Genomic DNA, 72,089 nt, shown 5'->3' on the forward strand with positions numbered 1-72,089 from the left:
AATATTCAATCAATTAACCTAAAAGTAAGCATGTCCTTAAAAACCACAGTTTGCTGCACTGCCGTAATCAGATAAGAAAAAAAAAGGCGGCAGGAACATACTTAGAGAGGAGAGTGGAGGACAGGACTCCATGCGGCCACCCTTCTCCCACTCCTGCCCCCTAGGGAAAAAAAAACTTCCCTCAGGTTCCCCACTCAAATTTCCACATGGGGAATCCTTTTCAAGATTTAGCCCATCAGTTTCCTAACATCAGGTTACTTCCCAAATCCACTCGTTTCCAACTTTCTCTTTCTCCCTAGCTACATACTTAAACAATCTCCTTAAAGAACTTTCCTACCCAGATGCTCCTTTAGTATAGTAGCAGAAGACAGTGAGGGTGGGTGGCTCCCTCCCCCACCTCTTTACCTACTCCCAAAAGTCTTTTACCTTCCTAAAACCATGCAAACCTCTAATTGCCCCTACAAATCAGTCCTTCCCGAATCACCTGCATTCCTTCAAAAACCTGTAAGATTCACACTATAGTAAATAGCCCAAACCTCCATAAAAACCCATACATGTCCAGCAGAGCTGGATTTAAAGTATAACTTATGTTAACAAATAACTCAATATATTTCAGAAGGTAACAAACTGAATCAAACTAATACAGCTGTTTTTAAAAGTTTTTCTTCTACCACATTTCTTCTAACAGCTATTAGCATCTTATCTCCAGAGCTTTTTATTGCCCTTTACTCTAGTAGGCTTTTCCTTAAAAAAAAAATTTAAAATCACAAGCAAATTTTCCTTAATCATTGTTCTTAAAACTTAACAAAGCTCTTAAATCAGCAAACAGACTAGAGGCTGTTTCCAAGACCTCCACCCCCAGAGAGAAGTTTGTTTAATTCCCTTTTCCCATTTCGGAATCCAAAGGGGTTTCTGTGAACTTCCAAACCCATTTAGTGCTTTTCTCTGCCTTCACAGAGAATGCCTAGATATTCCATTCAAACTTTTTTCCTTTAAAATGTTAGCACACTGCACACTGCTCTTCTCTCTCTCTCTCTCTCTCTCTCTCTCTCTCTCTCTCTCTCTCTCTCTCTCTCTCTCTCTCTCTTCTCTCTCTCTCTCTCTCTCTATCTCTCTCTCTCTATATATATATATATATATATGTATATATATATATAGAGAGAGAGAGAGAGAGAGAGAGAGAGAAATTTTGCAAACTTGTGGATATTTTCTAAGTCTGCAACACAGAGGCTGAATTCTTATCTCTTACAAGCTTGCTAACTTCTAACACAGATACACGTGGAGCTCCAATTCACTAAGCACAGTTGCAACATTGTTCTTAAAATTTTTCCAACCAACAACATAACAGACAAACAAATCACACAGAACATAGAACACACATCACACAGACTACACAGTTAACCAGAACCAGAACCAGATGGTACCCCAAAAGGTACTCAGACAGACTTACTCTTCTAAATGCTGAAACTAACAAAGCTTTTCATACAGAACACACAGAACACCAGACAAATCACACAGAACATACAGAATATACAGACTAGTCTTCCAGAACCAGGTCAGGACTCTCACGATGGCGTCCCATGAAGAGTCAGCAGGGGTGCTGTAAACACTGCGTCCAGCTGAGCCCCACCCACACAGAATCAGGAGTACTCAACAGACAGGCAACTGCAGATGCAGCTGCAGGGGCCCCTCAGAATAACCAGAACTGGCTTTTAGAATGCTTCATGCCAATTTTTGGACCAAATTCAAAATTTGGGTCTCACTCTCCTGGTTCACAGAAGAGAGATTACTGGACACCAGGGGCCAAGGAAAATCTCTCGGTGGCCACCCCCAGGATCCGTAATCCCCTTCGCCCTCCAGGGAGAGGGACTGGCCGTCAGACTAAGCCAAAGGCTTATCTCGGTGGGAACCTCCAAATGAAATAGCCCAAGCAATAAAATTCAAGACAGCCGCAATGAGGAAGATTTAGAATTTATTTGGTACCGAGCTTGGGATGGAATGATGGAATTCCATGCTTTACAGAACTAAAGACAGCCTTATAAACATTTTTTTGTTTGGCTTTGTTACATTGGAATCTGTGATTAGCATTTTACAACAGGAGGGTGGGAGCAGATATTCTAACATAGATAGATCAGTATCGAGCACCACCCACCTGGAACAGATGCTCTTAAGGGCATTGTTGAGCCGGCCTTTTGAAATACAAAAGAAATCCCCAATCTAACTAAGCAAACTTTCTTCTGCTGGCCCGAGGCGGAAAGGAGGGATTTGTCCATTTCAACAGCACCTTTTCATATGCCTAGAAATGGTTTCAATTTCTTCATCTGAAAATTGTTCATATCCTATGATCATTTTGATACAAATTTTTCCCCACACTAATCAACATTTTCAACTTGAAAAAATATATATTGTTTTCATTTGTGCAGAAGATTCATATAATTAAAATTGTCATTTTTGTCTCTAGTGATCTATTTTATGATTTTGAATTTTTCTTCTAGCTATAGGTATAAATGGTATTTTCTTTCCCTAATTTTTCTTATATGATCTTGTATTATATATACAAATATATCTATTTGTAACTTACTAAAGAATAAAGTATAAGATTTTCTAAATCTAATTGCTCTCAAATTGTTTTTCAATATGCTCAGCAGTTATTATTGATTAAGGAGTCTTTTTTCCAGTAGTTCATGGTCTGTGTACAGCTTATCCACTGTTCCATTAATATGCTTTTCTGCTTGTTTTTTTTTTAAACTATTATCAAATATTTCAATAAAGTTTTGATAATGCTACTACCTTTTTGGATCTTCCATTTTCCTATGATTTCACTTGAAAATTTTTTTTTGTTTTTCAAATGATTTTTTTTCTTATCCTATAAATTAATCCTTTGGTAGTTTGAATAATTGAATTCATGTGATACTTAAAGGTTTGCAAAGCACTTTACAAATACTATCTCATTTTATCTTCACACCAACTATGGAAAATAGATGCTTTTATTATTTCCATTTTACACTTAAGGAAACTGAAATAAATGCAGGTTAAGTTACTTGTCCAACATTATAAAGCTAGTAATCATGTAAAGCCATATTTGAATTCAGATCTTCCTGACACCAGATCCAGCATTCCATTCATTGTATCATCTAACTGTTTAGAAATGAATTAATTTAGATAGTGTGATTTTAAATTTAAGATAAGCATCATGGATCAATGGATAGAGAGCTGACAGTGAAGTCAGGAAAACATCAAATCTCATATCTGGCATTTACTGGATATATGTTTCTGAGTAACTTGGTTACCTTTTTAGAGCCATGGACAATTCACTAAGCCCATATATTTTAAGCATGCTGCAATCTGCTTTGATGGAAGTTCCTTACCAAGAAATCTTCATACCAATGCAATCACAGATCTATAGTAGTAATAGTAGTAATAGTAGTAGTAGTAGTAGTAGTAGTAGTAGTAGTAAAAAGAGAAGAAAGAAGAAAAAGAACATAATACGACCTAACCATGAACAGTAAATATTCCTCCAATTATTTTATCTTCCTTTATGTTAATTCAATTTTAGGATTATATTTGTATAGGTTCTGTTTATGTCTTGAAAGCTTAACTCCCCTTAGATAATTTCTTCCTTCTGGTTGTTGACATTTTTAAAAGGTTGGTAATTTTATTTTTTAACATTGTTACTTTACTGAAATTATTATTTCAATAGAAGAAAAGCACTAAAAATATAGGGAGGAAAACACTCTTGTGCCTTAATAATAATAATAATATTCCCCTAAAGAAGAGTCCATGAACTAGAGCCATCTCAATCCAGAGAGAAGACTGTGAACTGAGTGTGGATCACAGCAGTATTTTCATTTCTTTTGTTGTTATTTGCTTGAATTTTATTTTCTTTCTCATTTTCTTCCTTTTTGATCAGTTTTTTCTTGTGCAGCAAGCTAATTGTATAAATATGTATATCTGTATTTGATTTACATATTATTAGAAGCATCTAGAGGAGGAGAGGAAAAATTGGAACACAAAGTTTTGCAAGGGTCAATATTGAAAAATTATCCTTGCATATGTTTTGAAAATAGAAAGCTTCAATAAAAATGAGAGAGAAAAAAGAGTCCATGAGAATATGAACTAACTTATGTTTTATATAGGTGGATTTTATTAAAATAATCACCAAATAGATTAAAGGAATGTTCAATAACAGGAATAAAGGGAATAGGCTTATTTTCAAAAGGTCTATACCAAAGTGGGTCATATTGCTTCTAATAATATGATGACTAAAATATATAAAGTATATAGGATCTACTGTGTTTCTTGTTTGATGATTATTAAACACACACACATACACACACACACACACACACACACACACACACACACACACACACACTTCCAGAGAGGGGGAAAAATCTGTCTTAAAGACTTTGTTCAACTCTGGACCAAAATACACATCAAAATCATACAAACTTATATGAAATATATGACAACAAAAATAATTGGATATGATGATTCTCATCATTAATATTAAGCTATGTATAGGTCAGAGAATATATATATATATATATATATATATATGTATAATTCACTGATGGTGAAGGATTTTAAACTATTTCTACTCTCAGAGAGAGAAAGAGAAGAGATAAAGACAACCAGAGAAACAGAAACAATAAGACAGACACACAAACCCTTACAATGGCACACAGAAAGAATTATTCCCTAATAGTTATAAGTTGCCAAAAGATATGAACAAATAGTCCTCAAAAGAATTGCAAACTATTAAAAACTATATGGATGAATGCTCCCTTAAAAGAAATGCTATGGAGGATTATGATAATTTAAAAAAAATTAACTTATCAAGTGAGAGCCAAAAGCAGTTTTTACTCATGGCACATGGCTTAGATTCTTCCTTTGCTATAGTGCTAATAAACCCAGAAATATAAATTTTCTTCTATGAAATTCACAAATCATATGGCCATAGAAAGTCAAATTTGCAAAGAACCTTAAAATCCCTGTTATTCAACACTTCTTCCATATTAAGTGTTCTTTATATTACAGAACATTGTCTCCTAAGCAAGACAAAGTGCTGAAAGAAAATAGAATGAAATGGGAGAGGAGAGCAGTACAAGTGGGGGTCATGTTAGTGACACAATGTAGCTCTATGGAAGCAGTGTTGGGTTTACAGTCAGATGAAATCCAAGTTCTGTCTCTAATTTCCTGTGACCTTGAAAAATCATCTACCCTATCTGATTCTTACTTGATTGTTCTATAAAGTAGAGAGGAGGTAGAATTAGAGAAATTTAAATCTGTAATCTATGATCTTGTAAGTATGAGTGTAATAAGAAAAATATATATATTACAGACAGACAAAGGAGCACATTGAATGACCTGAAGCGCTGGAGAGAAATTGAAGACTTAATATAAACCTTTATGAATTATCTACATCGAGGTAAAAGTTGAAGCCACAAAAAAATGGATAGTATCATTAAGAGAGAATACATAAATAAGGTTCTTATGCTTTTTAAAAGAACCCTGGAGAAGCCCATTGAAGTCCTATGGACTCTCAAAATGTTTTTTTTTTTGTTTGTTTGTTTTAAATTTGGCTATAATACTCAAGGAATTCTATAGGGAAAAAATGGGAGATAGACTAAGCTTCAAGGCTGTTAGTGTATTAATATGTAAAGTGTAATGCCAGAGAAACTGAGGCAAGACAGGGATCAGAAGTTTTTAATATTTTAATAAAATATTGTTGGACTGGTAATGGCCATACTAGCCAGACAGCTTGGCTCAAAATATCCAGCAATGAGCAAGTAATTCCAGAGACTTTTATAGAGCTCAGCAATCAGGGAAATAAAGGCAAGGGAGGTAGACAGAGCACTGGGCGAATGAAAATTCCAGGAAGGACCATAATGTTTTAATTTTGACAGAGTGGGCATAAAGAAGCAGGAGATAGGAATTCTGAGGAAGAAGATAACCAAGTATTTGAGATAAGCCATGTGGAGTTTTATGACTTTTTGAAATGGCAGAATAGCCAGAGCTCTGCAGCCCTAATTATTTCAGTCCTAATGGCCAGGAAAGGGTGGGGGTGGAGGGGAATTGCCAACAGAGAAACTGAGGCAAAAAAATTCAGGGAAACTGAGGCATAACAAAAAGAAGGAAGGGAAGGATCACAGAAAGAGGGATCAGCTTAAGCAGAACTGTGCAAGTATGAAAGAGCATGTCGCATATAGGGAATAGTAAAGAAAATACACTCAAATCATTGTAACTGCAGTTGATCCCATGTATGCTACTGCAGAATCTCTTCTGCATTGTCTCACCTATTTCTTGGAGAGAGCCCACTGGGGAGAAAGAAAGGTCCCCCATCTCTTCTATTGTCTTCCTGTCCTAAAAGACTGGTGATTATTTTTTAATAATTTTTTTTCAAAATATATGCAAAGATAGTTTTCAGCATTCACCCTTACAAAACCCTGAGTTCCAAATTTTTCTCCCTTACTCCTCCCCCCTTCCTCTTCTAGATAACAAGCAATCCAATATATATATCAAACATATGCAATTCTTCTATTCATATTTCCACATTTATCATGTTGAACAAGAAAATTCAGATCAAAAGGAGAAAAAAAATGAAAAAGAAAGAAAAAGCAAGTGAACAACAATGAAAAAAGTGAAAATACTATGTTGTGACCCACATTCAGTCCCCATGGTACTCTCTCTGGATGCAGATGGCTCTCTCCATCACAATTCTATTGAAATTAGCCTGAATCACTTCATTGTTGAAAAGAGCCACATGATCATCATATAATCTTATTGTTGTTATATATAATATTTTCTTGGTTCTACTCAATTCACTTATCATCAGTTCATGTAAGTCTTTCCAGGCCCTTCTGAAATCATTCTACTGATTTTTTCTTATAGAACAATAAGATTCTATAAAATTCACATACCATAATTTATTCAGCTATTCCCCAACTAATAGGGATCCACTCAGTTTCCAGTGCAACACCATTTTAAAAAAGACTGTTATAAACATTTTTGCACATGTAGATTCTTTTCCCTTTTTTATGAACTCTTTGAGATACAAAACCAGTAGAAACACTGCTGAATCGAAGGATATGCACAGTTGATAGCCTTTGGACATGGTTCCAAATTATTCTCCAGAATGATTGTATCAGATCACAACTCCACCAACAATGTCTTAGTATACCAAGGATTGTTGATTATTTTAAGAAAGACCAAGGAAGGTCTACTGTTTCCTTCATCCAGAGGCTTTTGATTTCTGCTCTAAAATTGGGCAGGAGCAGGAAGATCCTCAAATCTTTACAGACCTTTTTCTGACCTTGGTTTCCCCGCTCACTTCTGTTTCTGAGGAAAAGGATTTTAGAAAAAGCTAGATTTTTTAAAATAGCTCTGGTAGCTCACTTCCTGAAGTCATCTTAGGCAGAGCTCTTTTCGCTCATGGTCTTATCATGTCAGTACCAACTTGGAATTATGCATAACTCAAAACCACAGCTTCCCTCTCTCACTTCCTTGCAAAGTCCCCAGATCCATGCTGTGTGCTCAGCAGGTTTAGGAGTCTCTTCACAGTTGACCAACCCAATGATGACCTCACCTTGTCCCTCCGGAGTCCTCTTCTTTCCCTTTAAAAGGACGAAAAAAAGAGTCAAATGATCAGTAAAGCAGTCAGAGCCTCAGAAGCTATTGAATATCATCCAAAAGCCTGCTTCCTTCCTAACGGAACCATGAAGCTTTTTGGAGTGCCCATGATCCTCCTCACTGCTTGCATCATCTATCAGGTCTATACTATACCAGGTAATTGTTCTTTGTTTTCCTTTCTTGCCTCCATCCCACAGTTCCCATAAGATATATGTTCTCATCTTCTTTTCAGTCAATGCTAGAAGAGACCTTAGATCTCATGGAATCTTTTTATTTAATAGAGAGCTAGAACATGACTCGTTTAATGAAATACATAATTGGTAATGGGCTTGAATTAGATCACAAAATTCCTAACTCCCAATTTAAAGTGCTTTCTGTCACTCCATCTTAAAATAAGCATGGTTTATATCCTGGTATCGCCTACAATGATGGGTCATCTTCTCCAAGAGAAAGGCTCTACTCTAGGAGGGATTTCTAGAACTAAGCTCTAGGAGCTTTTTACAGAATATAGTATGGAAGCCCAGAATCTGAGCCTGACATTGAATTAGCTTGACTTTTTAATCAGTATACTACAAGAGCTTTTGGTTTAAATTTCAACTCTGCATACCTATTTATCTACAGGGAAGGGGGAGGGAACATGCACTCATTAAGTGTCTGTTATATGTATCAGGCATTATTATATTTCAAACTATGATTCCGTTTTAATCTCATAACAACCCAGAGAAGTAAGGAGAAATATTGTCCCAATTTTGCAATTAAGGAGACAGAGACAGAAAAAGATCAAATGACTTGACTGAGATCACAAGTAGTAAGTTTTTTGAAGTTGTATTTGAATTTGGATCTTCCTGACTTCAGGGCCAGGGTTCTACCTTCTGTGCAACCTAGCCTCTTCAGACAGTAATGAACATATAACTGAAGGTCTAGAGTTTGGAATCTCCAAATCTCAACTCACCTTACACCTCTTAATTGCATTGCAAAAACTTTTGAGGTAGAAATAATATTGCTATGAAGCCTCCCCTTTTTTAGGTGGAGCAACAAAGACAATAATTAAACCCACCTACACCCTTAATGCTATATCATAACTTTGCCCTGGGATTCACTTTTGTCCTGAACCTGAAGCAGGGGGAAAAAAAGAGTCAGGGCTCAGAATTATGAATGAAAGGTTTTGATCTTCATATCTTTCCTTCTCTTGGATTCCCTTTATTGAATAACTTATCTTTGGTGGAAGGGGGAAGAATAAAGCATCCTAAACTTTCTTATTTGGGCTTTGTTCAAAGGGGAGGGAGAGAGGGTACAAATATGCTTTTAGCACCTCCTATGTAGCAGATGCTATCTATCTATCTATCATCTATCTATCTATCTATCTATCTATCTATCTTTCTATCTATCTATTTATTTATCATCTATCTATCTATATTGTCTCAATTGATTCAGATGGAGTCTCTGCTCCAGAAAATTGCTGCTTTGAATTTACCAACAAGAAGATACCCTTGAAATTGCTGGTCAGCTATAAGAACACCAACAGCATGTGCTCCAAGGAAGCAGTGATGTAAGTTATTGCAACACAACAACACCCCAATCACAATTACTGCATTGGCTACACACCAGGGGAGAAAGGAATGGGGGCAGTAGAAGTTGAATCAGTCTTTGACATTTGAAGAAGCAAGAATAGAGCTTTTAGGACTTTGTGTATTGGAAATAAGAACTAGTTAAGGGATTTTTTTTTCATATAATTGATTCTGTTGATAAAAATTTAAAGGGATAAAAGGAAATGAAATAATAAAAGGAAAAATTAAAAGGAACAATATAAAAAATGCTGACATTAACAAATCCAAGACAAGAGCAGAATGTTGGAACCATAGAATACAAAAACTGGAATGACACACAGAGGATATCTCTCTAATCCAACTTCTTCATTTCACTTATTAATCATTATTATTAGTAGCAGTAGTAGTAAGGCTTAAACGACTTAGCCTGGACTATACAGCTGGTAAGTGTTAAGTGTCTGAGGCTGGATGTGAACTAAGGTGCTCCTGACTTCAGGATGTTTTTCTATCCATTTCATCATCCACCCCCCACACACCTCCTCATTTTATAGATGAGGAAAATGAGATCCATGACATTCAAGTGATTTATCCAAAGTCTCACAGCCATTGGGTAGCAGAACCCAGTCTCTTAATTCTTCATTTGGTGTTCTTTCAGAAAGATCTACCATATTTGAAGGATAGAATAGGTAGAATAGAAAGAATAATGGTTCAAATTCTAGCTCTGATGCTTTATATCTGTGTGAAAAGCAGCAAATCATTTAATCTCCCTAAATCTTGGTTTCCTCAAGTTTGGCCTCTAGGGATCCTTTTGCTTCTAGGTCTATGACCTGTTCCCCCAAAGAAATAAATCTCCCAATTTGTCTTTGAGTCTTTGAACAAAGCATTTCTACTTTCAGAGGTTTGTTTTGCTCCTCTAAAAAATGAGATGATAATCATTGAGATTTCTTTCCACTCTAACATTCTCTAATTCTATAGTTCCATATAAGGAGCTCCAAAAGACAACTCTGGGATTTACAGATTTCAAATTCAGAAAAGCAAGAAAGAACAAAAAGATTCTGGGATCTGCAGGTGGAATAAGATGACATGCAACTGGGCAGAGGGAAAAGAGGATACACACAAAAGACTGAAATGTCACTGGTCTCTAAACTTTGCTTGGTTTTTTCCTTTGATCCCCAAATCATCCACTTCTGCTCAGTTACTCCTCATCATTCTATGTTAACCACCTATTTCCTACTTTAGATATACTTTTATAAACTGTCCCAAAAGCCAGGACATCTCTACTAGTAATGAGCATCAGATTCTCTTAAAGTCAGCTTCTGAGGCATTTCCTCCTCCCATTTCAATTTTGGAGAGGGTCAAGATTGGTGTGGAAAGCAGGTTTAGGGGAGAATGGTTCAATCACATTGGCTAAAATAACAAAAATATGCGATAAAAGCTCTTATAAAGTCTCTTTTCTCCACAGCTTTGAGACCCGCCGTGGCCTTAACATTTGTGCTAACCCAAAGGATCAGTGGGTCCAGAATCTTATGAAGAACCTAGATGATATGAAAACCAAGACCATGAAGCCTATGAAGACCTTAACCACTTCCTCTTATCCCAATCTGACCTTGAACCAAACCACGAGTGAAGAATAATGTATTTTTTCCTATCTCCCATAGTTGTTCTCTGAGACATTTGTTATAATTTAAATGTTTACTTTTATTTAGATTATTATTATTTAATTTAATGTGCCATAAATATTTGTGCCTTTATTTTTATTTATTTTTCTTTGTAACCAACTCTTAAGCAAGTCATTGAATATCTATGGGACTTAGTTATCTCATTTAAAAATGGGGGAAATTCTTCTCTCACAGGAGAAAGTTGCAAGAATTTGTTTGAATGATGTTTGAGTTGTCTGGGAAAATGTTATTATGGAAAATAGGCTTTTGTTTGTAAATTGCCAACTGCATTTTCTTCTTTGTATGTATGTGCATGTGGGGAGAGAAGAAATCACCTAGTATGGGAGGGTGCTGAGATGAAGGAGTAGAGTGGAGAGCAGGTTCTAGAAGAATAAAGAACTATATTTGTGACATCTTGGATTGTTTGGCTCTCTTTTTCAGTGTGTGTGTGTGTGTGTGTGGAGGGGTGAATTAAAGGCCATAAAATAGAATGATGATAGACAAGAGCTTTGTTCCAATTGATTGTAAAATTTTGTTATGCCCTCTGTATCCTGTATTCTATTTACCAAAACAAGAGGCAGTTTTTCATCAAGTTATTTGACCTATTTAATTATTCTGGGAAATTCTTATTCCTGAACTATCTAAAGGTCAACCTTAAATTAAGCCAGTTCATTATGTTAAAGTAAACGAGAGGATGTGAATGGAAGTCAAGAAGAGGCTGGCCTGTCCTCTAAATTTATCCCTTACATCCATCTTTTGGTGCTCATTGAGTATTTCTCTTCATTCTATCATACATGCACATCCATATGTTCACATAGAGAGGATACACACACACACACACACACACACACACACACACACACACATACACACACACACACTTGATTCCCCAATAAAATAGAGCTACATGAATACATGAGGTCTTGAGTGCTAGATATGTAGGGGTCCTAACCACCTCCTCTTCCTTGGCCCCCCTTTGCAATCCCTTGAGTCTCTGACACCTGTGCAATGCTACTCCTAGAAGGGCCAGCACAATTGCTTGAGCTCTGCTGCTCCCTCTACAAGCAGATGCTGAGTTAAGTGCATAAATGACTGCAGACCTAACTCACATTGGATTGTCCATCTCAAACTAGACTCCCTGGCTGAGATGGTGCTCCAGAATTCCAGAGGGCCTGACATGCTTGCAACAGGGAGGCCTCTGTGCTGTCCTAAAGGAGGAAGGCTGTTAACAAGAAGAGACTTGCTCTCACCATAGGTCTTTGTACCTTTTCTAATTTTATTTTGACTTATCCATTTCAGGTAGGGTTGGTCAAAATCATGGTGCTGAGACCCTCCAAGATAATTCAATGATTTGAATATTCAGGAGAAAGAGTGTAGAAAGAGAGAAGAGTAGTTTCCATGAATTGTTCTGCCTCAGTTTCCCTGGTGGCAATCCCTCTTCCTGGCCATTAGGACTGAATTAGGGCCTTTGAAGCTCTGGCCACTCTCATATTCCAAAGAGTCATAAAACTCCAGATGGCTTATCTCAAATATTTAGGTATCTCCTTGGCCCAGACTTCCTGTCTCCTGCTAGACCATCTTCTTTACCCCAACCTGTCAGAATTAAAAAGTTATGGTCCTTCCTGGAATTTCCACTTACCCAGTACTCTGCCCCACTCTTGACTTTGTTTCCCTGATTTCTGGAGCCCTTTAAAGTCTCTGGAATTACTTGCTCATTGCTGGATGCTTTGAGACAAGAGTCCAATCCAGCTAGCTGACTATGGTTAGTATGGCTTCGCTAGCCCAAATTCTCCATTATTAAAATATTAAAAACCCTAATCTCTGTCTTGCCTCAGTTTCTCCAGCAGTACACTTCCTCCTCCTTTTCTTCTTCAACTCCAAATAACCTGATCCTGAGCAGATCCAGATTTCTGCAAGGACAACTTTGTGGGTTGTTAGTATTTAAAAAAGGAAAGGGGTGGAGAAGAAGCCTTTGTTCCAGACAATTTGATAATAGCAGTTTAATTATAAGAGGTAGATCAAGATTAGAGTCAGTGTACTTTGGCATTAAGGAGAATGAACCGTTAACAAGCCTGTTTGTATCCACAAAGCACATACTTAGAAGTATAATAAAGGAAATTGGAATTATAATAGGGAGATCAAAAAGATTAAGGTTAGATACATACAAATAAACTCAGCCAAAACTGCAAGAGCTCTAGGAAAGAAAGTCTGAGTCAGAGATTACACTGATGATAACGATTTGTTTTAAACAGGTAAAATTTTCCTAGAGCAGAGCAAGATGGGTCAGGAACCATGATTTTTATTCTGGGGAGGTAGGGGGGTGGGGTGGAGAAGAGAGACAGAGATTCAGAAGCAGAGATAGACAGAAACAGACAGTTGACAGAGACAGATAGAGAGATAAAGAGACCATAATTTTATGAGAGAGGGAAGAGAAAGAGAGAGAGGAAAAGGGAAGGAGGAGAGACAAACAGAAAAAAGAGAGACAGACAGACAGAGACATAGACAGAGACAGAGACAGAGAGACAGAGACAGAGAGAGAAGAGTATTTGACATTGGAAATCTCTAGACAACAGAGTAATTTAACAACTAGGGAAAAATAAATATAAATGCTATCACAGTGCATAGCACAATTGGTCTTTCATAAGAAAGACCTTAAATCTAGTTCTGAAAAGGAAGTCAGAGTTATCTACCCATTTTTCAGATGAGGAAAACAAGGCACAAATTTAAATAAATGATTTACCCAATGTTCCACAAATATTAAGTAACAGAAGTTGTGTGGGACAGTAGTGACTACTGAAACAATCAGAAGTCCAAGTATGAGTGTAGGAAAAAAGTTCATTTCTTTCTCATGAGAAAGGATGCATAGTCTCTAACACACAAAGCATGATTTTAGAGACATGCACACACCCAGGCAAAGAGCATTAACTTTTTTATTCTCCCAATTCCTCAACATTCTGGCTCCTTTCCCCACTGGCTGGGATTTCTAAAGCAGTTTCTAAAAATGAGCTTTAAAAAAAAAGCCTTGAGACTATCAAATGCTTAAGAGATTAAGGTGTTTCCCACTCTTTTCAAATCTCTGGCTACCAGCCCAGATGACAAAACCTAATCCTGTCCCAAAGGAGTTTACACTCTTACTTTCTTTGGGTCCAGATGACCACCCAGTGGATTTTAATTTTCTAATTTAAATTTAATTTCTCCAATTTAATTTGTATACTGTGGAAGTCAAATAAATCCAAAGTGACATATGAATATAGATCCCCTGACTTTAGGACTTCTTTCCAAAGTACTGATGCAATAGGACTCTCTGTGTCTCCCTGATCTTGGGGGTGGGGGTGGGCCTGGGTTGGAAAAACCCTGAATCTCAACCCCTCCCAGACTTGGGGAGCATCCCCACCATCCTCCCTGGTTCCCACAGGAACCTCCCACCTCCAATTGGTCAGGGAAACAATCACCATCCTTATTAATTTGAAAATTAGCCCCTCAATTGCTCCCTAGCTCCAAACCGTAGAAGACTAAATAAAATCAAGACTCTGTATCCCAATCTTTGCTAACTTCTAACCAGGAACTAGCCCACTGAGACTTCTCAGTGAAAATAAATCCATTTTGGCCAAAACTTACTTGGAGACTGAGACTTCAAATTCTTTCACAAAACCTGTGACACCAGCCTGGGGACCCCCATCGCTGTTAGGGTATCTTACCCCATCAACATTACCATATCACCTCTTATATTTCTCTGCTGCTTGTTGACTGAACTGTGAATTTGTCCTTGTAGGGAATTCTTTTTTACTATTTTTTTCTAGCTCCATAAGATTTTTTTTGGTAGTTTGATTGGTATTTACGAGGTTCTCTGTATCTGGTTGAGGTTTGGCAGAAAGAAACTGGAGCACTGATGGAATTATTCCCTGGGGAAAGCAGGTAAAAGGCTCTGAGTTAAATCAGTTTAGCTTCATGGTCCCACCCTCTGCCGAAGTTCTCCAGTTAGAAATGCAAGTTATGTCAAACTCTGAAGTCCATCCTCTGTGGGGTTATGGGTAGCCCAACTATAACCTGTCAGAAATCCCAGTCATATCCATGAAGTTAAATTTCCTCTATAAAATCTATCTATGGCCCAAGCCATCTTTGCTTAACTTTCTTTGGCTCAGTCCACCATGACACTCTACTTTGGGGTGTTTTTTTCCTTTACCCCTCCCCTATGCCCCATGGTGCCTTTTCTCTGATCCCCCACTATGCTTCCATGATATCTCTCCTCTCATCATCTTACTATTCTCTCTTCTCAATCCCCACTATTCCTTATGATATCTTTCTTCTTCTTATAGCTAACTTATACTTTTAGAGTGCTAAATTCCTTTTTTAAGATTTGTTCTGCCAGCTAAGAGCATGCCCCAACCTCTTAGGGATATTTCCTTTCTCCTAACTACTTATAAATTCCATTAGGTAACTTGCCCATTCCATCATTAATTATTAAAACTGTTTTCCATGTTATGTGCTTTCCCACTCTATTTCATATTTACTATTCCTGTTGTCTATTGCATCTCTTCATTTTGTCTATAACTTATTCTAAATAAACTCACCTTTTGCCGAAGAGAATGGTCATTGTGAATACTTCACACGATCAAACCCTAACATTTGATGCTGTAATAAATAAATAAATAAACAAACAAACAAACAAATAAATAAATTTAGTACCTGAGGCTACAACAACCACATCATTTGCAATATCAGCCAGACCAGGTATGGTATTAAAGAAGTAGATTAATTTAGGTGGAATTGTCATTTTTATTATATTGGCTTGGCCTCTTCATGAGAAATTAATATTTCTCCAATTGTTTTGATCTATTTAGATTTATATTAGATCCATTATTTGTGGGAAAATTGTTTTGTAATTGTGTTCATATAATTCCTGGATTTATCTTAGTAGACAGACTCCCAATATTTTATATTGTCTATAATTATTTTAAATAGAATTTCTCTTTCTCTCTCTTCCTGTTTGACTTCATAATTTATAGAATACTGATTTTTTGTGTGAATTTATTTAGCAAACTTTGATAAAGTTGTTAATTGTTTCAAGTAGTTTTTTAGTTAATTCATTAGGATTCTCTAAGTATAGCATAATGTCATCTGCAAAGATTGATAGTTTTATTTTCTCTTTGTCTCTTCTAATTTCTTCAATTTTTTTCTACTCTTATTATAACATTGTGTTTCTGCATTATATGTATGTTATTTATATATTATACATTATATTTCTAATATAATATTGAATAGTAGCAGGATTAATGGACAACCTTGTTTCTTATTGAGAAGGCATCTCCGCATTACAGACAATGCTTACTGATGGTTTTAGATAGATAGGACTTATTTTGGGTAGTTAGATGATGCAGTAGATTCTAGTAGATAGGATCCTGGACTGGAGTCAGGACATATTAGGGATGTGACCCTGGGTAAGTCACTTAACCCCTGTTTGCACCAGTTCTTCATCTAAAAGAAAAGATCAAGCTACTCCAATATCTTTGTCAAGAAAATCCAAGATTGAATAACAAGCTAACTTTTTTTTTTTTTAAGAAAAGCTCTATTTATTCTTATGTTTTTCCAATGATATGTTGAATTTTTTAAAATCCTTTTTGAACTCTTCTAGGAATTTTTGTTTGGCTCCTGTTCAATTAACTTTTTTTTCCCTTTGAGATTTTGTTTACCTTTGTTTTGACATCAGTCTCTTCAAAGTTTGGGTCTTGAACTTCCCTGTCATCACAGTAGCTTTTAATGATATGGTTCTTTTTTTTTATTCTTTGTTCATTTTTCTAACCTATTTCTTGACTTTTAATTTTATGCTAAAATTAGCCTTTGCTTCTGGGGTTAAAGGGAGGGGCACTATTCCAAGCTTAGGGTTGTGTGTATGTGTGTGTGTGTGTGTGTGCGCGCGCGCTTCTCTTTTCAGTGCTATTTTTGAGGATCTGTAAGCTTCTTGTGCTTTCAAGTTGGTATAATCCAAGAAGTGTCATCATTGCTCTCCTGGCCTATGCTCTAGTCTTTATCCAGGAAGGGACCTTACTCATATGCTGGCAAGCACTAGTGCTCTCTTTGTTCCTGGCATTATGACCAGGCCCCTGATTCCTTGTATCTGACCATCAGCCTCCTCTTCAGTCTGGAATTTTTACCCAGAACTGCACAGGGGCAATAGGACGGATTATACCCAATGCTAGCAACAGGTACTTTGTGGTCCTTTTTTTCTGACCAGTTGTTCGACTTCCTTGATGTCTCTGGTCTGAGAGCTCCCAAAGCTTCTGCTGCTGCTGCTGCTATTGTGGGCATAGTTGCTTCTACTACATAGTCATATTCTAGGTAGCCTCCACTCTGGTGTTTTACACTCCTCCTGGAAACCTCCTAAGTTTTCTCAAGCTGGAGAAATGTTTTACCTTGATCTTTGTTGGCACTCCAAAATGTTTTTTGAGGAATTATTTAAAGTTGTTTAGAGGGAAATGTTGAGAGAGTTAATCTGGGTTGCTGCCTCTAATTCATCATAATGGTTCCATTCCCCACTATTTTATTTTATTTTTTCACTAAGAACTTTCTTGTTTTTATTGTTAGGATCTGGTACTGTCCAGTCATCTTGGGCTTAATTTCTATGTGACTGAAAGTCTGACCATTATATACCATATATATATATATGTCTACCTTCCTTCCCAAGATTTCTGGCAGGATTATCATGTCAGTAAAATATGTCTTTATACTTCAGGCTTTTCCATAGTAGGAGAGGTGTCTCCTTCTTAGCCCTCCTCAGACACTTCAGAAGGGAATGCTATTTGATTTGAAGACCAGATTCTGGTCCCCTGGAACTGCCTCATCCCTGAGGAAACTTGGATCCTTAATTCAGAAATAAGCTGTAGCCAAATTCCAATTGTCTAACTCCTTTGTCCTATTATTATCAGTTCTTAAGAATTCAATTACTATCCCCAAACAGATGACTTCCAGATCTCTGTCTGGCCTTAATCTCTCTCCTCAGTTCAGTTCAACATTAGCAGCTGCCCTTTGTACATTTCAAATGAGTGTCTTGGAGACATCTCAAACTCAAAATTCTTAAAATAAAACTTCTTGTCTTTCCCTAAAAACTTGGTTCTCTTCCAAATTCCCTTATTATTACCTTATTACCATGCCTTTCCAGTCATCCAGATTCAAAATAACATCATTCTCAACTCCACACTTTCACTCTACATGACTAATAAATAAATTGTTAAGAAGTGATCTATTGTAATTCTCTCACAGGTGAGGAAACATATCCAGAGGGGGTAATCTTCAAAACTGCTCAGAAATGCCCCTTTCTCTCCACTTACACAGCCACCACATTAGCTTAATCCTTAATCATTTCTTTCTTGGGCCTCTCCAGTGTCTACAAATTAAATCTCCCCACCTGAAACCTTTCTCTAAAACACTGCAATCTCTACGGAACTGCCAAAGTGATTTTCTACAAGCATGTCCTATTAAGCTCCCCTCTCCTACTTAATAAACTGCAATGACTCCCCATTCACTCTAGGATCAAATATAAAACCATTTCACAACTGAGCACCAGCCTACCTTTTGAGCCTTCTTGTATATCATTACTTCTCTCTTAGACAGAACTCTTTGATCCTACATACTTGCTGTTCCTCACACACCATTCTCAATCTCCCATCCACATGACTGGTGTATATTCCCTCCTAATTTCTACCTCTTAAAATGCTTATTTTTTATAGAGAGAATTCAGAATAGATTTATTATTCCATAACAGTGTATGAGCAAATTTCTAAGGCTGCAATAAAAGCTTGGAATTCTCTCCCTGGACAGAAAGATGGAAATAAAGGATCAAGTCATTTTCTTATTGAAGCTTTTCCTAGTGCTTGCCTATACCACCACCCAATTGCTAGAGCATTCCCTCACTAAAAAGCCATATATTCTCTCTGTAATCATATGAGAGAACACATTAAAAGTTGTAATATAATACAGCTAATATATATGACATAATATGATATGACATGACACAATATAATATAACAATATAATACAATATAATAAAAATGTTTTCTTCCCTACATAAGAATGTAATGTCCTCTCTTCTCTTCCAAGAAATAACAAAGAAATTCATGGAGGATATCTGCAACAGTGGAAAGAACATAATTTGGATTCAAATGACCTAACTTTGAATCCTAGTTTTGCCACTTAGCACCTGAGAGACATAAAGGAAATCAATTACCCTCTATGGATACGTTTTCCTCACTTTTGGGATGGTTGGAATAGATGGTTTCTGAGTCCCTTCCATTCTCAGATGAGTCTATAATTCTGTGCTTCAATGATATAAAAGTCTATAGAAGGAATGTTTCACGTTTGTCTTTGTATCCCCAATGCTAAGCTTGGTACTTGACACATCATGAGAATTTAATAAATGCTTTTTCATTGATTGACTAAATCACTGACACTGTCTCAATTACCCTAGTCTCACCCACTTATGTCTTTCCCTTCAAGTCCTTTGTTTCATACAATCTATATCATAAGGTTAAAATTTCTAGGATTCACAACAAATGAAGAGTGAATAAATGCATCAAGAAATGTAATGACTGGAAAAAGAAAATGGATTGTTAACATGGCAATAGCAAGGGATCAACTCACCTACCAACAAATATTTATTAAATGGTATAGATTATGCTAAATATTCAAGCAAAGATTCAAGCAAAAAAAGTTCCTGTCCTCAAGGGGCCTAACTCTAATGGCTCAACAAATGAGCAGATTGTGTGTTCTGCTGGTTCCTTTTGGTGTCAGGAGAGAATGATGAATCCCAGCATATCTGGTGGATAACCTGTGATGAACTTAGAAAAAGGCAGAGACAAGAACTGTGCAGAATGAGAAGGCACACCTATATTATTATCTTCATTGCTGAAGGGAACACCCTTATCCAGGAGATTATCTATTTGCTTGAATAATTACAAGAGAAAAGAAGTTGTACACTTTCAGAAATACTATGCTGTGAATGTTTTATTTGAATCGCATTAGCACCATAGCTTTGTAACCTAATCTTGACTAGTTTCAAAGGCCTGTCTCTACCTATCCATTTCCATCTAGACTGTCCCTCTACCTGTTTTCTGAGTCCAACTAACAAGGGCATCTTCTGTCCTGGAAAATGATCTGGCTACTCTGGGGATTTGCTGATACAGGGCTCTCCAAATCAGTTCATTCATCTAATCCTGGGCTCATTTTCAGACAATCAGGAAACCTTTTGAGTAAATGAAAAATTTTCAAACATTCTATTTCTGTATCATTGAGGCACAGAATTATAGACTCATAGATCTGAAGCTGGAAGGGACTCAGAAACCATCTATTCCAACCTTCTCACAGGTGAGGAAAAATGTCCAGAGAGGGTAATTGTTTTCCTCTCTAAGTGCTAATCCAGAGCTAGGATTCAAAGCTAGATCATTTGAATCCAAATTATGCTTTTTGCACTGTTTTACATTTCCTCCATACATTTCTTGGTTACTTCTTGAAAGACATGAAAGAAAATATTCTTGTGAGAAATTATATATATATATATAAAAACCTCAATTTTTTTTTTATAAGAAGACAATCATATATATAATAAATGAAGAGATGTAGCCCAGTTGCAAAAGCCAAAGTCTCTAAATGCTTTATTTAGGGCTCACTGGCATGTCATTCAAAGAAAATCCTAGCAACAAGAGGAGCCCCAGCACTCAGACCCCTAAAAATCTCCTATGAATTTTGTGGAAGGGCACTTAGGAGGAAAGATTCCATGAAAAGCATTTTCCTTTCACAGCCAAGAATTTGACAGGAATTAAAAAGTATTTTCCAATCCCAACTGACCATAGTTAGTAGGAGTTGGGTCCTAAGATCCAAGCACGAGGAAAAAAAGCATTTGAAAGACAAGGTCTTATCTTAAGCTGAATATTCAGATGATGTATATGAGCTGTTTGGCTGGGAATTAGTTGTAGCTATCTCTGCCACAGAGAGGTTTTTTTCCTAGATACTGCAATCCAGTAGATGGTAGCAAAGAGCAAAAGATTGATCTGAAGAGACCAAATAATCAAAGTCCATCAGATGGTTGCAGAGAGGATGGTCAAAGAACTCAAGACCAAGGAGACAATGCAAGAGAAACTAGGGAGTCAATACTCAGAGGAGGGCAGAGATTCCATGCCCCACAGAAAAAAAGGGCAAATTAGTGATATCACCAGAAAACATCAGTAGGATTTTAGTATTGACTTAAACCAACCCTTTGGAACCCCTTCTACATATGTCCCAAGTGAATGTTTTCTCTGTGTTTCTGAGCAACACATATTTTAGGTTTGTTCCCAAGTCACACATAGCCTTGGCATGTGTACTATCCAAACACTAGTAGTATGGCTACCTGTAGAAGAGTGATTTTCCCCCACCATAGGAAAGTAAGAGAATCTATTCTTGCTTCTTTATGTACTATGCTATTTAATTAAATGTCCCTTACTTTGAATTAGTATGTCTTCTGACTTATGGGGAAAGAAAGACAGAAAGACAGAAAGACAGAAAGACAGAAAGAAAGAAAGAAAGAAAAAAGGAAGGAAGGAAGGAAGGAAGAAAAGAAGGAAGGAAGGAAAAAAAGGAAGGAAGGAAGGAAGGAAGGAAGTACAAAAGAAGAAAAAGAAGAAAGGACAAAAGAAGAAAAAGGAAGGAAGGAAATTGGCAGGGATTTATAAATTATTATTTTAAGTATATCCTAACCCACAAAATGTTTTGGACCTGTCAATTAAATATGTGAGGTATAGCCCAGGTACTGCATTAAAATAACTCAACTTGACATGAATCAAATGAAAAGCTGATAAAAGATATCCCACCCTCTTTTCTTTATATTCTTGCAAAAGACACTGAACAGTATCTTGAGGATGTGTTCTTGATACATCAGTTATTCCTAGGGGGAAAGGAAGGTATAAAGAAGAACCCTGGAATTATCCTAACCTTACAAAGGCTGAAAGGGACCTGGGTGGGGGCCAGGGAGAATCTAGCCTAACCCCCTCCTTTGACAAGTGAGGAAACTAAGATTACCAGGAAAGGGAAATGATTTGTCTCAAACTTACTAAAGTTCTAATTCTCTGGTCTCATGCTGTCTGTGTTTGCCATAGAAGTTGGCAAGACCGAATTGGTAGGGATAGACTCTCCAGTCAGTCTAGAAGAGTGAGTAATGATGTTGTCTCCAGTTTTTGATCCTTGAGGGGTAACGAGGATTGTACTTTTACTCGGTATCCTAGACAATCCCCATTCGGTCCATCTGAATTGGGTACCTATCTGAAAATGTGGGGTTTTCTATCCATGGCTTAAAGCAGAAGAATTTAATAATTACCCTTCCTAGGAACCAAAGGGATTCACAAAAGACAGAGGAGCTGGAGTTAGACTTTTTATTTGTTATAATATAGATGTTATGTTCATTTCAAGTCAAACAGACCTATGTTGACTTATGACACTCAGTTTGAGTCCAACAAGGCTACACCTCCATTTCCAAGCAGAATTCAAGAAATAAACAATACAAAAATCGAAGGTTTTAGACCTATCAATAAATAAGACATAATAATAGCTTATTGAGACCTAGTTCAAGCTTCAGAGCCTGGCAAAATTGTCAGTCATGGACTAGTGGATAAACAGGGCCCAAAGCTCCCCAGACAGCCTTCATTCTTTGTTGGAAATCCACTTTCAATCCAATTCAACAAACATTTGTCAATTCCCTGATGTGTCAGACAGTATGATTGGTACTGGAGATATAAGACAAAAAGGATGGGGGGAGTGGGAAACCTTCGTTGTCTAACTGGGGACACAACATAGACACAGGCAATTAAATATACAATATATCCAAAGGAAGGATGGGTACGATGACAACTCCTGGAATCAGGATGGTCTTCTGGAATTGGTGGCCCTCAATTTTGACTTTAAATTGAGCTGTTATTGTTCATTTTATTTACATAATCCTGAACCCAATTGTCTTCAAAACGGGCACAGAGTATTTTGCCCTTCTTCAGAGTAAACCTGTGAGAGAAAATTCAAAGACCATTGTTAGAAGAAAAGCGAGATCAAATCCCTGGGTAGATAGGATAGATATGAGGCAGAATTAAATCTCCGACAACAAAACAGGAACCTCAGTTGTTTTTTTTTTTTAATCACCTCTCTAAATCTGCCTCCTAGATTTCTCCCCAACTCAGTACCCATAAATGGATTCAGTTTCTTATAGCTTCTTTATAGACTGATATCCAATATGGTAACCTGTCCCTGCCCAACCATGGAATATGTTCTGGAGGACTCTGAGCTCTGAGTGAAAGGGCTGTCCTCCCCATTAGAATAACAGAAGATGGATAAACAATTATCAGTCCCATTCATGTCTTCCATACTTGGGGAAAAATTCTTTATTTCTTCCCAGAACCTAATGCCCCATAAATTTTCCCTTCCATCATTTCATCACAATCACCACCATCCCTCTCAGACATTTGGATTCTTCTTTTCATCATACTATAGGTTTCTTTCTTCATGTCACCTATATGATTTAGGCCTTTACTGATCTAAGACTAGTCCATCTAGCCCACTACTGCACCCTTATTTTACAGAGGAGAAAATGAAGCCCAGGGAGTAACTTGCCATTTTATCAGATCACAGGGAAGGCATCAGAAGTAAAAGTTAATTTCAGATCCTCTGACTCCAGAACTAATGTTCCCACTGAACCATACTTCCTGTTTCACATCATCTGATTTCTGGGTACTGTGAAGAGACTATTCAGAAAACTAAAGCATCCTCCTCTCTCACAAAACTCCTTAGGAACTCTCCTGGCTCCTCTGCACTTCAAAGAGTCTTGTATGTAAATGTTTCAGAGCAGGGAACTGGAAGTCCAGTTCCCTCCCTGCAGTGCCTAATCTAAAGCTCTGATTCAACTAAGCCCCAGATCAGAGGGATTGATTCTAAAACAAGAGCACCCATTAGTTCCTAAGCAGCTAAAATGCTGTTTCTACTCTCTGAGATTCTCCTCATTATTCATTATTCAATGAATAGTTTCATTTCTCATGGAATGATTTATAGAGCCCCCATCAGTGTAGAACCATGTCTGGGACAAGAAACTTACATCACACCCTTGTAGGAGCAGGAGGGGCTGGTGAAACTGTAGCTTTTGATGCGTTGGGATAGAAGTTTCTTCTTCAGGAAGGCAAAGCAGCAGGTGGGATTTGAATCTATCACTGTAAGAAAACTCCAGAATTCAGTCTGTACCTTGCCTCTTGCCAAGGAGCCTGCTCACCTCACCAGTTACATTGCCATGATTCAGATAGCTCCCAGATTATGCCCTGTTTGAGAATTGCTGGAAGTAGGGCTACAGGGGCAACTATATAAGCTATCAGCCTCCTTAATCAGAAGCAAGTTGAAAAGAAGAAAAGAAAGTATCTAGAGGAAAATCACCTATGTGTTCCATATATGAGAGAAGAGGTTCAGAACCCCAGGGCTCTTCAGGGACTTGCCTGCCCTGCTAAAATGAATCATTATTACCCACCTATACTAACAATACAGTGATACAGTGTTCTGCAAGGAGCCATGGAAAGGTAATGAGGAGATATGAGTTTTAACCCTGTAAGGGACCTACTATCACTTCAAAACCCTGCAAAACTGTAGCAATTCACCACATCTCTCTGGGATCTCTGAGATAAAATGAAGGAGTTGGACTCATAATCCTGAAGACCCTTCTTTCTAGCTTTAAGTCTAAATCCATCAGTTTAGAGGGAGAAAGGGCCAAAAAGTTCCCTACTTTCTAGGAGGTGATTTCTTCTACTTTATGTTTGCCATAGAATCTCACCCTCAATATACTCCAAACCAAGTTGAGAAGTATCCTCTTCTCCTCTCTAATTTGCCTTTCTTCAGAGGAAATCTTGCCTGGGGATTATGGGGAAGTCTCCAACACATGGGATCTGCTCTGATTCTCTAACTAATGGCATAGGGGCAAGAAAAACTTAAGTAATCAGCTTCATACTTACAACTACTGCTGAAGCAATCTTGAGGCCCCAGTGTTATAAGCAGAAGGCATAGTATGACCACAGGGGTGTGCTGCATCTTGGAGTGAACTGAGGCTTCTGAGGATGATGTGCCTTCAAGTTATTCTGTATCCCCATCTCCCCAGGTCTAGGGTATTTATACCCAGCATTGGGGTTTTCCCTGCCCATCCCTGCAGAGGTGGGGGGACTCACAAGAAGAAAGAAAGTTATGACGCAATGACCACATGGAAAACTCCTTTTCCCTGCGAGGAGACTACGGCTATGGGGAAAACTTACCCTCAGCAGAGGACAGATAAAGATCTTATATAGATGTGTGGTGTATAGATTCTGTGTACAGATAAATGGGTGTGGTGGGAACAACATGTGGGGACAGGGGGCAATGGGAAGCAGTGACTATCTGAGAAAAGTATTTTCTCCTCTTCTCCATCTTTCTCCCTTTCCTCTCTTCATTCTCTCTTTTCTTCTTCCTACTAAAAATAGAGCTCAGGTTTTCAATCGATTAATTAACATTGAACATTTACTCTGAGTCACACACTTTGGTAGAAGTTGAATGCACACAAAGATTAAACAATGCCTTTATAGAGCTTTCATCCTACTGGAAGAGGCAGAATAGTTCCATTAAATATAAACAAAACATATACAAAATGGATATAAGACAACTTGGGGTGATAAGAAGGCACTAGCAACTAGCAACTGGGTTTCTTGAATGTTCTAGGTCTCTTCTACACTCTGTACTTGGTTGCCAATTCATTCTAAAAATATGACACCTCAGTATATGGAACACTGAACAAAACAAATTTACAAGTATTTATCACCTACTATGTGCCAGTCACTGTTCTGGTTGCTGAAAATATAATAATAAAAATGAGACAGACTGACCAAGGAGCTTTAGACTGTACCTAAAAATATATACAATACAATAAAGTAATGAGGAAAGGCAGTAACAACTAGAAGGATCAGAAAAAGTATCAAGCAGGAAATGATCCTTGACTTGATCTCTAAAAGGGGAATAAGAAAAAAGAGAAGACAAATGGAAAGAGAAGACAAATATATTTTAGACTGGGACACAGATTTGGGAAGATGACCAGTATGAACAGTGGTATGTGTGCATGTGTGTATATTTCTTACCATGTGTGTCACCATCCACACATATGGGGTGGAGTGGGGAAGGCAATATAAGGCTCCCTCCTATCATTGACCCTTTGCCCTAAAGATTTATAGCTTTGTCTCCTTTTTTGTCCATAATCTTGGGAAATCTGCTCATCTATTCCTTCTAGTATCTTTCTTCCCAATAAAGATATCAAGTACAGGCACAGGTGCTGTGCCTCACTGTGGATGACTCACTGTGTGCAGATCTCTGGACTGGACACTAGAGGGAATAAAACCATGCCCCAGTTCCCTAGTCGGAAATAGTTTACATGCAGGGATCTCTGGAAGGCAGAGTATCTAAGGCAGTAATAGATGCTGAGTTCTTTTGGGGAAGACCAGGGATTATCTGACATGGGCATTTGATGACTCTCAACACTGCCAACTTACTCTTTAAGTAACATTGGATAGGTGACATTACTTTTCTGGACCACAGTTTCTTTAGCTTTTAGTCTTTAATTTGAAGGTGAGAACTAGTCTCAGAGTCAAGAAAATTTAGGTTCATGTCCCAACTCTTACACATACCAATTCATCAAGCTACTTAACCTTTTAGTGCCCTGGGCAACTCTCTAAGACTAAATTGCAGTCTATATCTGTGAGGGAGTTTCCTCATGGGGAGTTTCCTATAATATTGAAATCATAAGTTTGAGCCAAAAAAAAAAAAGTTCAAGGGTTGGATTCAATAATCTCTTAAAGACACGTGTATTGCTAAATTTATGACACTGTGACCCCAAGTCAGGTGTCATCAAGAAAGAAAGTTGGCAACAGTTTGTGGGAAAGGACAAAAAATCTAAATGATACTAAAAGAAGTCCAAGAAGGGAAGAATTTCTTTGGAATAAAGTTCCATTCAATGGTGGGCTAAAATGAATGATTTGGCCTTGAATGGACCATACTGACACAGAAACTACTTCCTTTTAGGCAAAGAAAAGCAGTTGCTAAAATGGAAGTATGGATTACAAACCAGAATCCAACAATATGTTGCTTACAAGAAACATGCTTGAAATAGAAAGACATATACAGAATTAAAATAAGGGAAGGAGAGGAATAGAATCTATTATATTTCAGCTGAAATAAAAGGTTAGGGAAAGATAGGGATATCAATTATTATTTCAAAGCACAAGCAAAAATAGATGTAAATAAAAGAAATTAGCAAGGAAACTATATTTTACTAAAAGGCATCATAGAAAATGAAACAATATCAATGCTAAATACATATACACTGAATGACATAGCATTTAAATTCTTTTTTTCCCTGAGGCAACTGGGGTTAAGTGACTTGCCCAGGGTCACACAGCTAGGAAGTATTAAGTGTCTGAGGCCACATTTGAACTCAGGTCCTCCTGACTTCAGGGCTGATGCTCTATGCACTGTTCCACCTCGCTGCCCCTTCATTTAATTTTTAAAGGAAAAATTTAATGAATTATAGGTGAAAAGGTATACTATACTAGTGGCCAACTTCAACTTTTCCTCTAAAAGCTTAATAAATCTAATCATAAAAAAAGATATTAAAGCAATAAATAAAATTTTATAAAAGTTAGAGATGATAGACTACTGGAGAAGATTGAATAGGAATAGAAAGGAATATAATCTTTTCTCACCTGTACCTTCTACTTTCACAAAAATCGACCACTATTAGAGTATTAAAAACCCCACAAGCAAATACAGAAAATCAGAAATATTAAATGCACCTTTTCCAGACCATAATGAAATAAAAATTACATTCAATATAGGGCTGTGAAAAATAAATTAAAAATTAGTTAGAAACTAAATAGTCTAATATTAAAGAATGATTGGATAAAGAAAAGAATCAAAGAAACAATCAATAGTTTTGTTAAAGAGCATGACAACAATTAGACAACATACCAAAATTTAGGGAATGAAGACAGCAGTACATGGGGAAAATGTATATCTCTAGATTTTTATATCAATAAAAGAGGGAAAAAGCAGATAAATGAATTGGGCATGTAGATGTTTTAAAAATATACACACCTTAGAAAAAGAGTGAATGCAGAATCTCCAATTAAGCATCAAAACAGCAATCCTAAACATCCAAGGAGAGGTTAAGAAAATTAAAAGTAAAACAAATTAATAAAACTAGAATCTAGTTTTATGATTTAGTAATATAGTTAAACCATTGGTTAATTTGATTAAATAAGAAAAAGGAGGGAACCAAAGTGCCAGTCTCAAAAATGAAAAGGGTGAATGTACCACCAAGGGAAATTAAAGGAATTATTAGGAATTATTTTGCCTAATTGTATGGTGGTAAAACAGATAATCTAAGTGAAATTGCTAAATGTTTACAAATACATAAATTGCCCAGACTAATAGAAGAGAAAATAAAATAAATGATCCTGTATAGCTTAAATAACCCTATTTTAGGAAACAAAAATTAAAAAAAAACACACAGTTGATCTCCCCAAGGAAAACTTCTCAAGACCAGACAGATTAATATCAGTAAATGCAGAGATAACTTTTGACAAAATACAACACTCACTTCTATTAAAATATTAGAAATCATGTGAATAAATGACATCTTTCTTCAAATAATAATCAGTATTTACCTAAGATAAAAAGTAAGCATAATCTGCAATGGCAGTAAACTTGAAATCTTTTGAATAAGATCAGGAGTGAGGCAAGGATGTCCATTATCACCACTATTCTTCAGCATTATATTAGAAATGCTACCAATAACAATAAGAAAAAGAAATTGAAGGAATAAAAACAAAGAGGAAACAAAACTATCCTTTTTGCCAATAATATGATGTTATGCTTAGAGAATTCTAAAGAATCAAATTAAAAGTTGGTTGAAACAACAACCTTACCATAGTTGTAGAATATAAAATAAACCCACATGATTCATCAACATATATATATGTATGTGTGTGTGTGTGTGTGTGTGTATAAAAAACTCAGCAGAAAGAGTAAAAAAGAGAAATTCTATTTAACATAACTGCAGATACTATAAAATACTTGGGAATCTATCAACCAACACAAACCCAGGGACTACATGGACAAAATTATAAAGTATTTTTCAAGCAAATAAAGGCAGATTTGAACAACTGGATAAATATTAATTTTCAAGGGGCAGGCTGAGCCAATATAATAAAAATGACAATTATACCCAAGCTAATTTCCTTATTCAATTCAATACCAATCATTCTACAAATAGTCACTTTATTGAGTTAGAAAAAACCATAACAAAATTCATCTGCAAGAACAAAAGATAAAGAATATCAAGGGAATTATTGGGGAAAATGTTATTAAAAGAGGCTTAACATTATGAGATTTCTAACTATACTACACAGTGGTAATCATGAAAATAATCGGGCACTGGCTAAGAAATAAAATAATGAATCAGTGGAAAGATTAGATACACAATAAATAGTAGTAAATGATCCTAGCGACCTAGTGTTTCATCAAGTCAAAGATCCAAGCTTTGGGAATAAGAATTCATCTTTCAATAAAAATTGCGGAGAAAACTGGAATGCAATTAAACAGATAGTAGACATGGATCAATATCTTATAGTGTTTACCAAAATAAGGTCAAAATGGACAAAAGACTTAGACAAAAAGCATGATATTAATAAATTAGGGTAACATGGAAAAATGTTATCTGTCAGATCTATGGATAAAGAAAGAATTTATTACCAAGCAATGAAATAGAGAGGATCATAGGAAATAAAACTGGATAAACTGATTACATAATTTTTTTAAGGTTTTGCAAAACAACAACAATAACAAAAACAAAACAAAAAAACTTATGTAGCTAAAGTAGAAGGAACGGAAAACCCCGGGGGAAATTTTGCATTAAATTTCTGTGATAAAGATATCATTCTCAAATTTTGTACTCTCTTTGTGTATGTGACTGTACTCTCTATGTAATATGTGTAACTGAATCAAATTTATAAAAAATAAAAGCCATTTTTTGGTTGATAAATTGTTGAAAGATATGGGTCTGCACTTTTCAGGAGAAGAAATCAAAACTATCAATAATCACATTTCTTAAAAATGCTCTAGAGAGAATCAAATTTTTGTGATAAAGATATCATTTCTCCATTTTCTATGCAACTGAATCAAATTTATAAAAATAAAAGCCATTCCTTAGTTGATAAATAGTCAAAGGTTATGGGCCTGCACTTTTCAGGAGAAGGAATCAAAGCTATCAATAATCTCATTTCTTAAAAATGTTCTAGATAGAGAATTCTTGGGAAAAGATGGAGTAGGTTAAAAAAAAAATTCCAAGCTCATCAGATGTCTCCAATAAATAAAACCAAATAGTGGCTCAGTTTGAATATAGAGTACTGAAAATAAACAAGAGTTGGGGCAGGACAGTGATCTTCCTGAGACAACTAGAGATCAAAAGAGAAATACCAAGATGGAGATTTGGCTCTTGTGAAATTTAAAGAGTTCCAGGCTAGCTCTGCTGAAACAGTAAATGTCAAGCCCTGGAGTTAGCTAGGTTGGTTGGAAGATAGCCTCACTATAAGAATTTTCACTTCCTGGAGAGTGTTGAGAGTCTGGGGTTTATGTTGGGAAAGATTGAATGAAACTCAATAAAGGACCTATCTGAGTTGCCAAGCCTAACCTTTAGTGAGAAGGAACCGGCACATACCCAGTGAGTATAGAAGCAGAAGGGCAGGGATGCTGCTGGCTGTGGACATTTAATGGAGGATGAAGTTCTTGGTTTTGGTTCCAGGCCAGAGGGGATAACTGAAGGAGGACCTGAGGTCAGAGATACCATTCACTATGCCCTAGTGCTAGAGATAATTGTAATAACAAGCTGCTATAAATATTTATTATAGCTATCTATGTATATGCATATGTATGTGTACATGTGTACATACATACATACAAAATATATACATATAAATATGTATATATTGTGTATTCATGTGAGTATATATATGTGTGTGTGTGTATACAGATAGATGATAGAAAGATAGAGAGATTGGCACTTAATTGTAAGCTTTCTTGGGGGAAGGGAGGGAAGAAGGAGGAAAAAAGAATAAGGCAAAAACTTCACAGTAAAGAACAAAAGGAAGCAAAGAAAAGATGGATACCTCTTAACACAATGTGTAGCATTTATTACATAAGCTTTCTTGAAATAAAAATTTATTGCTTTGCATTTTGAATCCTTTCATGTTGTGCTGTACAGGTTTTTTTTCTTTCTCTTTTTTGTATTTAAGTTTAAATAAAAATGATCTAAATCACAGTGATTAGAGAAATGCAAATTAAAACAATCCTCAATCTATCTGACTTATCAGATTAGCTAATGTGACAGAAAAAGAAAATGACAAATGCTGGAGGGGATGTGGAAAAATTGTGACATTGAGGCATTGTTGACAGAGTAGTGAACTAGTCTCAAAATTCTAGAAAACAATTCATAGCTATGCTCAAAGGGCTTTATGACTATGCATACACTTTAACTCAATAATACCAGATGACTCCCAGAGAGATCTGTCACTCTTGTTGTTTTGGAGATTTTTTAAAAAAAGAAACAACCTACATATAAAGATACTTGTAGCAGTTCTTTTTGTGGCAGCAAAGTTATGGAAGTTGAGGGCATGTTTAACAACTAGGGAATGGGCAGAAAATTGTGGCATATGATCATGATGAAGTACTATTGTTCTATAAGAAAGATGAGTCAGATGGTTTCAGAAAAACCTGAAAAGTTTTTTATGAACTGATGTATGGTGAGATGAGCAGAACCTGGAGATTCTTGTACATCGTAACAGCAATATTGTAGCAACAATCATTTGTGAAAGGAATCTCTAATCAAGACAGTGATCTAAGATAATTCCAAAGGACCCATAGTAAATTTTTTTTTAAAAAAAGCTGCTGTCTAGTTGCAGAAAGAGAACTGGTGAACTCTGAATAAAGATTGAAGCAGGCTTTTTTCACTTTCTTTATTTTTCTGTGTTTGTGTGTATGTGTATGTATGTGTGTGTTTTCTATTGCAACATGTAATGTGAAAATGTGCTTTGTATGGCTTAACATGTAGAATAAATATTATACTGTTTGTCTTCTCAAAGGATGGAAAAATATTGTTACATAGCTAATCTACATGTTTTTATATGTAGAGAAAGATATAGATAAGAGAGAGAGAATTTGGAATCCAATTTTTTTTTACAATGCATGATTTAAAATTAATGTATTGTAAATGAAAAATAAATAAGAGGTTGAGAAAAGGGGTCTTTCAAATAGAAAAAAGCATCCTGAGTAAAGGTAAAGAGGTAGAAGAGAATAGGAGGGGTTTGGAGAGCAATGATTTGCCAAAGGGAGGAGTTTGAGATAAGGTTTTAAAAATAAAAAGAAATTTTAGATGTTGAAGGACTTTGAATGCCAGGCTTTTCGTGTTGGCTTTTATTCAAAAGCAATGGGGAGCTCCAAAAAAAATTCTGAGCAGGGAAGTAGCATGATCAAAATTGCTTTCAAAGATCTGTAATTGCAATGTAGCCCTGACATCATAGCATGTCAAATCCCTGCAGTTTCTCAAGAGATGACCTCAGGAGATGATCCGTTGGTATAGTTCTTCACGTGGTCATCAACATTTTGATGATGAGATCTTCCTAATTTAGCTGTGTTGACCCTCCCATAGAACTTCAAACCTAGCTCATCAAAGTTTACAATTTGAAGAGTAGGAATGAGAAAAAACAGATGGATGTTATAATAGATGGTATAACAGATGGTATAATAATAATCAGGTGCAACTTACTCCTTATACAGATAAGAAAACTAAATGAATAAATGAATAAGTGAGTAGGTGGATGGATGGTTAAAATAGAATATATTAAAAACTCATGATATGCAAAGTACTATAATTATAAATAGAAAAGTAAGCTATCCCCCTACTTTCAAGGAGCTTATATCTAATGGCATAGACCACAGATTTCAAACCATACTCCTGAGTGTAACCCAAATAGATTAAAATATTCCTATCCTATAGATTCTATAGATTTTGATCCTATAGTTTTTAATGTATTGATGTATACACACATATGTATATATGCACATATATACATACACATATATAGATAGATACAAATATATCTATTGTTACATAACTAATCTATATCTATGTTTTTATATGTAGAGAAAGATATAGATAGATAAATAGACAGATAGATAGATAGATGGAAACTAACATGCGTGGTTTTCTTAGTCAATATGGTCCAAGGAGATTCTTATGTACAGTTAGTGGTGTGATATCATTGCTGTAAACAATAAACATAGAAAATTTCATTTTCAAGTCAGATAGAAAGGTATCACAGTTCATAGGTTGCAGCAGCAATGCAGATGATTTAACATCTTAACATTTTAACATCTTTAATGTCAAATGTGGTCCAGAGAAATTAATTTACCCAACATCATAGAAGTCATAAATGTCAAAGTGATGTAAACTGGGTCTCCTTTAATCTTTGGGGAGAGAAGGATTGGAAATGAATCTTTGGGGAAAGGGTGTTCCTGACTTTCAAAACCCTTCTGACACCCTTCCCAAACATCTTCCAGATCAATAATCTCCTTTAATTGGAAATCTCAGCCTGAGAGTGTAGTCAACATCCTCTGATGTTGCTCAACTGCTCCCCAAGATAACCCAATACAATCAAGGGGTTGTTAACCCATCTTTGCAGAAGTCCTAACAGGATTTTGCATGCTAAGAAAGCTGTCTTCTTAGCATACTGATTTCTTAGTTTAAATAAACCCACTCTTTGCCACAAACCTCATACCTATATTTACTGGGGTTTGTGAATTCTTTCACAAAACCTGTGCAATTGACCAAGAGGATCCCATTGCTGTTTGGAGATTCCTTACCCTCAATTCTCACACTTCATCAAAACAGGATTAAATCAGCTTTCCTACTTCCAATCTACCACTCTCTCATCTCTAGTGCCGCAAGGATCGGTTCTTCACTTTCATAGACTTCCAGAATCTAAAGTTGTAATAGCAGAGAAACGGAGGAAAGTAGAGACTGTAATTTTTAAAATAGAGAATTTAATAAGCTAGCTGAATGGCACTATCTTTTAAAGAACTCGGTGCAGAGGAACTGAGGCACAGAGTTTATATAAGATTGTAACTAGCAAAGCAAGCAGGTGATAACAGAAGCAAAAAGAATGCAGTTAGGGAATTTCCTTATTAATCATAAGGCAACTGTTACACAAGAAAAAATATGTTTTTTACAGCCTAAGCAGGGGTCCTCAAACTATGGCCCTCAGGCCAGAGGCAGCAGCTAAGGACGTTTATCCCCCTCACCCAGGGCTATGAAGTTTCTTTATTTAAAGGCCCACAAAACAGTTTTTGTTTTTACTATAGTCTGACCCTCCAACAGTCTGAGGGACAGTGAATTGGCCCCCTATTTTAAAAGTTTGAGGACCCCTGGAAGCAATAACAGGATGCATGCAATGGTGGAAATGGGCTTAAGGGGATCTTATCTGTAGAAGCACCTTACAGATGGGATGCCCAAGTAAGCAGAAGAATATAAATAGGCAAGGTCAACATGTGGTCATGCTTGTCACTTTGATCTAGTGTGTGAGGCTAAGTTCAGGTTCTCATGAAAAACTTATGTGTTCAACAAAGTTACCTCTGCTTCTCAAGAAAGCAATGGAGCAAAAAAATAAAAAAATCTAATTCAGCACCAATAACTGGAGGTAGAAGAACTATTAGAATATTAGAAGGCTTTTGCAGTTTTCAAAGCCAAAGATGAAGAAGGTTCGTGGAAAAGTCATAGAGTCTATAAATATTGGCAGTGGAGATGGAAAAGAGGCTGTGAATAGGAGAGATAATATGGAAATAGAATTCATATAAATTGGCAACTGATAAATGTAAGGACTGAAGGAAAAGGAAGGGTAAATTGTGACTCTAAGGTCCTATATAATTTGGAGAATGATAACTTCATTTACAAAAATAAAGAAACTAGGAAATAATATTTTTGCACGAGAGTAGACTGCAGAATGCTAGGAAAGATAGACTGTAAGATATCTATCTATTCTAATACCTATAGAGCTGATATCCATCCCTAGAAAAATCAGCTGAAGTGAAGAATTAACTTCCCAGCTCTGGAATTGACTGCAAATTGAGAAATTAATGATTTTGGATTACTTTTCCCAAAGAGAATGACTTTTCCCTTAAATCACTAGATGAAGAAGATGAGAAGAAGACAGAGTAGCTCTCACAGGCACTTTGTTTTCCTAGAAAGGATTAAAAGCAGTAAGATCAGATGGAATCATTAGGGCTCCTGTACTTTGGACACAATTAGCTCCCTGATTTTCTTATCTCTAACTTATCCATGTTCCCCCTCATAACTGTCTGTCCATTAAAGTTGTAGTCTTGCCATTAGAGTGTGAATTCCTGGACAGCAGGTAACTGTCCTTTGAGTTTCTTTACATTCCCAGTCCTTAGTACAGTGACTAGCATACAGTAGGCACTTAAATGCTTTTGGACTAACTGGCTTTGAAAGTGGTACTTAAATGCTTTTAACTAAGCAATAAGAACTCACAAATAATCATAGAACTTAAGCATGAGAATCTTTTTCATCACCTCAAAACAAACCCATCTCTTCCACCATCCTTGAAACATCTTCCCAAGACTTTAATATCCCCTCAAGGTATTATCCTGCACCTCTCTTCTTATCTGACACATTTCTTGAGAAAAGTTGTCTATACTTGTCTCTTTCACTTCCTTTTGTTTTCATTTGCTTCTAAACTGTCTCCAATCTGGCTTCCAATATCATCATTAAACTGAAACTTTCTCATGCTCTCTGCTATATTTGTCATTGCTAGCCGATCTCTCCTCCTATATCCTCTCTGTTCTCTGGATTTTCATGACTCTGTTCTTTCTTGGTTTTCCTCTTATTTGTCTGACTGTTCCTTTTCAGTCTCCTCAATCTATTGTACACCACCTAAGTGTGGGTGTCCCCAGAAGCGCTATATGGGCCTTTTAGTCATTCTGGGTGATCTCTTTAGTTATCATTGCTTGAAATATCTTTCTGTGGATGATTCCAGCTGTATTCTGTTCTCCTGAACTCCAGAGCCATGTCCCCAATTTGTCACTTTTTGGACATTTTGAAGTGAATGTTCCATAGATATCTCAAACTAAATATATCCAAAGCAGAGCTTATCTTTCTTCAAAAACCCATATCTCTTCTGAATTTCCATATTTCTGCCCCAAATCCTGCTATTTATTGGATTTCCCAGATTCATAGTATTGACATTATTTTCAATCCCTCACTTCCCCTCCCAGTCAGTTACCAAATCTTATTTGTACATTCCCAAGATCTCTTCCACCCACAGCCTTTTCTCTGCTCACATAGCCAGTATCCCGGTTTCCACCCTACCTCCTCTTTTCTATTTATAAATGCCTTTTCATTGGTCTTCCTCCTTTAAGTCTTTCAATCCATTACTCCAATCCATTTTAGTTAGAGTGGTTAAAGTGCTTCCCCCCTACCCTCAAAGCACAAATCTGATCATGGCACTCCATAAACTCCATACTGCCTCTAAGATCAAGTAAAAAATTCTCTGTTTGAGTTTAAAGTAATTTACATCCTAGCCACAACCCACACCCTTCCAGTTCAGCCATATATCATTTCCCTTCCCATATGCAGTATTCTATCCAGGCTAGAATTCTTATTCTTCCTCAACCATGACTCTGCCTTTTTACTGACTGTCCTCCATTCTTGGAATACTCTATTACCTCACTCCCTCCTCTTAGAATCCTTTATATCTTTCCTAGCTCAATTCAAAATGTCACATTCTGCATGAGGTTCTTCTGGATCTTTCCCTCTTCATCTACATCCTCATTAATCTCAGCTTCTAAAGCCCTTTCCAATAAAAATATTTTCTATATACTACATATATGTTCATAAGAAAATGTCTTACCTACATAGTATAATGGTAGGGAACATGTCATTTTTATTTCTATATCCCAATGCCTAGTGCTATGGCTGGCTTAAATTAGGTACATAATAAATTCTTGTTGATTGATTGATTACACCTTCTGAAGGACTCCATTCCATGATACCTCTGAAAGGTGGTTATTGAGTTTAGGGTCATAAATTCAGAGCAGGGAGAAACCTTACCTACTATCCAATTCAACCCTCTCATTTTCCACAAAAGAAAATTGAACCCCCCCCCAAAGAGATGAATTGAGTTATCTAAGATCCTACAGAGGCTTAAGTAAAAGGACTGGAATTCCAACAATTTTTGGTGCTTTGTTTCCAATCCAGTGACCCTTTCACTATCCCACACAGCCTCCTCTTCTTGGACACTTCCAGTGATGAGAAGATCACTGCTTTCAAAGTTAACCCATGTCTATGCTGTACAGTTTAAATGTTTTTTGTAACTCTTAACTCTCATATGAGTTCTACCTCAAGATCTTTGAAATAACAAGTAAATTTGGCATCCCTGTTACTTATGGTTCTCCTAATTCTGCCTCCAGATGTCCCACAGAGTATATAACCTCATGATAACCTTCCAGTTATCTGAAAACAACAATCTTTTCCTCTTGTCTTTACAAACTATAGGCAGCTAGATGGCATCCATAATGGATAGAGCACTGAGCCTAAAATCTGGAAGATATTTCTTCCTAAATTCAAATCTGGCCTCATACCTTTACAAGCTATGTGACCCTGGGCAAATCACTTGCTTATTTATCTCAGTTTTCTCATCTGTAAAATAATTTGGAGAAAGAAATGGTAAACTGTTTCAGTATTTCTGCCAAGAAAACCCCAAATGATGCCCAGAGTCAGCCATAACTAAAAGATGACTGAACAACAAAAGATATAAAACATTCTCAGTTCTTCATATTATTCTTCCATAAACCATCTAGTGAATCCTTTCATTTTTATGGTCCCCTTTCCTGGGACCATTCCAGATTTTCAATGTTCTTTCTAAATGGACATGCCCAGAAAGGAGTACAATAGTCCTAATAACTTAACCAGAGCACAACACATTTGATATAGTCATCTCTCTTTCTTATATTTTATTTCTATTAATATAGACCAAGAGATATTATGTCCTAAAGAAGAAATATGGTATGATATAAAGAGCACTTGGGACAAAGTCGTAGGACTTTGATTCAGCTCCAACCTTTCACACAATAGGTTTGAGTGAATTTGAGCAAAAGTCACTTGCTGTCCCTGAGCCTCAATTTCCTCAACTGTAAGATGAAGATGGCTTTCAAGGTCCCATCCAGTTCTAGATCTATGATCTGAAAAACCTAGAGACAGTGATGTCCAGAGTACTAAAGGTGAAATCAGAAAAACCTAGTGCCAGATTCTACCTCCTGCAATTATTAATTGCATGATTAAAAGTTAACCATTGGGTGGAAGGAGGGAGGGGAAAAATCGGAACAGAAGTGAGTGCAAGGGATAATGCTGTAAAAAATTACCCTGGCATGGGTTCTATCAATAAAAAGTTATTTTAAAAAGTTAACCATTAGTTGGCCAACTGTGACTAAGAGACCATTAGTTGGGCAGCCCCTCTGAACCTCAAGAAACTCCATGGGACTTATACTCTAAGTTACATAGAAGTTGGAGTCTTACATAATGATTTAACATTAGCAAAGCACTTTATATATGCTCTATCATTTGGTTTTCATAGCAACCCTGAGAGGTAAGGTGCTATTATTTCCCTCTTTTGATAAATGAGAAAGCTGCAAGTCGTTATTTGTTTATAGTCACAAAGCCAATGTCTGATTTGGGATCTGAACTCATATTTTACTGACTATAAGTCCAAACTTCAACCCACTCCATGCCTCATTGAGAAAGGAGGGTTCTAAGCTTGAAGTCCCCTACACTGATAATCATAGATTCTTTGTGCCTTTGCATAAGATGAAATATCTGGTCACATTGAGCTAGAGAACAATTGAAGCCCTCAGAATCTTTTTCATTTAAACTGTGGACAAACTGCATTGTCTCCCTTCAGTACTCAAATAGGTGATCTTGTGAACCTACAGCCATGATTTTCCATTTATCTTTATTAAATATAATCTAGTTAGATTTGGCTCATTGTTTTAGACAGGGAGAAGGCTTTTTAGGATGCTGATTCTGTCATCCATCACATTTGCCATCCTTCCCAGATTTGTGTCATCAACAAATTTAATAAGCATCTCTTTTTTATCTTCATCTATGTCATTGATAAAAATGTTTACCAGACCAAGGCTGAAGACAGAATCCCTTGAATACATTCAGTCCACCATATATGAACCTACCCAAATATATTGTATTATCCCATTCACAAGAGACTGAATGTAGATTGAAGCATGTGGTTTTCACTTTTTTGTTGTTTTTTTTTTCTCATTATTTTTTCCCTTTTGTTCTGATTTTGCTCACCCAACATGACTCATATGGAAATATATGAAAAGTGAATGTACATGAATATCCTAAAAATAAATAAATAAATGTGAAAAATATTAAATTAAAAAAAGAATACATTTTTGCCCATTCTAAGTGCTAAGTTCTAAAAAGGCAAAGAAGGGTAAAGGTATAGAGCAATACCCACATGCCTTCTAGATGCCAGGCATTGTGATAAGTGTTGTTTATAAACATCTTCTTTAATCTTCATGACTGTAGAATGCTGTTAATATCCCCCATTTTATATTTAAGGAAACTTCGGCAAATGGCATTTTAGCAACTTGCCTAGGGTCATATAGCTAGTAAATGTCTGAGGCTGGATTTAAACCCTGACTCCCAGCCCAGCACTTAGTCCACTAGCCCCTAATTGGCAAGAAAAACAAAAAACAGTCTCTTCTCAAGAAACTAATAATTTTCAACTCATTGTTATTAGATCCTGTAACAATAAAAATATTCTAGGTATTGGGGAAAGCCCAAATTGCTGCCTTTATCTGAAATGACCAGTCTGTGGTGAATTCATGGTGGAATCCAAAACACATTCATCCAAAGCTGGAAGGGATCTCATAGGCCCACTAGTCCAACCCATTTCTATACAGAAAAGGAAGCAGAGGTCTAGTGAGACCAAATGATTTGACTAAAATCTCAAGGAAGTAAATGTCAAATGAGTTTTGAACTCAGGTCTTTAAGTTTCTTGAGAGGAGTTGTTTCATCCTTTGCCTTTGTCTCCCTATTGCTTAATACATGGTAGATGCTGACTAAATGCTTCTTAATTCATTGATTGACTTCTGTTAAGCACTACTTCCCTTTCTAAGCACTAATATATAATTGAATTAGTCATCCACTCTAGAATTTTGCAGACCACAATTTGAAGTGCATCAGTCACAGAATTTTCATTCCCTTTAAGGAAATTGAGACATTGGCTGTCTCCAGGCAGCTGGTGGTATAGTAGATAAAGTAGATAAAGATAAAGGGTCTGGAATCAGGAAGACTCTAGCCTCAGACATTTACTGGGACAAGACATGACTCTGGACAACTCACCAAACCTCAGTTTCCTTAATTGTAAAATAGTGATAACAATAGCACCTATTTTACAGGGTTTTGGTTTTTTAAGGATCAAATAAGGTAATTTTTTTAAAATCGTGCTTAGCTTATTGGCTGGCATGCAGTAGGCACTATATAAATGTTTATTCCCTTCCAGGTTTCCAGCAAGCCTTTTTTCTATTATCCATGATTCCTCAGATATCACTGAGACTCACAGATGAGAGAAAATATGGTAAATTTGATGATTAAATCTACAAGTTATTAGTGTTCTGGAATATAATTCATTCAGGAAATTTAAATTCATCTAGGGCATCTAGATGGTATCATAAACTCAGAGCTTTGGTATCCAGAAGGTAAGAGGTAGCATGATGTAATAGACAGAAAGTTAGCCAGGGAGCGGGCAAGTTCAAGTCTCACCTTTGGCACAAACAGCTGTGTGTGAGCCTGGGCAAGGCTCTGGCAGCTAGTTTAGCTGACAAGTTGCACAGAAGCTGCCAACCACCTCATCTGGGAATTCCCAATGCCAGGGACTTCTCAGGGCTAGTCTGATCCTCCTAGGAAGCAGAGGTGCTGAACCTGGTATGCCATTGATAAAGGGAACTCCCAGAGGAGGAAACTCCCACCACAATACAGGTAGAACCCTGGAATGGATGGTCTATAATAATAATAATAGTTAGAATTTGTATAGTGCTTTCAAATGAGTGAAGTGCTTAATATATGGTATCTCTTTTGATCCTCACAACAATCCTTTGAGGTAGGTGCTTTTAGGATCCCCATTTTCCAGATGAAGAAAAAAGCTAAGACTGAGCTAAGTCTTATCCAAGGTCACAGCCAGTTAGTAGTGTCAGTTGTAGCCCTTAAACTTAGGTATTCCTAATCATGAAGCAGGCTCTCTGACTGCTGTGCCACAGGACTCTGAAGGTGCAGTGTGTGTGTAGATATGCATGTGTATACATCTGTATGGATGTGGAAAGTGACTGGGAGAGAAAAAGAGAGATAGAGACAAAAACAGAGAGGGAGACGGGAAGACAGAGGAAGTGAGAGAGACAGAGAGAGGAAGAGACAGACAGACAGAGACAGAGACAGATTCAAAGAGGAAGACAGAAAGACAAAGTCATTTAGGAAGAGAAGAGAAATGAGAAGAAACAGAGACAGAAAGGAGAGACAGAGCGAGAGAGAGTGATAGGGGGGAGAGAGACAGAAAGTAAGGCAAAAAGAGACAGAAAGAGACAGAGACAGAGAAAAAAATGAGGTACAGAGAGGAGAAGGAAGAGGAGGAGGAAGAGGAAGAGGAGGAGAAGGAGAGAGAGAGAGAGAGAAAGAGAGAGAGAGAGAGAGAGAGAGAGAGAAGAGAGAGAGAGAGAGAGAGAGAGAGAGACAAGGACAGAGAGAAAGTGAGGCAAAGAGAGACAGAGAGAAAGAAATTGAGAGGGGAGAGACAGAAACAGAGCAAGAGAAGAACTGAGAAAGGAGAGACAGAGAGAAATATATGGAGAGAAACAGAGATAAGGACAGAAAGAAACAGAGAGAGAGAGAAAGAGAGAAAATGAGAAAGAGAGAGGAAGAGAGACAGAGACAGAAACAGAAAGACACACAGAGACAGAGACACAGAAAGAGACAAAGGCAGAGAGAGAGACACACACAGAGAGGAGAGACAGAGAGAGACAGAGACAGAGATACACACAGATGTAACTCCTTCTTTCATGTTTCTGACATTCGATTTTTGTATCATAATGGAATACAGCTTTAAAAGCCCTTTTTGTTGTGCTGAATGATCTCTGAGATGTGATGCATTGACCTTTGTGCAATTAGTGGAATAAGAAATTGCATCTCCCAACTCCAGACATTTTCTCTGGTTGTCTTCATGCCTACAAAGCTCTTTCTCCTTATCTGGCTTCCTTCAAGTCCCAGATAAAATTCAGCCTTCAATGGGAAACATTTCCTGAGCACTTTTACTTCTAGCACCTTCCATCTGGTGATTATTTCAAACATATATTTTTCTAGCCTAGAGGTATCTGGGAAGCACTGGGCCTGCAGTCAAGAAGATTGATTTCAAAATCTGATCTCAGAGATGTTACTGTGTGACCCTAGACAAGTCATTTAAACTCTCAGCCTCAGTTCCCAGGGTTCCTATGAAGATCAGTGAGATGTATTTGTAAAGTGCTTAGTGCTGTGATCTCTGATGGGGACCATCACCAAATGATGGCAGGCACCAAAAGTTAGGGTTTGGTCATATGAAGAATTCACGATGGCCATTCTCTTTGGAAAGGTAGATTTATTTAGAAGAGATTACAGACAAAATGAAGGAATAGAATAGACACTGGGAATGGTAAATATGAAATAAAATGGGAGAGCATATGAAAGACCAGCTCCTCGGTGGAACTCACAATTATCCAATAGAAAGGGAGCATCCCAAGAGGTTGGGGCATATCCTTAGCTGGCAAGCAAAATCCTAAAAGGGACTTAGCACCCTAAAAGAGTGAATTAGTTATAAGGAGAAGTGCATTCGGGAAGTGTAGTGGAGTTAGGGGAGATACTGATGCTGGTTGAGTGGTCTAGATTAAAGGCTATAAGAGAGTTGTTAAGAATCCCCTTTAAATCGACTGCAGGTTTTAGGAGTGAAAGAATTCATTCATTCCCAAATTATTAGTTGTAAAATGAAAGTTTATTGTTGGATAGAAATCAGTTTGCCCAGAGACTGACTTCTATAGTGGCAGATCTATGGAAAATGGAGTTTTGCACTGAGAATGAAGTTCTCAGTGGACAGAAGGTCCTGGCAGCAAAGGGAGCTACTGAGGTCCATCTGCAAAAGACTTTCGTTGAAGGAAGACATTATATTGGGTGTCTTGGTAGGGGCTGGAACAGCCCAAGCAGGTCAGACCCAGTGGGGACTAGTGGGTAGAGTCCCAAGTTGGCTCATCTATAAGATGGGTTTTAGCTTGAGCTAGAATTTGAATAGAATAGAAGATCTTTAATTGAATAGGGTTGGAATTCTTTTGCCCAGGACCGATCCAACCCCACCTAGATAACAGAATGAAACTGTCTTGTTTCTCTGGGGCAGGGTCCCTTACTGAGGCAGAGTTGAAGGAGATTTTCTTCTTCAAGCAGTTTTAGAGTTTTGGGGTCCCTTTTTCAATATCATGTGGCATGTTGTGTGGGGATGGGGTAATGAGAAAGACAATAAGAGGCAGTGCCATGGCAGGCTGACCCAAAGAAATACAACAGCCATGGGATGGCTTATAAGTAAGTTTTGCTTCCTTCCTTCCTTCCTTCCTTCCTTCCTCCCTCTCTCCCTCCTCCCCCCTCCCTTTCCCCCTCCTTTCTCCTTTCCTTCCTCCCTCCCTCCCTTCTTGCCTCCCTCCCTTCTTTCTTTTCTTCTTTCTTTTCTTCCTTTCTCCCTCCAACTCTCCTTCCTTCCCTTCCTCCATTCCTCTTTTCCTTCCTTCCTTTCTTCCTTCCTCCCTCTCTTCCTCCCTTTCTTCCTTTCTTCCTTCCTTCCTCCCTCCCTCCCTCCTTTCTTTCTCCCTTTCCCCCTCCCTTCCTTCCTCCGTTTCCCCCTCCCTCCCTCCTCCCTCTCTCCTGATCTATTGTTTAGTACTCCACAATAAACAGTTTCCTTCCATGTGAACCTCAAAGTCCCAATGGTAGGAGGAATGAAAATTCTAGTTTCACTGTTATTTTTCAGTGATATGTTACTGTTGAGCAATAAATAAAATTGTGGTCTTGTAGTCAAGAAGGCTAAGGTTTAATTATTTCCTGGCTTCAGAGACTTTATTGACTGAGTGACTGGACAAGGCAGTAAGTCTCTGAGATTCAGTTTCTCCACCTATAAATGAGATGATGAATACAAGCTCCCTACAAATTAAAACTTCTTATAAATGTCATTTTTGGTTTTGATTTGTGAAAATATTGTAGTCAGGAGAAAGTTGACTTCCTTTTTGACAAACAGATCGTTTATCAAGACTACAGTTGACTTCTATAAGTGGACATAAAAATCACCATACTGACATATTAATAGAGTAGGATAAGGACTGGATTTGAAACTAGAGGGCCTGGATTGGATTGGATTGGTTGGATGAGTGAATAGATGGATGGATGAATAAATGGTTGGATGGATGAGTGGATAAATGGATGGTTGGATGGAAGAGATGTAAGCTCTTTACTGAAAAGGATTGCTCCATTTTTATCTTTGTGTCTTCAACTACTAATATACTGCTCAGCATTTAAGGGCTATTTAATAAATATTGATTGATTGAAGGATGCAATATTAGAGCTGGAAGGACCTAATCCAATATCCTTTACAGAAGAGGAATCTGAGGTTCAGTTAAGGAAAGCAATTTTTCCCATAATCCCAAAGAAAATCCATAACAGAGTCCAAACTAGAATATGGATCTTCTTTATCTCAGTGATTCACCATTGACTTTTTCCTGAGAATTATAGATCTGGAATACAGTTAAAGAATAAAGAAGTGGCCCCAGTCAGCCAGTTTATATGGGGCTTCCTCTTCCTGTGCACTTTTCAAGAATCAACTGAGCGACACCTGGATACCCAGGAGCCTTTCTGCCAGAGTCCAAAATCCCCCAATATTGTCAGGCTGCTCCTGAAGTAGTAGATGCAGGAAGTGGTCAGCCAATTTCTAAAATGTCACAGCTCAACTTATTAGTGATATTTCTTGAAATGATTCACAGACAGCCACAGGCATTATTGGGCAGGTGGTCAATTCTTCCTGGGATCCTATGTTAGCTACCTTCACCCCCAGTGTGATGTTATAGAAAGCATACTGGGTTGAGATTCCTGAGATCTTAGTATATCTCCCATTATCAAGCTATATGATCTTGGACCAAGTTTATTCCCTTCTCTGGACCCCATTTTCCTTCATCTTTAAAGTGAAAATACTAAAGTGAAAAAAGTAAAAATACTTTTCCTGACTACTTCACATGATCATTGTTGAAATTAAATAAGAAAATGATTGCCAAAAGGTTATTAGAGTAAAACATTATTCAAAATCATTTATAAATAATGGAGGGAGGAAGGACAAAGATTTCTCTTCATAATGATAAATTATGGAGGGAAGAAGGACAAAGACTTCTCTTCATAATGTCACCTTATTTCAGGCTGGAGTCAGCCCACTAAGCCGAATCCAGGGTGTGACCCATAAAAACACAATCTCTCAAAAGAACTAAGAAAGAGAGATGGCTTGGAACTGGGCAAAAGAGATCACATTACTTACTCATCTTATCTCAGTGGTTCTCAATTTTTTCAAATATACAGTTCTTTTAAAGCCAAAGAAATTTCTTTATCCACATATACCATTTTGTCCTTTTAGTATTCTTTGACTGGCATAAATATGTGATAACAAAATATCTACTAAGAATCCAGTTACCCTTTTAAATAGGTTTGTATTAATCCCAATAGAATCTATATACATTTGAAAAAATAATTTATATGAAAGGCATGTTTGCTTATATATTATACTGAGTGATCTATGGGCTACAGCTTGTGAAATGAGAAAGGGCTTGACTTTTGAATCAGGAAGGCTTGACTTCAAATCCCCCCTTTAACATGAGCTGTGTGATTATCAATAAAGTACTTAACCATTCTAAACCTTTGTTCCTCACTCTTAAAAGTGAAAAAAGTTGAAATACAAGTCTGATGTCACATCCAGCTATAAATGTATGACCCCCTATATAACTGTCATATTTTATCATTTAGTAAAGGGAACTTTCAACTACAAGCCCAGGTATCCATGGATCATAGACTGACATAGGAGAGTAAAAACTGTCAGATAATTTAGTGTTAAAAGACTAGGGAAATGTTCTGAATGGGAACACTAAAGAATATACATATTTCTCAAAACTACTAGAAAAATAGGCTACATAGTAGAGAGTTTCTCACTGATTGTACTATTTTGGAACTTGTCTAACTGACTTCTCCTCTAAGTCCCTAGAAACTCATTATTGGAACAACCTCATAATTCTGTAGGATTTCATCAGCTTTAGTGTTCCACTTTATCATTATCCACCTCTTCTATGATGGGCGTATTGGTCCATGAACTCTAAATTTCCATTTAAGGAAAGCGTTCAGTTCAGACATCTCATTTCTCACTTGATTGCACTATTTTGAGATTCTCTGGCTGAGCTCTCTCTACCATGCTCTTGCATTGAGTGCCTTCCATTCCCTTACTCTTTCCAGTTTCCTTTTGTGTTTTGCCTTCCCTATCTTTTAGGGCAGCTCCTTGAGGGCAGGGATTGTCCTCTTTTCATATTGATATTCTCAGAGCTCAGCACAATTCCTGGCACATAGTAGGTACTTAATAAATGACTATTGGATATATAATATAATGATAGATATTATTAGATAAATTAAAAATAAATATAAAAGGGCAGGAACCCTAAACATGTCATTTTAAAAATCTGTTGATTATCTTCAGTTTGTTCTGTATATATCTTGCTCATACATAACTGTATGATTAATGTTCCCCCAATAAACTGTGAGCGCCTTAAGGTCAGAGATCATCATTGCTTTTTTTTTTTTATTTTTGTATTCTCAGTGCTTAGCACAGTTCATGATACATAGTAAGCATTTAATAAGTGCTTATTAGCTTTATTTGTAAGGCACACCCTAATAAAAACCAGTATAATAAGTGAATCATAAAAATAGCAATTAATACAGGAAACACAAACAAAAGAACCAGACCTAAATGGAGGCGTAATAATGAGATGATAAATGCTAAACATATCAAAGAAGAAAACACAGAAGCAAGTAATACTTAAGTGAGAGAGTGATACTGATAAGACTACATGCCAAAATTTCTGGGATAAGGCCAATTATTTCTTAGAGAAAAATCATATATCATGATGCTACATTTAAAACAAGAGAGTTAATGCCCTGAATATGTAATTAATTATTTTAAACTCAAAATAAACATAAAAATATTGTAAATTAAAGAAATACATAAATTGGAAACAAAAAAATGCTTCAGAATTGGTAAACAAAACTGAAAGGTAATTCTTTGAGGAGACTAATAAGGTGCTAAATCCTTAACCAACTTATTGAAAAATAAAAGGAAGAAAAATTAAATTGCCACACCCAAACTAGAACAAGGTGTAATCATGACAGAAAAAGAATAAAAGCAATTATCAGAACTGATTATATACAATTGCATGTCACCAAACATGAATTTAAAAATAGTTGCTAAAATATAAAATATCAAATTACCAAAACTTGAAATAGATATCTTAATGTTCAAAATGACCATATTTAAAAAAGGAAACTGAACTAAAGACAAAAAAAAAACCCTCTCCTACCCACCCCCTGTTTTTTTTTTAAATATAGATATGAAAGATGAATGCAAGGACAAGCATAGTCTTGTAAAAATAGTCATCATCAGTATTCAACTCCAAAGTAAGTGAAGCTCATGATACAACCTAAGGGCAACAACAACAACAAAAATAAGGAGTTTTCATTGGGGTCCTTTTTAAGTCTTTAGTCTTTTTTAACTGTAGTACGGTAGGAGGAAAAAAAGGATGGATGAAGGAATGGGATCAATTCTTAGGAAAGATGGAGCTATATAAACTGACACCAGAGAGAAAGTAGAGTTGCTAAATTCTTGTTTTCCTTGCATTTTTCTGACAAAGAAAATGGCCTTTGCCTTAGAGATGACCAAAGAAAAATGACTGAACAAGAAAAGAGATCATAATTACCTATATGAAGCAAATGAATTCAAGTCATGTGAATTAGGTGGACTACATCCTATGATATGGAAAGAATGGCTAATGTGACCACTCAGTTGCCACTAGTGATATTTGAAAGATCATATAAACAAGAGAAGCACTTGAAAATTAGGAAAAAACAAAATGTCTTGATGTCTAAAGAGAGAGACAGAGAGAGAGAGAGAGAGAGAGAGAGAGAGAGAGAGAGAGAGAGAGGAGAAGAACAAGAACAAGAAGAAGGAAGAAGAAGGAGGAGGAGGAGCAGGAGGAGGAGAAGAAGGAGGAGAAGGAGGAGGAAGAGGAGGAAGAGGAGAAAGAAGAAGAGGAGAAAGAGGAGGAGAAGGAGGAAGAGAAAGAGGAGAAGGAGGAGGAGGAGGAGGAGAGGAGGAGGAGGAGAAGGAGGAGGAGGAGGAAGAGGAGGAGGAAGAGGAGGAGGAGGAGGAGGAGGAGGAGGAGGAGGAGGAGGAAAGAGAACAGAGTTCATAAATAATAGTACAGTGAGCTTAATGATGAATTTGGAAAAATTCTAGCTAAAGCCTTAAAGACATAGTACACAATGAGAAAAAGGAAGCAGTGATTACAAAAAACCTCTCAAGATTTTTTCTTCCAGATCTGCTAAATGTCATAGGTATGTTGTTGCTCAGCCATTTTCAGTTATGTTCCAATTTCTATGATGCTATTTGGGTTTTTCTTGGCAGAATTTCTGGAATGGCTTTTTATTTCGTTCTTCAGCTCATTTTATAGGTGGGGAAACTGAGACAAACAAGACTAAGTGACTTGTCTGGGATCACACAATTAGTAAGTGTTTGAGCATTTGAACTCAGAAAGAGGAATCTTCCTGACTCCAGGTCTGACACTCTATCCACTGAGCCACCTTGCTGCCCAACAACAGGTATACTTTACCTAAATTTCAGCAAAGCATTTGAGGAAACAATTTATAATATTCTTGTGGCAAAGTTCTGAAGTCAAGGATGAGATGATAATACAATTAGAAGGATACAGAATGGTAAGAATGATGGACTCAGAGTTAATAGTCCATTATAAATGTGAGATCTGTCATGCAATACGTCAAGGATCAGTGCTTGGCCTTCTGTTTAACAGTTTTATGAATAATCCAGATAAAGGCATAGCCTGGCATGCACATCAAAAAATTTACAGATGACACAAAATTAGGAGGGGATAGCTAGCTAATACAGTGAAGGACAGAGCCAGGATCTAAAAAGATCTTGACAAGGTAAAGCATTAGATGCTAAGAAGCTGCAATTAAGTATAAATAAATGTAAAAACTTTCCCTTGGGCTCAAAAAATCACCTTCATAAGAATAGAATAGGGAAGGAATAGTTAGACAATAGTTTGCCTGAAAAAGATCTGGGGCTTTTAGTAAACTGCAAGTTCAAGATGAGTCAGCAGTGTAATGTGACATTAGCCAGAAAAAGGCTAATATAATCTTGGGTTGGATAAGGGGTATTGCTTCCAAAAATCAGCAGGCGATTGTTCTCTGTACCCTTCTCTTTTCAGAGCACATATGGAAAGCTGTATAGTGTTTTCTTTTGAGCATCACAATTTAAGAAAAACTTTATCAGTTGGATAATGGTTAGAGACATGGTAAAGATGCTGGAGTTTTTGCCATAAGAGGATCTGTTGAAGGAACTAGTAATATTTAGTCTAAAGAAGAGATGGCTAATGGGGAACTCATTAGCTACTTCAGCAATCAGTGGAAATTGTACAGAAAAATTTAGGCTTGGTATATAGAGGGGACGGAATTTTGTCACTTATTTATTTTAGTCATATCCACTTTCTCTGTGAACCCATTTGGATTTCATTGGCAAAAATACTTGAGTGGTTTACCACTTCCTTCTCCAGTCCATTTACAACTGAGGATACTAAAGGAAAGAGGGTCATATGGCTAATAAGTATCTGAGGTCACATTTGAACTCAGGTCCTCCTGACTTTCAGGGCCAGCACTCTATCCATTGCATCACCTAGCTGCCAAAATGAATTTTGTTGCCTCATAAAGTGAAAGGTTCTTTCTACTCCCAACCACATTTGGAAGCCTTCAAAGTAGAATCTAAATAACTATTTGCTCAATTATTTTGGATATGGATAGGGTAAACTGGATATAGTGTCTCTTTGATATCTAAATTTCTCTGATGGATAGAATTTTAGAACAAGAGAGGTCTCAGAGAAAACCTATTCCCAATTATCTCATTTTACAGAAGGGAGAAAAGGAGCTCTGGAAAGATGAGGGGACTTCCCTAAGAAGTGGAGGATCTGGGATTAAAATGTAGATCTTCACATTTCCAATGCTCTACTGCTTCCCTGGGGTTCCATTAACTAGTATTCTAACAATCCATGGTTTAATCATACCTACAAGATCCTCATTAGAGCAATTGGACATGACTTCCAGAAAGAGACCATCATTGAGATTGTACACCAAATATCCCATCATAGTAGGTACTATGAGTATTGGGAAGTTATTATACCTAGGACCATCACACCAAGTAACAGGCATTATGGAGGTCCATGGATGGATGGATAGATAGATATAGATAGATAGACAGATAGATAGATGGATGATGGATGGATCCATGCATATGTGGCAATGCTATGTTGGTATACCTTTGTAAAATGCTTGAAAATAGCTTCATCTCCAGCTTGTGATAAACATTTATTTCAATTAATTCAACTGATTATTCCTATTCACCAGGCTGGGCAAAAGTTGTCTTTAACTCAGCCTTGAAACAATCTCCCAGAAACTGCAAACCAGTGATATTTGGATTAGCTCATCTAAGGAAGGCTATGGTGGCAAAGAGCAAGCTTGGACAGGTCCCATCAAGTTGGAAACGCTTCAAATACTGACTAATAAATGGCTATGATCCCAGTATCATTTCAGTTAAAGTCAGGAAAATTTATTTATTCCCAGTTGGGGGAGGCAAATGTACTTTTCAGCCATAAAAACTCTCCAACATCCCTTCTCAAGCCATAGACATGTTTTCTGCACTGGTAGAAGGATTCTATACAACGATAAAATCATAGATTCCTGAAATATTGAAGTTTAGAAACTACTGTGGGAAACAATTTCAACATATTTACCACCACAATCCCAAGTTAAGAGAAGTACTATAAATATCACATTATTTCAGATTTTAAAAAAATAAATATTTATTTTCCCTTAAGTTCTCCCCCATCAAAAAGAAGAAAAAAAAATACTTCTGGTATTCTGGAGTTCTGGGAGATAAAGCCCTGAGGGCTCTTTGAAAACTCTGTTTTCTTTTCTCAGTGTCTATTACCTATCTCTTTAATGATCTATCTAGAATTTCTCCAGAAATCATCATTAAGCATTATTATTTGTGAACTCTGTTCCCTTCCTTTTTGTTGTTATTGTTGAACATTGGACATTTGTGTTTTTTTTCCTAATATGCAAGTGTTTCTTTTACTTTCTATGACCCTTCAAATATCACTGACCACAACTGAGTTTTCACGTTGTCCAAGATGGAGAGATAAGCAAACAAATCTCCATATTAGTCATATTTATCATTATAATATTTGTACACTATAATTGTACATTACACTATTAAAAGCCACACTTCTCTGTAGTGAGAAAGAACTGAAGACAAAGTAGGTACCCTTTGCTGTAGGAAAAGTTAAACAAATTGTGCTAAATGAATGTAACAGGATACTAATGAGGTTCAGGAATGATGACTATACAGAACAGAGAGAATCCAGGAAAGACATGTACTGAGGCAAGAAATTAGCAGAACCAGGAAAACAAGCTGTACAGTGACAACAATAATGTCTGTGAAAAAAACAACCACCACCAAAAAAATACCATAATTTAGCAATCTGTATTTTTAATTAGCAAATGACTCCAGAGAGGAAATAAGAAATGTACTTCTTGTCCTTCTTTGCAGAGTCGGGGGACATTGCATATACTGTTAAACGAATAAAGTACAGTTTTGTTATTCAGTCACATCCAACTTTTCATGATCCCATGATCCCGTGTCCCTGGGCCACAGCAAGAGGCAAAGATGCTGGAGTAGTTTGCCATTTCCTTCTCCAGTGTTTCTCTATTTTAATAAAGGAGGAACTAAGGTAGATAGGGATTAAGTGATTTAGCTAGCATTATAAGCTAGTAAGTGTCTGAGGTTAGAGTTGAACTCAGATTTTCCTGATTTCCAAGTTTAATATTTTAATCCACTGCATCACCTAGTTGTCCCAATGTGGGGTTAACTTTTTCTGGACACATTCTTTTTTCTCTTTCTTTTTTAAAAGTTCTTTGTTACAAGGTTATGACTCATAGGGTTGGAGGATGGGGGTTATATTTCTAAATGACAGTGATGTTAAACTGAGATATCAATAAAAATGCAAAATGTTCAAAGAAAATGAAATTGTGTCTGAGCTGTCCCCAGAATCCACTCTATGGTGTGTGTGTTTGTGTGTGTGTGTGTGTGTGTGTGTGTGTGTGTGTGAATGTATGTTCAGATTAAGGCAACAAGGACTTTCTCTGCTACTTTCCTTACCTCGTTCAAAAGATTTTCTTTCATTTGCTTTTCAGTGAATTTCAAACTTTTATTTTCAACACACTGTGTTTTGGAGGCTGGTGACAGACACCCTGATGGGAAGCCCTGGCCTGTTTCCCCCACAACTGTCACTTGACTCACTGTTCCTGATGACAGCAGCAAATACAAGTGATATGGCTGACTCATCTCAGTCTCACAGATAAGAACCTAGCAATGGAATCTGCCATCTTGAGATCTGTTCCATTCACACAGAGAAACAGAAGCCACCATGAACACAAAACAAGATTGCTTATACAGAGAAATCGTTATGGAGACTTGGCTTAAGATTTGCTTTGTAACCGATTAGTTGTGCAAATTTGGCCAAACCACGGATGCTCTGGGATGTATGCTGCCCCCTTCAACCTTCAACTCTATTTTGTGGAATGGGGGGAAGGTATGAGGGGGAGGGGAAGGAGAAGAGGAACAGTTGTAAGACAGAATTTAGCAGAAGATTAACAAACACTTGAGACTGAGAGTGGAGATCAATTTTCTTGGAACAGTTTCTCCCTCCAGAGATAAAGAGAAAGAAGGTAGGTAAGGGGTAGAAGGAGAGACACAGCAGAGAAATATCAATAAAAATAAAAGGGAGGAGAGAGAATGAAGGGAAAAGAATACATACAGAGACATACAGAGATAGAGACAGAGTAAGAGACAAAGACAAAGTGACACAGAGAGACACAGAGAGAGACAAAGAAGGGTGAGGGATAGAAGGAGGGAAGAAGGGAGGGAGAGAAACAGAGACAGAGACAGAGATAGAGAGAGAATAAGTAAAGGAGCAAGGGAGCTTGACAGGAAAATGTGGCTTAAATCCTGGAGTCTAAGGGCAGATCATTTGATCTGCTCAAAAATAACTCAAGGTGCTAGGCTACAGGGCTCCCAAAAGGAGGAACCTATAAGATGTTCAACAAGTCTCCTTTATGAGCAGATGGTGTACAAGTTTGAGGCCATTCAGGCAGAAGGAATGCTTGACGCGTGGAGATCACTGAGTTCTATCTATATCCTAGCTGTAGCTGTGAACTAACCATTTAACCTTTCAGAATCTCCCTCTCTGGTTCCTCATCTTTAATCTGTAAATGGAGTATCTACCTCCCAAGTTTATTTGGAGAATATATGTATATACACATACATATATATATTTTCCCAAAAAATCTTAATGCCCTTTTAAGCCACATATACACACACATGTATATAATGTTCATATATGAATATGTATTATACATGTTATATATAACATGTATATGTTATCGCTACATGTGCATGTATATCCATTGCATGCTTAATCATATAAATTGCATGTATGTTGTATATATAGTCATTTAGCCCTTTTTGCTCAGTTTCTCATCTGTAAAATTAGCAGGAAATGGCAAATCACTTCAATATCTCTGGCAAGAAAATCTCAAATGAGATCACAAAGAGTTGGACACAATTGAAATGACTGAACAGCAAAAATATATGGCAGATAAATATTATATACCTATATAAATGTAGTATGTACGTAATATGTCTGTATGTAGTGGTTTTATAATACACACAAGTACATATATGAAAATTATCTATTCATGTGTGTAACCTTTGTGTATATGTATATATCTATAAATATGTAAATATGTAAGTATACGTATATGTGCTAATAACTGGCAATATATAGAATGCTTTCTGATGTGCAAAACACTTTACAAATATTATCTCACTTTCATTTTACCACAATTCTGAGAGGTAAGTGCTATTTCTAATCTTTTTTTTACAAATTAGGAAACTGAGGCAGACAGAAATTACTTGATTTGCCTATGGTTACATAGCCAGTAAACTATCTCAAGTTGGTTTTCAATTAAGATCTTCTTGCCTCCTTGACCAATGCTCCACCACCCCACATAGCTACTTCACCTCTCTCTGTCTCTATCTCCCTCTATGTGTGTGTATGTATGTGTGTGTGTGTTTATGATGTGTGTAGATTTTTATATGTTTGATATGTGTGTGTTTCTGGGTCTGGGTCTATCTTTTAGTGTCAGTTTATTTATCACAACAGATAATAACAGACAAAGACCCAGTCTCAGCATCCAACACACCTAGACTATCATCCTATAGCTAATACAGACTATGTGATCCTGGGCATATTATTTAACATCTCAGGGCCAAAGAGAACTCACAGATGCAGAACAGTTGCTGATTTGCATTGGAAGAATGGATTTTCTCACTGGGATTGAATGTGTGTATGTATGTATGTGTGTATATATGTGCCCAACTTTACTGCTTCTTTACATTATCTCCTACATGAGACATGGGAGTTCACTTATTCCTATTCCTTTTTAAGTGTTCCTTTCTCTTTCCCAATTCCTTCTTTTGCCTTCTTTATGTAGCTTCTCAGTCCTTCTCCTTTCTGAGGAGTCCTTCTCCTTTCTTTCGTCTTGTTTAGGGAATGGAGAGTGGAAAGTGAGGGAAGTTCCACCTTTGCCAGGATACACACTCTTGGAGTGTGGAGGAATGTTATAGCTCTGAGGGACCCCACCCATTTCCTAGGGCCGAGGCACTCCTAAAACCTTCCATTCTTCTGCCATATCCTATGTGCCATCCCCACCTACTTTCTATCTCTTTTAAGGTATTCCCCATCAGGTATCCTGTGGCCAACTGGGGCAAAGCATTCTTTGCACCCTCTTCATTTCCTCTCTCCCAAGAATTGCCATGGGGTGCTGAAAAATGCAGGGGACTTTCCTCTTTACCCTGAGTCCTTCACTCTCCCAACATTCCCAGGATTTGTTCAATGCCATCTTCTCTTTTAACAGTCTTCATCGTCTGCACCTGCAAACTCAGCCCTGGGCTCAATGTCTCATCTAGGAAGTGCTATCAGATCTGGCAACTCAAAGGATGACGTAACAGTGACGGCAAAGTCAAGCAAGCCTTGAGCCCAAAATATCCTTATACCTGTATACGTGACACCCGATAGCCATATGAGTCTCTGATGTCACTGGCCACAAAAATTGTATCTCCTCTCTGTCAAGTTACTATACTCTTTACTATCTATCTATCATCTATTTGTCTGTCTGTCTATCTATCCATTCATCCAACTATCTATCTACACATATATAGTGTGTATATGTACATTATATTTTATATATTATATTATATATAATACTATATAGTATTAACTATAGTACATGTACTGCATCATATTATATTTTATATAAGCTAGTTAGTAAGTTTGTGGATCTTCAACTCAAAGAAAGATAAATAAATAAAGATAGATAGATGATAAATAGATGATGATAGATAGAGAAATGTACATCTCCAGTAATAAGTGACCATTGCTATTACTAGGACTCTCTACCATAACTAGTAGTCTGTCTACTCTAATATTAAAGTCATCCAGGATTATAAACTTATTCTCTTTGGGCACATTGATGATAAAGCTCTCCAGATCTTCATAAAATTTTTCTTTGATCTCATCAGTTTATTATGGTGGGACCATAGACCCTGTTATTGATTTTCTGGCAAGTGGTAATTGCACTATCATAAGCCTGTCATTCATTCCTTTTGCTAGGCATATAAGCTTGCCAACTAGATTCATTTTGTTCTCAAAAGCTACACCAGCTTTACTGCACTCCCCTTCACTGTGGCCACTCCAGAAATATGTGTATCCAGCTCCAACTTCAGTAAGCTGGCCTTCATTTGCCAGCTTTGTTCCACTCAGGGATGCTATTTGGGTATAATACCCAGATACTCAGATGGATACTCAGACACTGAATTCTCTGGTCACAAGAGCCATTTGTCCTTCAAGTCTACTGGATTTTGTATTATCTATAAGCATTCACACATCCCATGCACCGATGAAGAGTGGAATCATCTTTGCAGAAGTTTTTGTATGATTTTTTGTATGTTTTGAATGCAAGGTAGGATCCCTGCCTGCTGCGGTAATTAGGCCAGAGTTGGGTAAGCACCTTTTCCAACCCCTTCCACATCCACCAGGAGATGAGCAGGATGGTCCTTAAAAGGCTCCACAAACAAGAGAGTTGCTGATTCCCTCTGCTGCTTCCAGCAAGAAGATGAGCTTATGGTCTGAGTCACCTGTATGCAACTCCCAATGTATGTACACCTATAGCCTCATCACTTACCTTTCACCACAGAAATCTGATATAGGCAGAAATGATAAAATGGCATGCAAGATTTTTTTTAATTTGTGTATAAATTGAAATTATTTTTTCTATTTTAATTTTTTAAAATATTTTTTCAATTATAAATAAAAGCAATTTTTAACATTCATTTTTCAAAATTTTGAGTTCCCAAATTCTCTCCGTTCCTCCCTTATCCTTTCTGTGAAAAAGCAAGCAATTTGATATAGTTTATACATGTGTAGCCATGCAAAACCTATTCCCATATTAGCCACATTGCAAAAGAAAACACAGATTTCCCTCCCCCCCGAAAAAAAGACCCTCCAAGAAAGATGAAGTTGAAAAAAAGTTTTCAAACTCCATCAGTTCTTTTTCTAAGGTGGATGGCATTTTTCATCATAAGTTCTTCAGAATTGTCTTGGATCATTGTTTTGCTGAGAATAACTGTTATTCACAATTCTTCATTCTACAATGTTGCTGTTACCATGTACAATGTTCTTCTGGTTCTGCTCACTTCACCTTGCAACAGTTCATGTCTTACCAGTATAAATCGAATTTAAATAAGGCACTTGTGCAAAGTTGTTGACCTAAGTCTCTTTTTTGACGTCATCACTGTCCAATGGCAAGCAGTCAAGATGAATGATGCAGTGGGTCTTCCATGTCCAGTTAAGCTCTAAAAACTCCACAGCACATGCTCTAGCTGTCTTTGTGGCTATTGGAACAAAGTCTTCTCATCTACCTTCACGTGCTATATAATAGATATAGATAATATATATAGATATATTTTCTATTTTATAAATATTATCCACAGCATATTATATGTTATAAAGAATACATATTGTATACAACTATATCAATATATAGGTAATATATCTATACTATATAATATCTATCCATACTATAAATGGATATTGATACTATAAATATATACTATATAGATAGATCATATATTATATATACCTGATATAGTAACTATCTATGTAGCTATATCTTTCTCTATGGAAATGTTCATCCAGAATATCTACATCTATATGTATTTGAGGCTGAGAAGAGAGATCCATTTTCCTAAAACAATTCTTCACTCCAGAGTTGAAGAGAAAAGAGTCAAGGAGAGAAGAGATGGAGAGCTATAGCAGGGAAAATCTATATGTGTATGTGAATATAGATGTGTGTATATACAGATATGTATATATATATATGTATATGTAACTTTTTTGCATATTTGGCTTGTTTTCCTTTTAATCTTATATATTTTATTTTATGCACATAAAAACATTATCCTGAGGTAATAAATACATAGGCTTTACCGGACAATGTAACAAAAGTCACCAAATCCTAATTTACTCTTACAGACATCTGAGATTATTAAGGAGCAAAAATTCACCCAACATTAATGTAATATTGAGATCGAAGCTTTGAAAAACCACTGGGCATAGTGAGTGTTCAACTCAGTTTTCCTAGAATTCCATTTTTCATTTGTCACATTTCTGAATACATATTCTCACACTATGCTAGATGCTGAGTATCATCACTCCAGTCCTGAAGATTATGCATTAGAGACAGTGGGGACAGAGTTCAGGTGATGTGCACTTAGTACAGTGCCTGACACATAGTAGGTATTTAATGTCTTCAATCTACTGATAGAATTCTGGACCCTGCTACATACAGTACCAGAATTTTATGGAGAGGTAGAGAACCTGTCTTAAGGTTCATCCCTATTGCTTGATTAAACTTGGAGCCAGATCCTTTCCCACATATCTCACAGTCCAACATGTGGAGATTCCCCAACCTGGAGTATCAAACTAAGCTGGAGAGCAGGAAGGATTGCAGCAAATCAAGACCCAAGCAAAAACAGGATATGGCATGAGCACACTGACTTATGGGTGGAGGTAAGGCTAACTCCACCCAAGTTCATTCATCTCAAATAGGCCCAGACAAGTATTTTTAAAGTTTTTTTTTTTAACTTTAAAGTATTTTAAAGTTGGCCTAAATCAACAACAAAAAAAGGACAAGTACTTTTGATTAGGAAATCTTGACTCAGGTTCCAAGGAGTGTTGGTATTAAGGGAGATGAGGATTTGGTCCAAGGATCACAGATTAATAAATTGAAAGGCAGAAAGAGACTTTAGAATTCATCATGTATTCCCATCCCACTCTTTTTCCAGAGGAGGAAACTGAGACCCAGAAAAGTGAAGGAGCTTATTCAAAGTCACACATGTATTAAATTGGAAAGTTAGGCTTTGAACCCAAGGCTGCTGCCTCCAAAATAAACCAGGGGCCTTGAGGACAGGGAAGGAGAGGAGATGATCTTTGGGATGGATGAGTTCTATGGCCGACATTCCAAGCTGACTTTGATTTACGAGAATGCCGTAGACAGGGTACTGAAACCACCTGTTTCAACTGTCACACTGAAAATTGCTCTTCACACATCTGGACTTGGGTCATATGGAAACCTCTGCTCTGAAAACTAAAGAACTTGGACGTTCTATCCCCCTAATAACTTCCCACACACTATGACCACTTTTGGTCTTTGGGAAATTCAAAGTGGGGGGAAGGGGCCACAGATGAAATTTCCCCAGAATGGTGACCTTGGTCTCAAGTCTCAAATTGCTATTTCTCTGTCAACAAGTACCTGTCCATTCAGCTTATTCTGGTTAAGGTCTCATTTAGATAACAAGAGATATTGACTTTGTAGATAAGTGCATTTCAGCCATGAAATAAAACATCTGGGGTGCTAGGAAAACAACTTGAGAATACCACAGTGGATGCTGATGAGAAGAGTCAGTTTGTTCATCTAGTGAATGGGAAGAAGCTTAATGTAGATGGAAGCTGGAATCAAAGACCAGAAAAGGCATTCTTACACTAGATGCTACCCTGTGGGGGATGGAATGGAAAACTGACTCAGAAGGATGTGGCCAGCTCCAGTAGTAGGCCCCCAAAATAACCACAGGAAGGAGATGAGAGCCAAGAAAGTGGGAGGAGCCCTTTCGTGATCTAAACCCACCCACAGAAGAGTCAGGAGGGAAGAAAAAGAAAAGAAGTTGGGGGAGGAGGAAAGGTTAAAGGTCAGGTTAGAAATGAAGGTCAACAGAGATAGAGGATTCTTTTTTCCTTCATTCTCTTAGCCCTGAGTATAACAACCCTTCCTTTGGGATAAGGACATCAGTATGCTAGGGCTATAAGAGCATGAGAAAACCAAGAGGGTTGAGTCAGTTCATGAACATGGGGGCCCTGGGTGCCCTAGCTATAGGTCAGTATCATAAAATAGGGATTAACAGGGTTTCAGAAGCATTTGTCCTTGAGATTTTTCCCCTTTATTAATGGAGTAGCAAAGATGGTGCCCTTTCTCATCTATAGGCAGCTTGACCCTTTTGATATGGGATGGGAGATGGAATGGAGAGTGACTCATAACCAGCTCATCGGATCATGGTTTGGTCCACAACAATGTAAATGTAAAACAATTGACAAACATTTATTAAGCATTTCTGTGTGTCAAAGGCTGTGCTGACAGTAAATAATAATAACAGTTATTGTAATTCTTAAATGGAGGTTCCAATCAAAAGGAAATCACACAGAAGGGGAGAATAATTCTGAGGTGTAAATTTCAGCATGAATGCAACTTGATGGGAAATGAAAAGATGGCTGATCTCGGAACCATTGTTAAATGAAGGTTCAAATAATTAATGGTAAGCACTGTAGGAGAGAGGTAGATTTGATGTATTAAAGTGGCCTGGGTAATGGGAGAAGATCAGAAGCATGCTAATAAATGTTTATCAACCATATCTTCATATACATACTCTATACATATATATAGACATATATGTGAGTATGTATAGATGCATATATGCACATACATATACATACACACACATATATGCATTTATATATAATCACAACAAACTTTTTAAATTTAAACAACATTATTAACATTTTCTACCACACTTTCTTAAGTCTAGACAATCAATAAAACAATAAAGCAGGCCCTGATTTATTGGGTTTGAAGATTTCCAAAGTACAAATGCTCACAGTGACAATTTAACAATTGGTTTGATGCAGTTGGAATTGGTTCTAGGACACTCCTGGAGAGAAGTGTCAGGTAAAGGGCAGAAACAATACCCCAAAGCCAGGTGTCCATAAAAACCCAAATTAAATTTATATAAAATAGATTAAAACAAAATGTACCATCCATGGGGTAAGATTTCTAGTTCTATAAAATAAAAAAGTAGAGATAATTAGATTTTCACTGTTAATTGTTAATAGGATCCTGGAGTTTATATCTGGAAGAAAACTTAGAGTTCATCCATCTCTCTGGAGAGAAGTGTCAGATAAATGATAGAAACAATACCCCAAACTCCAGGTGTCCATAAAAATGCAAATTATATTTAAGTAAAATAGATTAAAATAAAATATGTATATTTTCCCATTCATAGGGTAAGGTTCCTATTTCTATAGAATCAAATAAGATAAAGAATAAATAGTTTTTCCACTGCTAATTATTAATTGGATCCTGGAATTTATACCTAGAAGAAACCTCAGAGTTCATCTATTTAGAGCAGTTTCTCATTTGTGGAAACTGAGGCACCTCTGGACCCAAGAGTAAAGTGAGTTTCTTATGTTCATAGTGGCAATAAATAGAAGAGCCAGGATTTAAATCTGGGTCCCTGCCTCATGATGTATTTAGACCCAAGTACCATGGAAGTAGCAAAGCAGCCAGTTTAGACCCTCTGCGTCTGGGGAAGTCACTCACATGGGCCATGTCTGCACCTAGGAAAGAGTGATGCTCATCCCCCTCCTAAGTGGGAAAGGAAAGAAAAGGGAGAGAAGGGAGACTAGAGATAAGGGGAATCTCTGGCTAGAGAGGAAAAAGACCAAAAACCCCAGTAAGGAGCCACAGAGGCCTCTGATGCTATCAGGCCACGACAGGGGGCTTAGGGGACTTCTCAGACAGGAAAATGTGACCAAGGGTGAGGCAGAGAAGACCAAGCTACAGTGGCTGAAATTATCTGCAGATCCAGGAAGGGAAACCTGCAGTGGGTGAGGTTCTGCTTTATTAACCAAGGCTCATCAGCCAGTGAGAGGTGGCTGTGAAGAGGAGGGGCTGGCTGGAATCAGTGAGCCATGACCTCAGTGGGAGAAGGCGCAGACTAGACCTTTTATCACGAACATAAATATACTGCACCCATCTCCTCCCCCTCCTTTTTTTTCTCCTTTTTGGTCTCCCATCCCCAGAGATCACAGTCAGATGCTTATGGCACAGGGGGCTCTACAGTCACACAGCCTGGGGTCCAATCCTGCCTTTGGTGCCCATGACTTAGGTAACCTTAAGCAAGTAACTTCTCTAAAATGAGATGGTTGGACAAGGTGACCAATGGAGTGACTTCCAGTAGAGGCATGGCATAGTAGCTAATGGACTGGATTTGGAGTCAGGAAGACCTTCATTTAAATGCTGCTTTAGACATTTATAAACTGTGTGATTCCAGGCAAATAATTTAATCTCTCAGCCTTGGCTTCCTGCTTTATAGAATGAGGCAGTTGGATTTGATGAGCTTTAAGGACCTTCCAGACCTAAATCTAGGACCTTTCTGCCTCTCTCCCTCCTTCCTTTCTTCCTTCCTCCCTTCCTTCCTTCCCTCCTTCTTTCTTCCTCTTCCCCTTCCTTCCTCCCTCCCTTCCTTCCTTTCTCTCTCCTTCCTTCCTGCCTCCCTCCTTCCTTCCCCCCTTCTTCTCTCCTTCCCTTCCTTCCTTCCTGCCTGCCTCCCTTCCTTTTTACCTCTTTTTCTTCTTATCTCCTTCCCTCCCTCCCTCTCTCCTTTTCTTCCTCCCTCCCTCCCTTTCTCCCTTCTTTCCTTCCTTTCTTCCTTCTTTTCTTTCCTCCCTTTTTTCCTTTGTCCTTTCCTTTCTTCCCGTCCTCCCTCTCCCCTTCCTTCCTTCCCCTCTACTTATTTACCTTCCTCTCTCCCTTCTTCCCTCCCTACTTTCCTCATTCCCTCCCTCCCTTCCTTCCCTCCCTACTTTTCTCACTCCCTCCCTTCATTTCTTCCTCCCTTCTTTCATCCCTCCCTCTCCCCATCCTTCCCTTCCTTTATTTCTTCCCCAGTAAGTCCATCTTCAAAAGGGTTATGTCCAGTATTCACTGCCATATTAATATAGCTACTTCATTTTCAAGAGATAAAGGAGAAAAAAATTAAGGATGTCTGACAACCTCCAACACATATATCATTCACACTCCTGTATTCACAGACTAGGACAGCTGGGTGACACCACAAATAGACCATGGGATCTGGAATCAGGAAGATCTGAGTTCAAATCCAGCCTCACATACTAGCTATGTGATCCTGGGCAAGTCACTAATTCTGTTTGTCTCAATTTCCTCAACTATCAAATGACCTGTGGAAGGAAATGGCAAACCACTCCAGTATCTGTGCCCAGAAAACCCCAGATGGGATCATGAAGAGTCAGACACAACAAAAAACATCATTTGCAGGATGCTTGAAGGGTCTAAAGATTTTGAACTACAAGGAACATCATTGGAACATAGATTGAAAGCCAGAAGGAAACTTACAATCCATTTTACAGATGAAGAGACTGAAGCTCACTATCCCTTTTGAGTTCATATTACACAGAAGATTTCTTAGAATGTGATAATGTATTAAGGATTTTCCCTTATTTTTCAGGAGCTATGAATAGGGGAAGTCCTCCCCATGGGAAATAGTATGGTGCTAAGGGAGAAGACCTGGATTCAATCCCTACCTCTGTCACTTAATATCTTTGTGCACTTGAACAAATTTCTCCACCTGTAAAAAATAAATAAAAATTCAATGGGTGAATCCATATGATTCACTTTAGATGTGGTCCTGGGATTGAAGGAGATCTGGGAGGAAGCTAGATCAATACTACTTCTCATCTGCCTCAGGTACCCATGGGAAAATGTTAATGGTAAACATTCCTTAGAACCGCCAAGCTGGAAAGATTCAGAGTCCTTGCCCTTCTTTGAGAAAACAAGAGAAACTGGTGTCTTTTCTTGCTCTGTGATCTTTCCTGTGCTCTACTTGGAATGTGGGGAATGTATCAGTGATAGAATCGGGCATTAAAACTGTTTAATATCTCAGAGATAATGACTATTTCATAGAACAAAGATGACGTGATTGGGGTAGGGCAGAGGAAAACTCATAGTCTCTTCCAAAAGGACAAGTCTGTGTGAACTAAAAAATCTGATTTCACAATGCAGGCCTACCCCTACTGGTACTACTATTGATTTCTCGACTATGTCTTCTTTATAAGCTCAATGAGCTTCTCTGGCCACCAACAAAGAACTGATATTATGTTTGGACAGGTAGGCTTTAGGTGTATCTCACAGACACTAGGAAGATCTCAGTCCTGATACCTTCTATCTCTTCAGTGAAGCAAGAGATTCCTTAAACATGGGAAAAGTCTTTTAGAAAAATTGAATTTAAAAGGGCAAGAATCCAGGGAAAGATTAGACATAAAACAAACTTCATAACAAGTTATAAATGGTACTTCATCAAGGGAGGCTACAAGCTTACTGTATTTTGCCCTCGTGTGACCATTGAGGAAGAACACTGACAATTAAAGGCTCCCCAAAGGAGTTAACAATGTCCCTTATTTTAAAAATTTACTGGAGGCAGGGCCAAGATGGTGGAATAAAGGCAGGAACTTGTCCGAGCTCTCTCCCAAACCCCTCCAAATATTTTTTAAATCATGACTTTAAACAAATTTTAGAGTGCTAAAAAAAGATGGTGTGAACCAATTTTCCAGCCCAAGGCAACTTAGAAGGTCAACAAGAAAGATGTGTCACATCTGACTGAGAATGGAGCTCAGTCCAGTGCAGACTGCACTGACACAGCCCCAACCCCAGCAAATTAGGAAGGAAACAATCTTAGGAGTCACTGATTCAGAAGTGGCAGTGTTTGCTTTTGAACCTCTCAGCCCACAGATTGTCAGAAGGAGATAATAGAGGTCTCTTTCCTAGCATTGAAACAGAAATCTGTTGTTTTATCTACACCCAGACCCAGAACATAGTCTTGCAGAACCAGAGCAAGGAGAAGCACTAGCACACAAGAACTTGTGGCCACAGTGAAGCAAAGACCCTCTTCATGGTTCCAAGGTAGAAAAAGGTTCTTGTGATCTCTCATAGATCAAAGCACAGGTCAGGAGAGTAGTAAACATCTCTCCTTAGGTCAGACCATCTTGGAAGAACTGAAAACTTACAGGTCCCTCGAAGTATCTTTGAAAACAACTGGACAAAATCCCTGAAGCTTGGAACAGTGCACCCTCCACCCTGGAAGGAGAGTCCTAGTTTAACAAAGTGTTAAAAGTGAAGCAATAATCTGAGGAAATGAGCAAACAACAGGGAAAAAAAATCCTGTTAAGGATCATGCCTAGATGAAGGGGCAGGTTAATTCTCCAAGAACCTCCACAGCTGTGAATCATAACATCTGAAGGAGGTGCAAAGCAGTCTTTACCGACACAGGTGTTGCTTGTAGCTTGGGAATGAAATAAATTGGAGGCAGAGGGAAGAGGAGAGAGGTCAGACAACACAAAGTCCTCTCAGTGGAGAGGTCAGAGAAAAGCAACTGCCTCTCAATTTCCTTGTATCATCATCATCAGGATCATCATCATCATCATCATCATCATCATCATCATCATCATCATCATCATCATCATCATCCTCTCATGTGAAGAGATCCATTCTACAGATCTGAGTTAGACCTCCAACAGCCACTGGTAGGTGGCTCCTGTATCACAACACTGACCATAGAAAGTTACTTTGGTACCAAGTAAGATCAAAACACATACACAGAAGAAGATAAAAAAAGTCAAAGTTCCAAAATCCAAAGCCTCCCAAAAAAAACCATGAATTGACCTCAGGCAATGGAAGAGCTCAAAAAGATTTTGAAAATCAAGTAAGAGAAGTAGAGGAAAAATTGAGAAGAGAAATGAGAGTGGTACAAAAAAATCATGAAAATGAGTCGACAGCTTAATAAAGGAGACACAAAAAAGTATTGAAAAAATAACACTTAAAAAATACAGATTAGGCCAAATGGTAAAGAAAGTACAAAAAGTCAATGAAGAGAAGAATGCTTTTTAAAAGCAGAATTGGCCAAGTATAAAGAGAAGCACAAAAGTTCAGTGTAAGAAAAACCTATTTTAAAAATAGAATTAGATAATTGGAATCTAATGACTTTTTGAAAAATTAAAAAAAAAACTCAAAAGAAGGAAAAAATAAAAGACAATGTTAAATCTCTCACTGGAAAAACAACTGACCTGAAAAATAGATCTAGAATAGATAATTTGAAAATTATTGGATTACCTGAGGCTTTGATCAAGAAAAAAGAACACCATCTTTCAAGAAAATAACAAGAAAAATTGCCCTGATATTCTAAAACCAGAGGGTAAAATAGAAATTGAAAGAATCCACCAAACACTTCTTGAAAGAAATCCGAAAATAAAAACTGCAAGGAGTATTATACCCAAATTCCATTAAAAGACCAGAACTGAGTAAAAAAATTGACTTTTAAATACAAGACTGAAGAAAAAGATAAAAATGTAAAAGGGAAAGCATAAGGGATTTAAAAGGTTAAACTTTTTACATTCCTACATGGGAAGATAATACTTGTAATTCATAAGAACTTTCTCATTAGGGCATTTAGGAGTATATATAGAGAGCATAGGTGTGAGTGGAATAGGAAGGCATAATATATAAAAAATTAAAATGAAAGTGTAAGAGAAGAATATGCTGTGGGAAAGGAAAAAGGAGAGGTAGAATGGGGTAAATTATCTCACATTAAAGAGAGAAGGAAAACTTTACAATGGAGGAGAAGAAGAAAGAATTGAGAGGGAGGGAGTGAAACTTCCTCTCATCAGAATTGGCTTAAAGAGAAAAATAATACCAACAGAAAAGTTGGAGGGGATAAGAAAAAGTAGGGCCAATAAAAGGGAGGGTACACTTGGGGAGGGGATTATTAGAAACAAAACACTTTTGAGATGGGACAGGGTAAAAGGAGAGAAAAATAGAATAAAAGGAAAGAAAAGAGGATGGTGGGAAATAACAGCAATAATAACTGTGAAAAACAATTTAAAACAAGTTTCTCTGATTTATTTCTCAAACAGATAGAAAACTCAGTCAAATTTATAAAACTAAAAATCATTCTTCAACTGCTAAATGATCAAAAGATATGAATATTTTTCACATGAAGTAATCAAAGATAGCTATAGCCATATAGGGAAAAAACTGTTTTACCTAACTATTGATAGGTGAAATGCAAGCTGAAACAGTTCTGATGTACCATCTCATATTGGCTGATTGGCTAATAGGACAGAAAATAGGTAGAAGGGATGTGGGAAAAAAATGAGATATTAATCTCTGCTGGTAGAATTGTGAACCAATGCAATCATTTTGTAGAACAATTTGAAATTATGCCCAAAGAGCTATAAAACCATGCATACTCTTTGACCCAGTAATACCATGACTATGTCTTCATCCTAAAAGAGATTTTTTAAAAGACATAGATATATATGTATATATACTCAATTCTAAATAAACAATATTCTAGTTGCTTACTCATTCATTTAGCTTCACAATTAAAAGACTTTTTATCATGACACAGAAATGATAATTGATAATAATAAACAATAACTGGTTTGACATTGCACTTGAAAATGTTCAACATTCTTTATAAATATGGTTTCATTTTATCTTTACAGCAACTCAGGGAGGTAGTGCTGTTATTATCCCCATTTTACAGATAAGATCTGATATGAACAGATGTTGTGACTTGCCTAGAGTGATACAATGTGATCTACTATCACCAGCCACTCTCATGAAAATACAGAAACAAATGCTTTCCAAAATTAGCATTAAAATGATGGGAAACATTTATGTACCCTTCAAGAACTGGCCTTTTTTATCATCCACTCTATCCATTCCACATACAAAATAGATATATAGTATAAGATTTAAATAAATATATTTAAATTTAAATAAAAATATTTAAATAAATAATAAAAAAGATTTATTTCCTTCATGTCAACAGAATTGTTTAAAAACATAACATCTAATAGTGTGCTACCAAATACTTCAAATGCACACACACACACACACACACACACACACACACACACAAATCCATCACATCCATATATTCTCCTGGGAGGTAAAGAAAAGTTCATAGAACTGCTGGCCAGGTATTTCACACTCACCTTGGATCTGTACTATCAGAGAAACTACCATGTCTGTTTCTACTGGATGATCAGGTCTAGCTCTTTAGTCCTTTCATATTCATAATGATCCTTGTAGCAATCATCTTTTCTAAGAAGCTGCATGTTTCTCTGGACAGCTGCACTGAGTAAAGAAACCAAAAAATCTGGAACTCACAATGTTTTGAAGATATAACGGGAAAAAATTCCACTGAGAAGAGAGAAAGTTTTGTTTAAAAATAAAAAAAAACACTAATGCAGATGCACAGGGAACTCATTGACTAAAATTTTAAAAAGAAATATAGAAAAAAATTGAAACAATCCAAGTAGATAACAGAATGAATATGAGTGTGGCATCCATAAAAAAATACTGTTATAAATACTAAATCTCAGAATGAGCTGAGGAGGGCAAGGGAAGATAATGACAACAATAGAACTTTTAAAGTAGCATTAAGTGAAAAATAGAGTTAAAGAAGGAATAGAATCAGGGAATGCTGGTAAATGTTTAACAAACAGCTCTCCAAAGGAGGGGACACTGTATAAAGGATCTGCATTATTAACATTTTCTCCACCACTGAAAGTGAAGACAGTAGACAAAATAATAATCAAGCCCTGATTAGTAGTGCTTGTTGATTTCTGAGGTATAAATGTTCAAACTGAAAATTTAACAACCAGCTCTCTCAAGCTAATTTGAGCTGATTTCAGCATACCTCTGAATAAGACCTTTGCTTTAGCATGGATGAGATAGTGTTAACACAGATACTTAGTTCTTATTTTGATTCTGATTTTTCTTCAAAGGAGAATGATCTTTAACCTGGACATAACAGAACAAAAATGATTAACTGGGAATTAATAGCTAAGTGAGAAGATGGGAAGAGACCACCTGGCTGCCCTTCATGATTTCAAACCATCTCACTCAAATGAACTACATTCATGAAAGGTCCTAAAGTAACTGACAGAAGAAATTGTTGCGTCACTGTCATTAATTAATTTAATTAATTAAAATATTATTTTTTTATGGAAAACAGGAAAGGTACCATCGGACTGGAGAAAGACAAAATATCCCAATTTTCACAGAAAAGAAAAGACAAGAGAACTTGGAAAACATAAGCCAGTTAGCATGACTTGGCTTTAATTTCCAGGATGAATCATTCAAGAGATGGTTGTAAACATCTGGAAATGGAAGCAATGATTACAATATGACTTCATCAAGGAATAGGTCATGTCAAACTAACCTCATTTCTTTTTTTGACAAGATTACTGGATTAATAGATAAAGGGAGTGATGTCAATAGAGTTTACCTCAATTTCAGTCAAGTGTTTCTCAATGTATCTCAAACTATCTTCATAGAGAATATGGAGATATATCAATCATGTATCCATGGATTAGTCATATATTAATGGTTTGATGACAATGTGGTAGAAAGTTTCTAGTATAGTATCTCAGGGATTTCTACTTGCCCTGCACTATTCAACATTCTTAATAATGTCAGTGTTAACATCAATCCTGCCCCCCCAAAAATAACTCTTATTTACAAAAAGCTTATATATGCTTATTTACATACTTGTTATCTCTCTTGAGAATATGTATACTTCTTTTTTTTAAATAACTTTTTATTGACAGAACCCATGCCAGGGTAATTTTTTACAGCATTATCCCTTGTACTCACTTCTGTTCTGATTTTTCCCCTCTCTCCCTCCACCCCCTCCCCCAGATGGCAAGCAATCCTTTACATGTTGAATAGGTTACAGTATATCTTAGATACAATATATGTGTGCAGAACCGAACAGTTCTCTTGTTGCACAGGGAGAATTGGATTCAGAAGATAGAAATAACCCGGGAAGAAAAACAAAAATGCAAGCGGTTTATATTCATTTCCCAGTGTTCTTTCTTTGGGTGTAGCTGCTTCTGTCCATCCTTGATCAATTGAAACTGAATTAGCTCTCTTTATCGAACAGATCCACTTCCATCAGAATACATCCTCAAACAGTATCGTTGTTGAGGTATATAATGATCTCCTGGTTCTGCTCATTTCACTTAGCATCAGTTCATGTAAGTCTCACCAGTCCTCTTTGTATTCATCCTTTTGCTCATTCCTTACAGAACAATAATATTCCATAATGTTCATATATCACAACTTACCCAACCATTCTCCAATTGATGGGCATCCATTCATTTTCCAGCTTCTAGCCACTACAAACAGGGCTGCCACAAACATTTTGGCACATACAGGTCCCTTTCTCTTCTTTAGTATCTCTTTGGGGTATAAGCCCAGTAGAAACACTGCTGGATCAAAGGGTATGTACACTTTGATAACTTTTTGAGCATAGTTCCAAATTGCTCTCCAGAATGGCTGGATGTGTTCACAATTCCACCAACAATGTATCAGTGTCCCTGTTTTCCCACATCCCCTCCAAGATTCCACATTATCTTTCCTTGTCATTCTAGCCAATCTTACAGGTGTGTAGAGGTATCTCAGAGTTGTCTTAATTTGCATTTCTCTGATTAATAATGATTTGGAGCATATTTTCATATGGCTATAAATAGTTTCAATTTCTTCATCTGAGAATTGTCTGTTCATATCCTTTGACCATTTATCAATTGGAGAATGGCTTGATTTCTTATAAATTGAGTCAATTCTCTATACATTTTGGAAATGAGGCCTTTATCAGAACCTTTGACTGTAAAAATGTTTTCCCAGTTTATTGTTTCCCTTCTAATCTTGTCTGCATTTGGTTTGTTTGTACAAAAACTTTTCAATTTGATATAATCAAAATTTTCTATTTTGTGGTCAATAGTGATCTCTAGTTCTTCTTTGGTCATAAATTCCTCCCTTTTCCACAGGTCTGAGAAGTAAACTATCCTATGCTCTTCCAATTTATTTATAATCTCATTCTTTATGCCTAGGTCATGAACCCATTTTGACCTTATTTTGGTGCACGGTGTTAAGTGTGGGTCAATGCCTAGTTTCTGCCGAGAGTATGTATACTTCTTCAAGGTAAGAAATACTTCATTTTTGTCTTTGTAACCCCAGCAACTTGTATCATATCTGGAAAATAATAAACATTGGAAGTTCTTTTTTAATTGATTAAAATAATAACAATACTGGAAGGGATCTTAGACTATAAACCACATATAATGGTAGCGCCAGAAGGTACCTTAGCATAGTGATGTAACACTCAAATAGAAACAGAGGTCACAAAAGTAGGAACTGCATATTGACTTAGAAAACTAAAACTTTGTGTTACCTATGCTTTATTGTATTTTTATTAATTTTGTTTAATATTTCCCAATTTGATTTTCATTTTTAAGTTGTGTTCTGTTGAGTATTGCAGGACACTTATAAGTGACAGGTGCCATATTTGTCACTTTTGCCTTAGGACATATTATGTTGGAACATAAAATGGCACAGCTCAAATGATGGTAGAAGAGAGAATCTCAAAGTATAGAATGTCAAAGCTGGAAGGGAATCACAGAACACAGAATGTCAGAGTTGGAAGAGAATCAGAACACAGAATATCAGAGCTGGAAAGGAATCATAGAACACAGAATGTCAGAACTGGAAGGGAATGACATTATGCAGAATGTCAGAGCTGGAACAAACTGTAGAGAACATTTATTCCAAATTCTTCTTTTTATTGGAGAAGAAAATGAGATGCAGATCTCAGTGCTTTATTGGCACAACCATGATTAGGACCCAACATCTTCAGACTCTCCAAACTCCTTGTACTATTGTACTTCAATAATACAAGGTTGAATTATGAAGACAGGAACCGCCTATCCCTTCTATAAATCCAGATCTCAGAGTTAGAAAGGATCTCTGGATACCCATAATTCAACTTATTCCTTGATCAAGAATCCTCTCCACCATACTCTAGAGAAGTGACCTTCATTCAATTCTTGCTAGACCTCCCAAGAGGGAGACTCCACCACCTCCTGAGACAACTCCAAAATTGTTCAGCTAATTAGTAATCAATTAACACTCATTAACAAATGTGCTGCTCTGAACAAGATGATACTGTCTTGGGTCCCGGGAAGACAAAGCTAAAAATTATATATAATAGCGTAAAGTAATTAAAGTAATATAATAATAATTAGTATAATGACAAAAGGT

The 72,089-nt window shown here is 37.0% G+C and overlaps 2 protein-coding genes across 2 annotated transcripts; one reads left to right on the forward strand and one right to left on the reverse strand.

Moving 5' to 3' along the window:
• The first annotated feature begins 7,563 nt into the window (after positions 1-7,563).
• On the forward strand, positions 7,564-11,250 carry LOC127562080 (monocyte chemotactic protein 1B-like). Its single transcript, XM_051997525.1, has 3 exons — positions 7,564-7,788; positions 9,067-9,181; positions 10,642-11,250. Exons 1-3 carry the CDS (start codon positions 7,644-7,646, stop codon positions 10,811-10,813), a joined length of 432 nt encoding a protein of 143 aa, XP_051853485.1. The 5' UTR covers positions 7,564-7,643; the 3' UTR covers positions 10,814-11,250.
• Positions 11,251-22,219: 10,969 nt separating this feature from the next.
• Positions 22,220-25,390, reverse strand: LOC127562085 (C-C motif chemokine 13-like). Its single transcript, XM_051997533.1, has 3 exons — positions 24,835-25,390; positions 23,937-24,048; positions 22,220-22,855 (listed from the first exon to the last, which is right to left on the reverse strand). Exons 1-3 carry the CDS (start codon positions 24,908-24,910, stop codon positions 22,759-22,761), a joined length of 285 nt encoding a protein of 94 aa, XP_051853493.1. The 5' UTR covers positions 24,911-25,390; the 3' UTR covers positions 22,220-22,758.
• Positions 25,391-72,089: the final 46,699 nt, after the last annotated feature.

This window comes from Antechinus flavipes, chromosome 4 (genome assembly GCF_016432865.1).
Source record: "Antechinus flavipes isolate AdamAnt ecotype Samford, QLD, Australia chromosome 4, AdamAnt_v2, whole genome shotgun sequence".
Classification (NCBI taxonomy): Eukaryota; Metazoa; Chordata; class Mammalia; order Dasyuromorphia; family Dasyuridae; genus Antechinus; species Antechinus flavipes.

Coding starts and splice junctions, on each gene's coding strand:
- LOC127562080 (XM_051997525.1), top strand. CDS start 7,644: ATGATCAGTAAAGCAGTCAGAGCCTCAGAAGCTATTGAATATCATCCA. Junction 7,789..9,066: donor TCAGGTCTATACTATACCAG/GTAATTGTTCTT, acceptor CAATTGATTCAG/ATGGAGTCTCTGCTCCAGAA. Junction 9,182..10,641: donor TGCTCCAAGGAAGCAGTGAT/GTAAGTTATTGC, acceptor TTTTCTCCACAG/CTTTGAGACCCGCCGTGGCC.
- LOC127562085 (XM_051997533.1), bottom strand. CDS start 24,910: ATGCAGCACACCCCTGTGGTCATACTATGCCTTCTGCTTATAACACTG. Junction 24,049..24,834: donor AGATTGCTTCAGCAGTAGTT/GTAAGTATGAAG, acceptor GTTTTCTTACAG/TGATAGATTCAAATCCCACC. Junction 22,856..23,936: donor TGCTCCTACAAGGGTGTGAT/GTAAGTTTCTTG, acceptor TTTCTCTCACAG/GTTTACTCTGAAGAAGGGCA.